Source organism: Nannobrachium achirus (assembly GCF_963921795.1).
Source record: "Nannobrachium achirus genome assembly, chromosome: 5".
In the NCBI taxonomy this organism is placed as follows: Eukaryota; Metazoa; Chordata; class Actinopteri; order Myctophiformes; family Myctophidae; genus Nannobrachium; species Nannobrachium achirus.
Genome location: NC_137814.1, coordinates 52689486 through 52761574, shown reverse-complemented (window position 1 = coordinate 52761574; position 72089 = coordinate 52689486). Strand labels below are relative to the sequence as shown.

Below are 72089 nucleotides of genomic sequence, written 5' to 3'. Positions count from 1 at the left end.
AAAATTACCTTTTGTCTGCCAAGGAGAAGCTGAACACCAGGCGAGGCTCAAGGTTAAGATCAGCTCTGAGGCTGATATGAACGACCCTGAAGTCCAGCGTCAGCTTCTACAGCAGGTAATACGGAGGACCACAATATCCTTGCTGTAAAAAGGGAAACTTTTGCCGAATTCTTATATGGAAGGAATAATGTGTGAAAATCTGACATGATGTTTCCCAATGTGTTATGCTCACAAACGCTCTCAATGGCTATTTTCAGCAAAGATATTTAATTTAGAGTGAAAACAGAAAAGTCTCTAGAATAGAGACAATTAAGCCTTCGCAGAAAATAGCAGATGGAAAATCTCTTCTATTTTTAGTGAAGTCTTTCCCTACAATAACAGAAAAACAGAAAATACACTAGTATAGTATAACGTCCTGGGGGACTCAGGGTTTTTAAGTGGATACATTTGCGAAGGATCTCAAGAAGAGGTTGTCTGTTTCCCTCTCCCTCTCCCTCCCTCCCTCCCTCTCCCTCTCCCTCCCTCCTCTCTCTCTCTCTCTCTCTCTCTCTCTCTCTCTCTCTCTCTCTCTCTCTCTCTAGGTGCATGCTATGCTGGAGAAGCAGGGGATGTCAGATTTCAAGCTGCGCTGGACCCAGAGAGACGGGAACATCTTCCACAAGGAGGAGGAGGAGCCAAAAAGGAAGAATTGAGGAGGCTTGTCCTTTTGGCTTAGCTCTGATGGCAGTATATCTTATGCTTGTATATGACTTAAGCCAGTGGTTCTCAAACTTTTTTATGTCAAGGAACCCCAAATTGATATGTATTGAAAGTGGTTACAATTATTTTCATTTTAACCCCCACCCAAGGACCCCTGGAGTCCCCCGGACTCCACTTTGAGAACCACTGACTTCAGCTATAAAAACCATCTACCGTACAAGAGCAAACCATGCATTGTGAACATGTAGATCAGCTATTTAGGAAAAGTTATACAAAATACTATTTCAATGTTTTTATCTTTTCATTTATATTTCATGATTTTTTAGAGCAAAATAGGGGGTTAATAAATGTAACCTGATTTCTTCAAGAAATGCTCTTGAACAAGGCTATCTTGTTAGCAACTGCATGATTACCAATCCTGTAGTTTTGAATGTTTCTTTGAGTCTTTGATGGTCACCAACATTTTATGGCAAAGCGTTGTGTTTATACTGTATTCTTTTGCAAGGTCAAATGATAATAGTGTTCTTTTGTTTCTTTATTCATGCTTGCTGTTTTGAAATGTATTTTATTTAGTTTGGCCTTTAATTGTTGCACATTTAATGCGTAATTCATGAAACAAATTATGATAATTAATATGGATCATATTTAGTAATTTAAAATTCAATAAAAAAAATAGTCATTGTATCCTGTCAAAAACAGATACAGTAATTAAATAAAGTTTACATTGCTTTGAGCCCTCTTCACTTTTGTCTTCTTTAGCAGAATGTCCATTTCACAAGTTATCATGTCTATAAAAATATTCATTCAATATTTATGAAGATCTTTTGAAAATAGCAGAAGCTCAAAATGCGATGTGACGCGTTGTGAGCTTGTAGATCTGCTCTGCTATGTAGATCTGCTATTTTCAATTTAAATAGTACCAAACATTACAGGGCTGAAGTGGTTACTGTATGTTTTGTAATAATAATCCAAATCAAAGTTTTCAAATAATTGTAGTGGAGTAAAAAGTACAATATTCTTCTCTGGTGCAGTGGAGTATAAGTAAGATATAGAACATTGGACATAATGTACTTTAGTAAAGTAAATGTACCTCAAAAAGGTCACACTCTCAATGTCACTATTCCACCACGTGTGACTCTGCACCCTGTGTCCTAAACACAAATGAATAGCACTGGCTTTGCATAAGGCCAAGCAAGTTGATTTGTATTACAAGCTTATTTGCATACAGTAAGTGTGATCCTTCACATATTCTTAAGACAACAAGGGTTCATATTTTCGATTGCAATTAGAGAAAAGAAAAGGTTAGTGTTGAAATATTTTCATTTACTTCGTTCTATCACTTTAGCACATTTAGCAATTTTGATTTCAGTGCAAGCGTAGAAGTGTTTTTTTTAGAGAAAATAATCCAGTGATTTCTTTATTAGTATTTACAGTAACACTACTAGTCACATCTGCCCATGAAAGATTGTTGTGCATCTTGGGAATGGGATTCATCAAGCACTTTACGACCATATTACGCCCATATTTTGATCGCACCGGTATTTCCGACAATTCCTACGTTAGTGGTCATATTCAGCAATGTTATTTTGTCTGAGATTTATGTGGGAAATACGTCGGGAAATACACCAGCTCCGAGGCTGACTTAACAGGGCACAGAGCTTGCGTATGTCATTATTCTTCATGCAAAATCAATTTAAATTGTGCCAAACATCAAATTTAATAAGTATGTGCCCATTCTGCCCAACATTTGCCAACACGTGTATTTACAAAAATAAAATAATATTTCAAACAATTACATATTCAGTGTGGATAAGCTGTCACTGAGAAATGGACCCTTACAGAGATTACCAAACTTCTGAGATGGAACACATGGATCGGTTTGTACAGCAAGCCATGTAGCTGGGGCAAATCTGGTCAAAAATCATCAATTTCGTGCACTTGGTGCAAAGTTTTTGATTTTTGGTATGGTGTTAGATATGGGTATAAGGTTTTCAAAAACCATCGCAAACAAATTGGGCTCGCCCCCTAGTGGTCTGTTTGCAATGAATCAAATATTCGATACATCAGTATATGGTTGAAACCCCAAATAATTGATAAAAGAGATTTTTCAATGGATTCTGTTACTATTGGGTATGATAAACAACATACTGAAAAATTGCGAAAAAATAACTACCGGAAAGGCACCATTTTCAAGATGGCGTCCACGCTGGCTGCCGGGAGCTGAAAATGCCTATAAACTGGGTTTTAATGTGTAAAAATTCATAATAAATCTGGACTTGGTGAAGAGTTTTTGATTTTTGGTATGGTGTTAGGTATGGGTATAAGGTTTTCAAAAACCATCGCAAACAAGTTGGGCTCGCCCCCTAGTGGTCTGTTTGCAATGAATTCAATAGTAGATCTGTCAGTATATGGTTGAAACCCAAAATAATTGATAAAAGAGATTTTTCAATGGATTCTGTTACTATTGGGTATGATAAACAACATAGTGTAAGTTTAGGAAAAAATAACTACTGGAAAGCCATCATTTTCAAGATGGCGTCCACGATGGCTGCCGGGAGCTAAAAATGCCTATTTAATGTGTAAAAATTCATATAAAATATGCACTTGGTAACTAGCTTTTAAATTTTGACATGGTGTTAGGTATGGGTATAAGGTTTTCAAAAACTATCGCAAACAAGTTGGGCTCACCCCCTAGTGGTCTACAATATACTGACCTATCTAATATTTGATTCATTGCAAACAGACCACTAGGGGGCGAGCCCAACTTGTTTGCGATGGTTTTTGAAAACCTTATACCCATACCTAACACCATGCCGAAATTCAAAAACTCTTCACCAAGTGCATATTTTATATGAATTTTTACACATTAAATAGGCATTTGTAGCTCCCGGCAGCCATCGTGGACGCCATCTTGAAAATGATGGCTTTCCGGTAATTATTTTTTCCTAAACTTTTAGTATGTTGTTTATCATACCCAATAGTAACAGAATCCATTGAAAAATCTCTTTTATCAATTATTTGGGGTTTCAACCATATACTGACAGATCTACTATTGTATTCATTGCAAACAGACCACTAGGGGGCGAGCCCAACTTGTTTGCGATGGTTTTTGAAAACCTTATACCCATACCTAACACCATACCAAAAACCAAAAACTCTTCACCAAGTGCAGATTTATTATGATTTTTTACACATTAAAACACAGCTTATAGGCATTTTCAGCTCCCGGCAGCCATCATGGACGCCATCTTGAAAATGGTGCCTTTCCGGTAGATATCTTTCCCTGAATTTTTAGTATGTTGTTTATCATACCCAATAGTAACATAATCCATTGGAAAATCTCTTCCATCAATTATTTGGGGTTTGAACCATATACTGATTTATCGAATATTTGATTCATTGCAAACAGACCACTAGGGGGCGAGCCCAATTTGTTTGCGATGGTTTTTGAAAACCTTATACCCATACCTAACACCATACCAAAAATCAAAAACTTTGCACCAAGTGCACGAACTTCACCAGATTTTCCCCAGCTAATGGGCCTGTTGGTCAACTTCACACACTGGACCCAGAGAAAGGCTTTGCTCTGATGGCAGTATATCTTATGTGTGTATATGACAGTGGTTCTCAAACTTTTTAATGTCATGGCTCATGGTCCCAAAATGGATATATATTTAGCCATCTGAAAATGTTTTCTGTCAGGGACTCCCAGAAGAGAAGATTTGTGTTAAAAGTCCATTCCACTAACCAATTCTCTCTCTCAAAAAAAGAAAGAAAAAGAAAGGAAATGTATATCCACCTGTTTCCGCGGGAGTTTACTGGAGATTATTTGGACCACTCTTCCGGTTTAACAGCAGACATACAAGCTCACGTCGCGTCGCAGATGCAGCCCGTTGTGAGCTTGTAAATCACACTCAGCTGCGCGCCAGAAGCTCGGTACAACGTCTGCGCAATGCACCATGGGGCGTTGGAAACCTGTGGATAGATTTGTCCAAATTTGTTCAAAAATAGCAGATGTACAAGCTCGCCGCGTGTTACAAAGCAACTTGCTGTGAGCTTTAACATCTGCTATTTTCTTTCACGTATAAATAGATAGAGAAGTGGTTAAAATGATCGTATATAAACAAATATAGCTGGGGACCACCTGCAACCCCCCCAAGGACCCCCCTTTGATGAGAACCAACCACTGACTTCAGCCATCTAGAGTACAAGAGCAAATCATGTTGCATCGCGATGTGTGTGAACTTGTAGATCAGCTATTTAGCAAAATATATCAAATACAATTCCAATGGCATAAAGTATTAATATCACGAGTACAGTAGAATGACTGTGAATGTATAAACATTGCTACGATATAGCATCAGTGATTGTAATGTGTGTGTACCTTGAGGCAGCGATGATGGAAGCATTGAGTCCACCATAGCAGGACATGGCTACTGATACAGGAATGATCCACTTGAATGGACCCAGCACAGCATTCCCAAACGTCTGAGGAGTCAAGAGCACAACACTACTCATTAATAACTCATTGATCTGTGCTAGGGCTGCAACAGAAAGTCCAACTAATTTAATTAATCATAGGAAATAATTGTTTAGATATTTTAATACAATAATCGATTTTGGGGGGCACAGCACGTCACAATGCATGATGTTGTGAGCTTGTAGATCAGCTATTTGTGCTGTTTGTTGTATCAGAGTAATAGATTTAGTTGATTATTATTTTATATTATTTTTAAGTATTCGATAAATTGAAAAAGTAATGGATAGAATATTGCTGAGATAATAATGAATAGTTCCAGCTCTAATCTGTATAATTTACGAACAAGCTTCACCAAATCTACACTTCAGAGAGAATGCAAATAAAAGTAAAATAACAAATTAATTTCATTGCCACACCACTTCAAGTTTACATGAGTGGGTGAAATTATTTTCTTTTCCCCCGTGCTCTTTCAAGCAACGTGTAGCTGTAGCAAGAAGACACCCTCACTTATAATTACTTAATTACAGAAAGAAAGAGACACTTTGCTGCTGTTTGTCTGGACTCTTCACCTGTGACCAATCCGGTGTAGTTCAACAACCCTGCATGTCCAGAGTTTGAACTCCCACTGGCATAATAGGACCCAGGATCACTGAATCACTCAAGCCTCTCCACCACGGCAAGGTCACAGCAAGAGGAGAGGAAGTGGCCCTTAAAAGGGCTGTTGTTTTCTTATTTCTTTATGTTTTATCTCCACAAACATCCAGGCCCAAGGAAAAGGGAGAGATCGTTTTTTCCATATTTGAGAGAAGCCAATCACCACGAAGGTTGTCACACATAACGCTTGATTTTCTCTGCTTGATTTTCTGTCGCTTGCACAATACACACTGATATACAGTATGTTGCTGTGACCCGTGAAATTAAACTGCCTTAAAAAGGTTTTAATCAGCAGCGCAGATGCTCAGTGCAAATTCCATCAATTCCTCATTGAAGTGATCGAAGTGGGAGCAGGCCTGCGCCCACTCAGACATGTTGTACATCATTTCATCATCATCATCATCATCTCGTGGACAGGTGCTCACATCCGCGGGCTCGTCTTCATCTGGACAGACGCTCCAATCCGTTGGTGCGTCTTCATCATCATTATCTTGGGGAAAGGCGCTCACATCCGTGGGCAGGTCTTCATCATCATTATCTCGTGGACAGCCACGTCTTCGCCGTGGGGGTCGCAGTTGAGTGTTGAGGCATGACTGAATCAGGGCTTTGCCCGCCTCACCAGTGATCATGGGCTGGAACTTGTCAGAGGCAAACTCGTCGTAGACGAATCCCGTTTCGCTGGCCACCAGCAAGAGGACCTGGGTTCCCGTCTTCACCCCTCCTCTCATCCTCCTCTTGCTGCTGCCGTCTCCAGATGAACCCATGGAGTCATATTCATCTGCTGTACAGGTGGATTTGTTGTCTGAGTCGCTGCATGAAGGTCTATCTCTGAGTCGGTACATGTTGACTGTGTTCATAAGAAACGCACAAAGAGTCAAGACACACCAATGCGACACAACTTAAGTGATCACTGTTACTGGCTGGGATCTCCTTTTATAGGGCCAAATTCTGCCACGTCACAATCTGTGACAAGTTCTGATTTGTTGATGATGACCAAATTGACCATACATGGTGTTTGGTTACACGCGTAGCCATAGCAACCATAGTAGCAACAACGCGCCGCAACAGCTGTTTGAGTCCAACACGAATGTAAACAAACTACACGTGACGTGAAGGTAAACGTCACCACAGTGTCCGAAATTCCATAGCAACAACATACACCACTGGTACAAATGAAAAATAAATAAGAGACTTTTTAATTATGTCAGCAACTTAGCTACTCATTACTCAATTGAAGAAGAAAAAACTACCTGTAGGCTATTTATCCCACAATTCAATGTGGTTGTTGTTATGACAACAACAACATACACAAAACTCTGGTGTAGCGTAAATTACTCTCCTTTTAAAGATAGGCCTATATGGCTCTACTAACACATCGAGAATGCTAAACAATATATCTCGTTGTTTTAAACATGTCTAGAATGTAGCTATGTGTTGAATTAAACTGATAATCATCCAGTTAGTACAGTAGCAACGCTGTACACTGTGGTGCGTGTGTAATAGCTCTGTTGTGCCACAAGATGGGGCACTTTCCTAAGGTTCCGTGTGGTTTGAGCGAACCATTTGATTTTAAACTACTATTAGAAGCCAGACCCACCATTGAAAATTTTAAATACAAACTAAAAACTCACCCCTTCTCTATTGCTTGTCTGAGGGCATCAGGGCAACTAACTCAATTCAAAATATAGACTACTAAAAACTGTTCTGAAAGGGGAGCATATACAGTTAGAGGGTGTACACAACATTGTTTAAACAAATTAAGCCATGTCACATTGTGTCGCTATATAGGCCTACATGTTATATATAGCCTACAAATACACAAATAGCACTTATAGCAGCAATATTTTAGTCGCTTTGGGACAAGCATTTCTCCTCAAAACAAATGTGTTTAAATAAAGGTATAGCAGCGCTGTTAATGTGCAGTAGGTCCAGAGGTCCCTCAATGGTTTCTAGTCCTTAGGGTGGTTGTGTTCCATTCTCTAGCCTTCTTTTATCGCAACAGTTTGCAAATCCTGCTGCTGTGTTGTGTGTTTGCACTCATTGTCTGTTTTTACCACTGAATGTAATTCACTTTTGTGTTAAAATATTCTGTCTATACAATGTTATTTTGGGTCAACTTCTGTTGTTTTTAAATGTGCTATTAGGCCTACACAAATAAAGGTGACTTTACTTGAATTCAGGCAGACGTTGATGTCCTGTATTTCAGTTACAGTAGCGGGTGCAGTATGATCAAATGAATATCAAATACAGTATCCATTATGTCAGACATTATTTATAACCATTCATTACTAAACATCTAATTTCTGTTTCTGTAGCAGTATTACCGGTAGCCTACTTAAAACAATGCAAAATGTAAATAATCAGAAAGTGTCCCACTCTTGTGTTCACCCAATTTAGATATTATAATTTGTGCTTCTTGACCACTCTATAGATTTTAGTTCACCAACAATAGGAAACAATATCTGTGGATATAAACTCTTACATTTGTACCATTGATACATATTTTACATTGTTAAAAAAAAATATCTTTTATCTAATGCACACCCGTAGCTATATGAGAAGAAAGTTTGGCAATATTAGCTTTGATGAAGAAAGAAAGAAAAAATGTAGATCAATCCAAACATAAAAGTTTAAGCTGCAAATATTAACATTGTGTGTGTGTGTGTGTGTGTGTGTGTGTGTGTGTGTGTGTGTGTGTGTGTGTGTGTGCGTGCGTGCGTGTGTGTGTGGGGGGGGGGGACATCTCTGACGCTCTATAGCTGTAGCTGGTTCAGTGGTACAGTACACATCCTGCTTCCTTCACCCTGCTGTGCTGTGCTGTGCTGTGCTGTGCTGTGCTGTGCTGTGCTGTCGCAAAAGGCAAGATATGGGTAATATATCGGCCTGGGCGATAAATCAGCCATATCATTGGCCATATCGTTGCCTTTTGCCTTTTGTTACGCTTAGAATATCAAATAACAAGTGTGGTATTGACTTGTTATTATGTTGTTCTTTGAATAAATGCTTAGTTTTCACTGTTGCAACACATATGAAATGTGTACAGTAATATCATATATCGTATTGATATAAAAATATTTTAGTTTTGTCTTTATCCTACAGCCCTACTTTATCCTGTGTTGTGTTGTCTTGTGTTGTGTTGTCTTGTGTTGTGTGTACTTAGATTTTCCTCAGGCTCAGAAGACCCTTGAAAATCTCCTAGGCTCAATTTCACCTCCTAATTGTCTATGTAAATTCCTACCCTGCTGGCATCCTGCATTTCCCGTGTGTGTCAAATACAGTGGCTTTGCGTTATCCATTATCCATGATTTAGCAGTAGATGACTGGGGGCAAAAACAAGAAGAGCAAATGGGTAAATAATGCTTAAAAGACAACCTGATAGATCCCATCTGAACAGAATCGATAGGCGGTGATTGACATGGAATGGAATGGCCTCTGTTTGTCTTGTTTATATTTATTTATATCAATACTTAATGGATGATCATCTCTATAGCAGACGAAGTCTGGTCATTTTAAGGCTCTCACAGTGGGTTTCTAGCAGTGGTGGACAAAGTATTCAACCAAAGTACTGAATTTATCTTTGACTCGAGTCAAAGATACTCCTGGTCAACTACTGTATGGCACATTGTGAGCTTGAAGAGTCCCGATCACTATATTTGGAATAGATATAATAAAAGTATAATATTTGTCTTTGAAATGTAGTGGAATGAAAGTCATACAAATATCAAGTAATACAAATACTCAAGTAATGTACAGATTCTCTACTAACTAAAGTACAGTCAGTACCTTAATAAGTGTTCTTTGCTACTGTCCACCACTGCTTTCTAGTCACATGCTTTGATGCTGCAAAATAAATGAGACGTGGAAATTAAATAGGCTTGATGCCTGTGAATGTTTGCTTACCTGCCCTTCGCTGACTTCTCTAATAGCTTACACAAATCAAGAGGGGAAGGTCACGCTGAAATAAACCTTCCATTCCCTCCCTGCGTATGGAAATGAAGAGGCCAGTCTTATCCTGTTTTAATGCTATCAAAGCTATCAAAGCTTTTATATAACCTGATAATGACAATAACATGATGTAATTATTGTATACTCAAAAACAGCCAATGGACGCGTTGTTGTGGACTTGTAGATCGGCATGGAAACGATTTTGACAGTTGTGCAAAAAAAAGTAATTATCTCAAATCATTAGGCGATTATGTAATAATTGTGACAGGCCTAATTGTGTATCAAATATTTTCATTGCAAAGCACAGGTTAAGAAATACAGTTCCAAGAGAGAGAGAGAGAGAGAGAGAGAGAGAGAGAGAGAGAGAGAGAGAGAGAGAGAGAGAGAGATTTTATTTTATTTCAGTTAACAAATGTTTTTTCCAATTCTAGCATTAGTTATTGCGTTAGTTTTAGTTAACTATAATAACACGTCTCGACTGACACCTCTAAACTACTTTGGGGTTTCTTTTTTGGTAGTTTGAAGCTAAAATAAAAACAAAATGTCCCTTTTGTCACTAACACATGATGCTGTTGATCACAGCAGCTCTCTTCTGTCCAGCAGACATGGCTGATAGTTAAAGCTCACACTCTCAATTTCACTATTCCATCATGCATGCTGCATGCACTCTGTGTCCTAACACACATGAATTGCACTGGCTTTGCATAAGGCAAAGCACGTTTATTTAAGTCCTTTTATCCTTGACATATTCTTAAGATGACAGTAGTGCTGGCTTTGGCTTTGTAAGTTCTGTGTTAACGTGGCTGTGTTGAAACTCAGGGTCTGACTCTGTGACTACACCAAGAATTCTGGCTTGTGTCTTTTTTTTAAACATTTTTGGATTGAAGCTGAGCTCTGACTTTCACTTTTCCTTCCACAACCATTTGTACCATAGATTTTCCACCAGTTCTACTACTACTGCTACACATTTTGTCCAAAACTCACAGAAATGGGTATACATACAATGATGAAGTCATCAGTTCGATTTTTTATACTTATATACCAGTAAGACTCCCTAATCGGGAGATAAGCGACCGTAGGTGGCTTATCGCGTTGCCTTGGCGGACGAATAGGTACCGGCCCCGGCTCTCCCGGACGCTCCTAGCCCGAGTTACGGCATTTTATGTGCGCTGCAGTGGCAGGGGGTCCTCCACTGGGGGCGCCACCACTTTTGCATCCGTTCTGGAGCACCAGGAGTCGGTGGTCCCCGGGAATTCCCCGTGAGCAGCCCCGTTGGGGTGGTCATTTGGTCATTTTTGCACATTTGGTCATTTTTTACATCTGGGGGTCCCCCAGGGACCCCAGGTCCCTGGGGCTCCGGGGGTCCTTGGAGGTTGTAGTTTGGCAGGCAAGGAGTGTGTGTGTAAAATCTGGCATGGATCGGGTCAACGGGTGCGGAGATATAAGCAGGGAAAAAGTGTGACGTGTGAGCACATTTGGTCATTTTTTACATCTGGGGGTCCCCCAGGGACCTGGGGGTCCCTGGGGCTCCGGGGGTCCTTGGAGGTTGTAGTTTGGCAGTCAAGGAGTGTGTGTGCAAAATTGGGCATGGATGGGGGCAACGGTTGTGGAGATATGAGCAGGGCAAAAGTGTGACTGACTGACTCACTGACTGACTCAGCCACGGACAGCTGGTGGAGGTTTCTACAGTAAGTAGCTCCCTATGGTCGCAACCATCCGATTGGCTATGACTGAATACCAAAATGTGCGGCCCCTGCTTAGGCAATCCGGCCTGGCAGAGACCTGCACTTCTAGTTGTTCATTGAGGTGTTATTGTCTCCACCAGGCCGTGCATCCGTCCATCCTGAGGGAGGGCGAGGATCAAAAGTGGCATTTGGGAAACAACATATGCCAAATGCCAGTTTTGGAGCTTGCCATTTGCCTGATGGAGGGGAAAGGAACTGGTTGGAATAACGTGCTACTTACGTCCTACTGGGGAGACTCACTCCTCATTCACTGGAGGAAGCATGAGCTCAGTCCAGGGCTCTCCCCAGGTTGGCAGAGTGAGAGTAGCGCCTGGGATTACAGTTCATGAAATTGGCACTGGGTGAAAAATGGGTTACAAAATCATGGGATAACATTTTAAATTTTAAGTAAAGAAAAAAGGAATTCTGGATCAAGCTGTCTTTGATCAGGTAATAGGAGTCAAGATAATATTATTCTAGGTGGTGATGTGAACTGTGAAGTCATATTTCAACTGCGTTTATTTATTTCTGCCTAACTCTCCTAACACTGCTGATTCACCCTGCCTTATTGCCTATGTCCTCATATCAGTTTACTTAAATTACTTCAATTCCAAAATCACAAGCATTATGATTGGCTTAGTACATACTATATAGGCAGTAAGGCACAATGATGCAACAGTGTTAGAGAGTAAAGCAAAAATATCAATTTGATCAAAAGATTGAGATTGGGCGTTTAGGTAATGATTCTGACAGGGAACATAGCTTTAGAGCATTTCCATAATTATTGAAGAATCAACTTCAACTCCACCTCCTTGAGGTCACTAAGAGAAGGTGGGGGAGAACATTTAAAAGGGATAAAGGCAAAGGACGGACATTTCAACTGGAGAGAGAGAGAGAGAGAGAGAGAGAGAGAGAGAGAGAGAGAGAGAGAGAGAGAGAGAGAATGAATACATTTTAGAACAAGCTGAAGGAAAACAGATAATTTGTGGGAGTTAAGGTAAGGCCACACTCTTATTTAGTTTTACACTGGGTACTGCATATTGAGGGCGTCATTTGGGGTTTTGGTTGGATGGCAATTCTCCTAACTCCAAAATGTTCATTTTCGGGAGTTAGGAGGTTTTGACCGAAGGGCTTTTTGCTACTTTAAATTGGTTCAATATTATTTTAACCAACACACAGACGTAAAGGGTGTTCAATGGCGCATATTTATGAAAAAAAGAGAGGGCCATTGGGCCAATCTGGTGGAGTTAGCTGGTTTGGCAGAAAGTGTGGAGTTAGGAGGTTTTGTCCCAAGCACGTTTTACTACTTTCCATTGGTTCAATATTATTTAACCAACACTCAGCTGTAAAGGGTGTTCAATAGCACTGATTTATGCAAAAAAAAAAAGAAAATCAAAAACCTCAAAAATGGAGTTAAGAGGTTTTGGCCAGACAGTGACAAATACAGTATATTTTGCACATTAATCAGATTTTAGGTCGATACATGTAGACACTTCTTTCTGCAACCATACAGGCATTAACCACTTTAAAACTCCCTATCTTGGGGATGTCATTACTCTACTGGGGAAAATAATAATAATAATAATAATAATAATTTTAACCTAATGTGTTTCTGTTTCAAAGGATGAGGGGGGAAATACTGCTCTTCCTCACTCTCTCAGGTTAGGTGTGTGTGTGTGTGTGTGTGTGTGTGTGTGTGTGTGTGTGTGTGTGTGTGTGTGTGTGTGTGTGTGTGTGTGTGTGTGTGTGTGTGTGTGCTCTAATCACACAATTCTATTTACCGGCAAATTCATTCTTTTCACTGAAGTTGTGTCTCCTGACAGGCTTGTGGAGTCTGTCCTCTTGTGAGGCGGTCAGAAAGTTCCACTATGTGACGGAGAAGATGACCTGGAGCAAAGCTCAGAGTTACTGCAGAAACAACTACCACGACCTGGCCAGCCTGCTCAACATGGAGGACAATAGCAATCTTCTGAAGAACCGTGAATTACACATGGATAGGGTCAATACTGCGAGGGCGTGGATAGGGCTTTATGACGACAGGAGAAATTGGACTTGGTCCCTGAACAGCACAGGCCATCACAAAGTCATACACTTTACCAACTGGTATTCGAGCAGACCTAATAATCAACATGGAAATCAGATTTGTACCTACATAACTCCTGCTGGTTACTGGTTCGATGCGTCCTTCTGTGATCAAGAACGTTATTCAGTCTGCTACAATGGTGGGTCTTTACAATGATGTCTTCTGCGCGGTTTCATGTGTCTATTCACCACTGACCCATATACACATACATACAGTACGCGCTATACATTACGACAAAAATATCGGATCTTGAGATACGAGCTGAACTATGAACACGCAGAGATTTTGCATTCATAGAATAAGTAAAGTAACTAGTTACTACTCAGCATTTCGTCTTGGGCAGAACACTCTCAGTCCAAACTCAAGTATTTTTTTTTTTCTGTTCCACGTTCAGGTTCTGCTTACTTTGTCCAGGACACTCAACGATCTTGGTTCGAGGCTCAGAAATACTGTCGGGATCAGCACATGGATCTGGCCAGTGTGATGGACAAAACTGAGAATTTGGAGATTACCAAAAACCTGAGAGGCTCCTACCCATGGATCGGTTTGTACAGAAAGCCCTGGGCCTATTGGTCTGAGCAGCTGAGTGTCAACTTCACACACTGGGATGAGGGTAAGCCCACTGTAGAACGCCCAGTTAACAAGGCTGTAATCTGTGCTGCAATTAACACCAACACAGGGAAGTGGGGGGACCTATCATGTGCTACAAAATTACCTTTTGTCTGCCAAGAAGAAGCTGAACAGCAGGCGAGGCTCAAGGTTAAGATCAGCTCTGAGGCTGATATGAACGACCCTGAAGTCCTGCGTCAGCTTCTACAGCAGGTAAGACGGAGGACCACAATATCCTTAAAAAGGGAAACTTTGTTTAGATTGAAAATAGAAAAGTCACCAGTATAGAGCCCCGAGGGGCTAAGGTCAATTAAACCCCAGCATCATCCCTTGCATTGTGGGGAAAGCCTTTGCAGAAAATAGCAGATGGAAAATCTCAGCTATTTTTAGTGAAGTCTTTCCCCACAATAGTATAGTATAAAGCCCTCTTTGTCTCTCTCTCTCTCTCTCTCTCTCTCTCTCTCTCTCTCTCTCTCTAGGTGCATGCTATGCTGGAGAAGCAGGGGATGTTAGATTTCAAGCTGCACTGGACCCAGAGAGACGGGAACATCTTCCACAAGGAGGAGCCAAAAAATAAGAATTGAGGAGGCTTGTCCTTTTGGCTTTGCTCTGATGGCAGTGCAGTATATCTTATGTGTGTATGACTTAAAGGAGTAGTTCATCCCCAAAATGACTTTTTTTCTATTGATTACTCATGGCTTGGAGACTTGAGTTCAATAATACAGTATATATATATTTTTTTAGTTTTAGTCGCATTCCTAAGACATTTTCATTACAATATTTACAATAACATTTGGGTCCCCATCCGGAATCAATGGGGGTACATTTACTATGATCACCTTTTTGTCTCTACTTCACCCAGATCACAGTATTCACATATTCTTTCTTCCTCTGCTAGGCCCCTGTACCTTCCTGTTTCAATGTGTAGGGGCAGAATGCCACATCTCGTGTGTGTGTGTGTGTGTGTGTGTGTGTGTGTGTGTGTGTGTGTGTGTGTGTGTGTGTGTGTGTGTGTGTGTGTGTGTGTGTGTGTGTGTGCGCTGCTGGAGACCATCTGGACCCCCCTCCCCCCTAGGACCCCTGGAGTACCCCAGACCCCACTTTTAGAACCACTGACTTCAGCCATAAAATACTTGCCCATCTACAGTACAAGAGCAAATGTTGCACCATAATAGGGACATGAGGGTTAATAAATGTAACCTGATTTCTTCAAGAAAGGTGCTTGAACAAGGCCATCTTGTTACCAACTGCATGATTGTAGTTCTACCAATCCTGTAGTTTTGAAAGTGTCTCAATATTGAGTCTTTGATAGCTCAACATTTTATGGCAATGTTTTGCGTTTATTGTATTCTTTTCACTTATTTCATTTAGGCAGTGATATAAAATGGGAGGAGAAAAGGAATCACAAAATTGATTCAGCAGCATTGAAGCTAGATTGTGCTAGCATGCAAGGTCAAATGATGATCATGTTCTTTTGTTTCTTTATTCATCTTACTTGCTGTTTTGAAATGTGTTTTATTTAGTTTGGCCTTTAATTGTTTCAATGTAATGCTTTGTAATTCATGAAACTAATTATAATAATCCCGGATCATATTTAGTCATTTCAAATTCAATAAAAATAATGCTATAGTCATGTCCTGTCAAAAACAGATCATTAAATAAAGTTTAAATTGCTTTGAGCCCTCTTCGCTTTTTGTTTTCTTTAGCAGAAAGTCCCATTTTCATTTTTGAAAATAGCAGATCTACAAGCTCAAAGCGTGTCACGATGTGACACGTTGTGAGCTTGTAGACCTGCTATTTTCAAATGGCCAAAGTTTAAATAGTACCAAATGTTACAGGGTTGAAGTGGTTATGTTTTGTAATAATCCACATCAAAGTTTTCAAATAATTGTAGTGTAGTAAAAGGTTCAATATTCTTCTCAGATGAAGTATAGAAGTATAGAACATTGGACATACTTTAGTAAAGTAAAAACACTTCAAATTTGTACTTGTACAGTACTTGAGTAAATGTACTTAACCCTCGTAGGATCCTCGTGTTTTAGTCACACCCAGGGCCTTCGGGTCACTTTGACCCGGCTCATATTAAACCATTCTAAAGTAGTTAGAAATCCCCAAAAATCATATTAAACACAATTTGATTGTCATTACTAACTACTTTACTAACAATTCAATCAATATTTTGTATTATCCCCGCCAGGCCGGGATGGCCAAAGGTGAGGGATTATGTTTTCACTCCTCTGTCTGTGGACAGCTAATCTCAGGCAAATTGGACTAATTAGTGTGAAACTACACACACACACTCCCAGGAGGCCTAGGAAGAACCTCCTCCCCAAATTCTTCACATTGGCCTCTTATAGCGCCACCATCAGGCCGTTGTGTGAACAGCTAATCTCAGGCACCACTTCAGCATCAAACTTGGCATTGGCACACATACGCCCAAGAGGCCTAGAAAGGAAATCTTTCCCATCTGTCTTTTATAGCACTACCATGAGACTGATCTTTGTAAAATATCTTGGTATTACCATATAGACTTTGTCTAAACCTCACACCAATTGGTACATATTATATTATCCCTATTGTCATTTGATCAAGAACTATATGTCAAATATTTCTTGTCCCACTCTGATTTGCACAAAGTGCTACAGGTGCTCGGGTGGCACAATGTCCCTGCCACCACCACAGAGGTTGTGGATTTGAATCAATCGTGGGGCATCTATGCAAACACAATTGTTGTTCGAGGGAAGGGAAGCTGGGCGGAGAGGGTGATAATTGTCACTACATGTATTCCTACAGCCAGGCTGGGCGGTAGCTGGTTTTTGGGAGGGAGGAGTAGGACGAAGGGCGAAGGCCCAACGTCCTCTCGGTGGGGGCTCCTCACTGTCAGGTGATTCGGTAGGATACAACAGCAGTGACAACATAGGGGAGGAATCAATTGGCATAAGGACTGGATTGGGGAGAAAAAGAGGGTAAACTATAATTGGCTACTCAAAATAAAATAAAATAAATGCTACAAATCACGTCGGAATGCTGAGGAACTTGGAATTTGTAAAGTGGCATAGGGATGAAGTTCCCATTTGGTAGCAAAATGTGCCACTCCCGCAAAAATCGTAAGCATCTTTGGGATCGTGGCCAATCTGAATAGAAAATGTGACACATACTGTAGGTCATGACATTGATCAAATGACAAGAGAAAATCGGTATTGTAAATATCCCCCAAAACTTGTTTTGTTCAATTCTGCCTCATGGTGGCTCTATAACAGGACGATTTGGGGTTGAATATCTTCCTAGGCCTCCCGGGGAAGTACATGTAAAGTTTCACGCTGACTGGTCCAGCGGTGACTGAGATTAGCTGTTCACAGACAGAAGCAACGAAAACATATCCCTCACTTTTGGCCATCCTGGCCTGGCGGAGATAATATTGATTGAATTGTTATCAATGTAGTTTGTAATGGTGAGCAAATTATGTACTCCAAAATCCATATGTCCAATGTTTTTTCAGAAAGAAATGGTCTAAATATTAGGCATTTAGCATACACTTTCAATGGCCGGGTCAAAGTGACCCGAAGACCCTGGGTGTTATATGTTGATACAGGGGGGTGTTGCAAATGCATGACAGGTACCATTTTCATATCACATGTTTAGTACAGTAAATAAGCCAAGCAGAAGAAGTTTCATGGAAAAAATCATATTTTAACATACTTTTTCTTGATGTTGAAAATGTAAAACCGGGTCAAAGTGACCCGAAGACCCTACGAGGGTTAATTACTTTACACCACTGCCAAATTGCCAATAGCTAAAGGTCACATGCTCAATTCCACTATTCCACCATGTATGACTCTGTACCTTGTGTCCTAAACACAAATGAATTGCACTGGCTTTGCATAAGGCCAAGTGTATTTGTACAAGCTTATTTGCATCCAGTAAGTCCTGTGATCCTTCACATATTCTTAAGATTATAGGTTGTCCTAACTGTGTTAATGTGGCTGTTGAAACTCAAGGTCTGACTCCGTGAATACATCATGCTTTCTTTCTTGGATTGTTATTTTTGAGCGGTGCCAAAAAATAGATTTGTCCAAATTTGTTCAGAAATAGCAGATGTACAAGCTCGCAGCGTGTTACAAAGCAACTTGCTGTGAGCTTTAACATCTGCTATTTTCTTTCACGTATAAATAGATAGAGAAGTGGCTAAAATGATTGTAACAAATTTAGCTGGGGACCACCTGGAAGCTGGAACCCCACCCCCCAAGGACCCCACTTTGATGAGAACCACTGACTTCAGCCATCTAGAGTACAAGAGCAAATCATGTTGCATCGCGATGTGTTGTGAACTTGTAGATCAGCTATTTAGGAAAGAATATAAAATACAATTCCAATAGCATGAAGTATTACTATCGCAAGTACAGTAGAATGATTGTGAATGTATGATCATTGCTACGATTTAGCATCAGTGATTGTAATGTGTGTGTACCTTGAGGCAGTGATGATGGAAGCATTGAGTCCACCATAGCAGGACATGGCTACTGATACAGGAATGATCCACTTGAATGGACCCAGCACAGCATTCCCAAACGTCTGAGGAGTCAGGAGCACAACACCACTCATTAATAACTCATTGATTTGTGCTAGGGCTGCAACAGAAAGTCCAACTAATTTAATTAATTATAAGAAATAATGGTTTAGATATTTTAATACAATCGATTTTGGGGGGCACAGCATGTCACAATGCAAGGTGTTGTGAGCTTGCAGATCAGCTACTGTATGTGTGCTGTTTGTTGTATGACGAATCAGATTAATAGATTTAGTTGATTATTAAAAAAGTAATTGTGTAAGTTCATTGATTTATAAAATGTATGTTAAAGGTTTTTTGAAGAATTCAATAAATTGAAAAGGTAATGGATAGAATAATTGCTGAGATAATAATGAATAGTTTCAGCCCTAATCTGTACAATTTACAAACAATCTTCACCAAACCTACACTTCAGAGAGAATTCAAATAAAAGTAAAATATCAAATTCATTTCATTGCCACATCATTTCACACGTTTACACCAGGTGTAAAAGAGTTTGTGAAATTATTTTCTTTCCCCCCGTGAATAGCTGTTACATTATCAAATAAAGAACAAGAATAAGAGTGAAAGTAAGAGTAACATTTTCAAAGTGTGTGTCAGAGTTCTGCTGGTTAAGGTGGTTAAGGTGTAACCGCAGTGTCATGAAATGCACTTTGCAGATCTTGATAGCAGTCATTTACGGTAGAACTGGTGTTCATTTCAGTCAGCTCAAGGTTCATCAATACAGTAATGTCCGTATGCGGAATAATGTGTCTGTGGCAATTTTATATTTTCCACCATAAAACCCAATTACTGAATGTCAAGTCTCCGGATTTTCTTAAGAATATGACTAGCCTAGTAAACTGACTCCTAATGTATGACACCATGTACTACAGTATATGTAAACAGTGTGTAGGGGAGTGACATGTATAGGCTTAATGGTTCAGCCTGACCGGAATCGATCCGGGTTCAATGTCATTCATTTGAGCTCATGTGGTTTGTGTCCTTACACTAACCTCTCCTCTGTTATCAGGTCGGACCAGGAGACTGCTTCTTTCAAGCAAGGTGTAGCTGTAGCAAGAAGACACCCTCACTTAATAATTACTTAATTACAGAAAGAAAGAGACACTTTGCTGCTGTTTGTCTGGACTCTTCACCTGTGACCAATCCGGTGTAGTTCAACAACCCTGCATGTCCAGAGTTTGAACTCCCACTGGCATAATAGGACCCAGGATCACTGAATCACTCAAGCCTCTCCACCACGGCAAGGTCACAGCAAGAGGAGAGGAAGTGGCCCTTAAAAGGGCTGTTGGTTTAAGAGGAACTTCTTTTTTTCTCCTCCTTCTTTTTCTTATTTTTATTTTTATTTATTTTTTATCTCCACGAACATCCAGGCCAAAGAAAAGGCGGGAGATCTTTTTTTTTTTTTTTTTTTCATATATTGGGCTTTCTTCTCTTTTGGCTCCATGTTAAGAGAAGCCAAACACCACAAAGGTTGTCACACACAACACTTGATTTTCTCTGTTTGATTTTTCGTCGCTTGCACAATGCACACTGATATATGTGGCTGCGGCCCGTGAACTTTTCAGTCAGCAGCGCAGATGCTCAGTGCAAATTCCATCAACTCCTCTTTGAAGTGATCGAAGTGGGAGCAGGCCTGCGCCCACTCGGACATGTTGTACATCATTTCATCATCATCATCTCGTGGACAGGTGGTCACATCCGTGGGCTCGTCTTCATCTGGACAGGCACTCCAAACCGTTGGTGCGTCTTCATCATCATTATCTTGGGGAAAGGCGCTCACATCCGTGGGGGCGACTTTATCATCATCATCATCTCGTGGACCGGTGGTCACATCCGTGGGCTCGTCTTCATCTGGACAGCCAGGACAGGCACTCCAATCCGTTGGTGCGACTTCATCAACATCATCTCGTGGACAGGCGCTCACATCCGTGGACAGGTCTTCATCAACATCATCTCGTGGACAGGCGCTCACATCCGTGGACAGGTCTTCATCAACATCATCTCGTGGACAGGCGCTCACATCCGTGGGCAGGTCTTCATCATCATTATCTCGTGGACAGCCACGTCTTTGCCGTGGGGGTCGCAGTTGAGTGTTGAGACATGACTGAATCAGGGCTTTGCCCGCCTCACCAGTGATCATGGGCTGGAACTTGTCAGAGGCAAACTCATAGAGGAATCCTGTTTCGCTGGCCACCAGCAAGAGGACCTGGGTTCCCGTCAGCATGGAGAGCTCCTTGCCCTTTTTCATCATATTGATCCTACGCTTGCAGAAGGTCTGGTGTCGCCTCACCGTGTCCTTGATGAATTCAATGTCTATCTTCACGCGGCCACGTGACTTCTTCTCCTTGGGTTTTTGCAGTGGGACAGACTTCTTCTGCCCTGCCTCACGCTTCTTCACCCCTCCTCTCATCCTCCTCTTGCTGCTGCCGTCTCCAGATGAACCCATTGAGTCATATTCATCTGCTGTACGGGTGGATTTGTTGTCTGAGTCGCTGCATGAAGGTCTATCTCTGAGTCTGGACATGTTGACTGTGTTCATAAGAAACGCACAAAGACACACCAATGTGACACAATTGTGATCAATGTTACCTGTGGCTGGGATCTCCTTTTATAGGGCCAAAATCTGCCACGTCACAATCTGTGACGAGTTCTGATTTGTTGATGATGACCATACATGGTGTTTGGTTACACGCGTAGCCATAGCAACCGCAGTAGCAACGCGCAGCGCGACGCAACAGCTGTTTGAGTCCAACACGAATGTAAACAAACTACAAGTGACGTGGCAGCTGCCTCAGGTTCAGCCAATCACAAGCTGCGGCCGATAAACGTCACCAGCAACATACACCACTAGTTACAGTGACAAATAATATTGAGATTTTTACTTTTAAAGTAGGCCTATGTCAGCAAACTAGCTACTCATTTACACAATAGTAGGCCTACGTGAAAAAAATATACTTTCTGAAGCTGCTTGTAGCCTATTTATCCCACAATGTGCTATGATGATGACAACAACACACAAACCTCTGGTAACGTAAATTGCCCTTCTTTTCAACAACACATCTCTACTAACACATAGAGAATGCTGCTATGTCTAGATGTTTTAAACACGTCTAGAATGTAGCTATGTGTGGAATTAAACTGATAACTTGTCCAGTACAGTAGTACTACTGTATACAGTGATGCCTATGTAATACCTCTGTTTTGCCACAAGATGAGGCACTTTCCTAACGTTCCGTGTGGTTTGAGTGAACTATGTTTGATTTTAAACCAGACCAATTACCGTTGAACATTTTCAATACAACCTATGAAAGCTCACCCCTTCTCAGTCTGAGCCTGAGGGAAACTATAAACTCAATTCAAAATATACTAAAAACTAAAAGGGGAACAAAGAAAGCACTTGGACTATAGGCTTGTTTACAATTCAACTGATATGATATGATATGATATGATATGATATGATATGATATGATATGATATATGATATGATATGATATGATATGATATGATATGATATGATATATATTATATTCGGTGAAACAAAACTATATTGTTTTTTCTTTTTCTTTTTTCTTTTAGGCCTGCGAGAGTTTTGATCCAGTTTCAAATGTAATAGTAGCCTATTTATTAATCTTATAGGCCTACATATTCATTATAATAATTTTTGGATAGTTTAACCGTATTTAATTTAATTTAATTTAACAGGTTAACAATGCATTTGATCACATGGCTAAATGATATGGGATCATCAGTACAGAATCAGAATACTTATTGTCACATCACATGATCTCTTCAAGGCTATACAATATTGAGTGGGTGTCACTGGGTGAAATTATGTTTTGTGCAATATTGCAGTTACAACATTAGTTAGAAAAGGGAAGAGAGAATAGGCTAGATGGGGAAGGAACGGTCCACACATAAAGCCCCCTCACTTGTCAATAAGAGGAAGGATGAGGCACATGACAAATCAATGGACCACATACACATTCCAAGGTCACACAGGCCAAATGGCTGGCTGTGACTGTCATCGTCTATTTATTTTTTCATCCACTTGCTAAAATTCTCTTTCGCTTCCACAAATATCGGTCCGCTTTTTACAAATTACATCATCACGATGACCCTGCAAAATATATTAGTCCCTGTTAGGGAAATCCCCAATGGGAAATTCCATTATACCCACCCTGGACAACGCTGTAACTGTAACAAACTGTAACATGGAGATGCAAGAGAGAGAGAGACATTGTCATTTGTCATGGAAATGATATAGGCGTAAGCCTTAATATTATATACAAAATATTCTAAACTTTTCATAAGGATATGCACGCACTTCAAACTAGTTGCGACCGTCAAGTCGCAGTTACTATCAAAACCTCCACCGGCTGCCTGTCCGTCCGTCCGTCCGTCCGTCCGTCTGTCACGTCACGTCACGTCACGCTTTTGCCCTACTCATATCTCCGCCATCATTGCCCCTATCCATGTGAAATTTTCCACACACACTCCTTGCCTGCCAAACCACAACCTTCGGGACCCCTGGACCTCCACGGACCCCCTGCCACCGCCACGGACCCCCTGCCACCGCCACCAATTAGTGCAAAAATGACCAAATCAACACCCCAACTGGGCTGCTCACAGGGAATTCCCGGGGACCACCGACTCCTGCTGCTCCAACAGTCCTTCACCTTCATTGGTTTAACTTTGCCCCGTCCCCTCCCCTCATTGGCCAAAACTTTATTTGGCTTTACTCATAAACCATTTGTAGTACAAACTTGTGGGTGGTGTCAATTGACTTAATTACGAGTCCTTCACCTTAATTGGTTTAACTTAGCCCCGCCCCCTCCTCTGATTAGCCCAAACTTTATTTGTCTTTACTCATCAACCGTTTTGTCGTTCACACTTGTGGGTGGTGTCAATTAACTTCATTAAGAGCCCTTCACCTTAATTGGTTTAACTTTGCCCCGCCCCCTCCTCTGATTGGCTGAAACTTTATTTGGCTTTACTCATCAACCGTTTGTCGTACAAACTTGTGGGTGGAACCAATGCCACTTACAGGCCTCTTTGTGCATACTGTGACCTGACAGTCGCTTATCTCCCGATTAGGGTCTTAGGCCTCCTATTATGTTGTCCTATTTGTCTTTTTAGGAGCTTGTAGGTCGGACATTTTCGCTAGTTTGGGTCCTGGCCTGGGGAGTTGGGAGACATGATATCAAATGTCTGTTTTGGGATCGAGCTAAAAAGTTTGGGAACCATGCTCTCTAGAGTTACAGACTCAGACCCATATCGGGTCCATTTGGACCCTTGGTGGTCCCCCGGACACCGCACACGAGGTTGATAACCAACGGGTTGCTTGATCCGTCCGAGAGCGTCATATCATAGCCAATCACTGCGCGACCATCCTACGACCATCCCTCCAGGCCATGGGATGTTGTGGTTGTGGATCCTTGTCAGTGGTGTAAAGTAACAAAGTAAATTTACTCTGGTACAATTTTGAGGTATTTGTACTTTACTTGAGTATTTCCAATCTCCAAGGTTGGACTCACACAGCTGCGTGAAACATCTTCTCCGTATCGCCTGAGAATGGCAACTGGGGGCGCCGTACTAATGCATTGTCAATGGAAGGTTGTTTGTTTTTTTGTCGTTGCCGTGTCTCTAGCTCAACCGCAGCCTGTCTTTTGGCCAAGAGACACGGCAACGACAAAAAACCAAACAACCTTCCATTGACAAAATGCATTAGTACGGCGCTCCCAGTGGCCATTCTCATCCGATACGGAGAAGATGTTTCACGCAGCTGTGTGAGTCCAGCCTAACTTCCACTCCACAACATCTCGGATCAAAATATTATACACTCCACTATATATGTAGGCCTATTTGAAAACATTAGTTACTAGTTACATTGCAGATATAGGCCTACATTATAATATTAAGAAACATACCACTTTAGCCCTATTTATACCTCAGCTATTCTAAAATAGCCGATCTACAAGCTGCCATTTTCAATTTTTTTTTTTACATTGCATTCAAGTAAAGAGTACTTTTTCCACCACTGACCCTTGGAGCCTTGCGTGTCGGCCCCGCCCACCCCGGAAGAAGGAGGCGTGACGTCACTGGCAGCCAAATCAACACACACGACAACGCAGAACGCACACTTGCCATAATAAATGACAACGCACACACACACCGCAGTACAGTATACTTCCATATGGACACACAGACACGCACAATGCGCTATAGCGGCCATATGACGCCTTTATTTATCTACACAACTGATTAATTCGTAACATTATCATGTTTTAAACCCGTCTTCTTGACAGCCAGGGCCAGGCGCATAATATAGCTTCTTTGCAGCCAGCGTAGCTGAAGCCAGGTCTGAATGGAACATTATTTTTTTTGTGAATGGCAGCTATAATAATAATAATATAATAGTGCGATCCGGGGGGATCTTTTCTGTCCGTGTCTTCATTCGGGTTCAGTCCAGTGTGGATGATTTCATTCACACAACAAATAATCCTTCCTCCAGCTTCCATCCATCCACGGTTCTAATCACCACCGGACCCTGCGGCTCATAGCAGCCCGGCTATGGAGCCTCCCAGCACGGGCACCACGGGCTGTGTGAACATCGGCAGCCTGACCAGCACCCTGCCAGTCATCCCCTACCAGAAGCTGACCGACCTGCACTACCTGAGCCGGGGGGGCTTCGGCACCGTGTTCAAGGCTCAGCACTCCGACTGGCGGACCACCGTGGCCATCAAGTGCCTCAAGCTCGACTCTCCCGTCGGTGAAAGGTATCATCATCATCTAAATATTCCAGTGTTTCTCAAACAAACGTTCACATTTCAGGGTCTCCCTTTTAACTCTGTCAGATTTATTCAGACCCAAAACAACATCAATTCTGGGTCACCAGCACTTTCGCCTATAACATATTCGCCTACACGCATTTGGTCCTTTCGCCTGGCATTTTCGCCTTGGAGGAGAGTCTTTTCACCTACCTGTCTGAGCCATTTCGCCTACCCTCAATTCTGCTGTCAGACTGTCCATGTTTGCAAATTATCTCTTTGTCATTTAAATATTACTAGAAGCTGGGGCGACCTGGCCAACTCGGAACAATGTAAATAGGGAATGAATGCCCCGCCCTTTAATGCAAACCCCATTATACCTGTTTTCATAGGACCCGTTTTGACCATCTGTCTGCCTGTGTCCATTTATGCCCATATATGGAGATATCTGTATCTGTCTGTCTGTCTGTCTGTCAGCGTCCATTTTATGTCCATATGGAGAATGGAGATCACTGCAGTTATAGTATGGGTCCATGTTATGCCCATATGGAGATATCTGTCTATCTGCGTCCATTTTATGCCCATATATGGAGTATCTGTCTGTGCCTCCAACTGTGTTGCAGACACAGTGCCGGTTCCCCCTTAAATGCAAACCTCATTATACCTGTTGTCATAGGACCCGTTTTGAACATCTGTTTGCCTGTGTCCATTTATGCCCATATATGGAGATATCTGTATCTGTCTGTCTGCGTCCATTTTATGCCCATATATGGAGATCTTTGACCATCTGTTTGCCTCTGTCCATTTATGGAGATATCTGTATCTGTCTGTCTGCAATCCATTTTATGCCCATATATGGGGGCATTCATTTTATGCCCATATATGGAGAACGCGCGTGCCCGTGGGACGAACGGTTCTCGAGATACGCGGATTACATACATACATACACACTCACACACTCACAGAGATTTTTTGTTGACTCATGTGGCGTACGTGATGTCAGAGCCTTTTATGAAGTGATGTCACAATGAGTCAGAGCTTTCGCCGATGTCAACAATCAACCCCGCATAAGGAGATTCCGAACGTTTCGCGCCGGTTCGGGAAAACCGCGCGTCGGGTCGGGTCGAGACCCGGCACTGCACTCCGTGCCGCGGCGGGGAACGCGCGTGCCGAATCTGAAGCCGGTGGGACGAACGGTTCTCGAGATACGCGGATTACAGACACGCAGAGACTTCTCGCATTTATAGATAGATAGTGACTGTGACAGTGGTGTCAAGTGAATCTAACAGTTTACTCGACATTTATTATTTACATCACATTTTATTCCTAAAAAATGGCAAAACATTTTTTTATGCCTGTTGACAGGCAAGGTTGATTCTATAGGCTATTTAGGTGTAGCATATCTTATATAGACCTATATAGGCTAATAGCCTACATATATTTTGTATAGCCTAATGTTAAAACAATATAGGCCTACAATACTGTTCATTTTACAATACTGTTCAATACTGCACCAAATAATGTATAGTATCGGGATGGATTAATTAATTATTTGGGCGCACCTGATTCCAATAGCTCTGTATTTATGTGATTACTATGGAGTGCATAGGATAGCCGTGTGTAGGTTTGACATGTAACACCACTGTCACAGTCACTATAATATTTAAATGACAAAGAGATAATATGAAAACATGGACAGTCTGACAGCAGAATTGAGGGTAGGCGAAATGGCTCAGACAGGTAGGTGAAAAGACTCTCCTCCACGGCAAAAGTGCCCCGCGAAAAGACCTGGCGAAAATGTTATAGGCGATTATGCCTGACACCCAATTCTGTATTAACTAGCCCTTACCCGTTTAAAGATATGAGCTCCGAAATGATGTGCAGTGTGTGGGTTATGGGATGTGCACTGTGCACACAGTATATGAGGGATGGAAAGTAACTTTAACTGGTGCTTGCATGATAATATGTAGGAGCATCAATGTAAGAAATACCCGTTTCGTTTAATGGCTACAGAGACTGTGTCCCGCCCGCCCACACACACACACACACACACACACACACACACACACACACACACACACACACACACACACACACACACACACACACACACACACACACACACAGCTGGTTAAACATGTTGCCTCATGCTAGATGCAGAATAGATATGCCTCATGCTAGATGCAGAATAGATAGTAGATACATGATAAAAATGCTAATATATAGCATATGATTTGTGAAAGTGACAAACGGGCTTCACAGTTATGTCAGGTGTGTTCATATGCTAATGGTGATGCGATTTCAGATCAATTGCTCCAGCCACAGAGGAGAAACGCTGTTTCAGACAGACAGACAGACACTCACTCAGACATTCCGAAAATTATATGTTTGATGTGGTACCATAGGAGAGATGACAGGCAAACGTCGCTACATTATCTAATTGTGTAGTAATGCAGATGTTTAACAATAGTGTAACACTCTTGAGAGCATAAAATGACACCAAATGGATCCGTAAGGGTCCATTTGGTTTCATTTTACGCTCTCAATAAGGGCCCATTTGGTTACCAACTCTCCATCATTTAGCTGGGGACAAACTGGAACCCCCTCAAGGACCTCTGGTGTGGTCCCTGAACCACTGGTTGAGAACCACTGATCTATACTATACATGTGTACTATACATTTATATACATACATTTATAAATGTGATAATGCAGCCTGCATGTATGATGTTTGATCCTGACATCATGCTTGATGGCCGTGCGTGTAACGCTACCGCTTCAAATTGGAGCTGACATTCATTGTGTGACTGTCTGGCAACGACACTTATCATATCACTAGTGGCTCTCTAACCTTCTGATTTCAAAGACCAAATACACTCTCAGAGTTACGGCCCTGTAAGGGTCCATGTGTGCTTCCCCTCCTTCCTTTACCAGCTGCAATATAATTATAAATAGAGTACTATTTATTATTCTGAAATGGGCCATTCTGCATAATGAGTACTTTCAGGGATTTAAGTATCTTTTGAGCCTAGTACTTTTACTGAAGTAAAATCTTGAATGCAGGATTTTCACTTGTAACATAATGGGCAATGTATTTATTATTGTATTGATTGAATGAATATTTTATTAGACAGAAATGTAAAACAGCACAAGTACAGTCAAAACACTTCTAAAAGTCTAAAAAAGGAACAGTCTAAAAGGATTACACCAAAGTCCTTGCGCAGGTTGCGGTCTTGTTTCCATCGGGGTCTTACGGTTTTACTGTGGTATTTCTACTTTTACTTACTGTAAGTAAAACAATCTGACTAGTGAGTACATGTTCCAGCATGGTAAATGGTAAATGGTGCATTTATATAGCGCTTGTATCCAAGGCGCTTTACATAGATTGTGCATTACATTCACCCATTCACGCACACATTCATACACCGGTGGCGGAGGAAACCATGCAAGGCACCAACCTACTCACCGGGAGCGACTAGGGGTTCAGAGTCTTGCTCAAGGACTCTTCGACAGTAACTCAGGGGGAGCCCGGATTCGAACTGGGAACCCTTCGTGCTCTAATAACGGTTTCTCTACCCCTGAGCTATGCCGCCCCTAGCTCAAGGCATGATGATGTGCTGGTGTTTCAGGGAGCGGAACTGCCTGCTGAAGGAGGCGGAGGTTCTCCACAAGGCCAGGTTCAACTACATCATACAGATCTTCGGCGTGTGCAACGAGCCAGAGTTCTTCTGCATCATCACCGAGTTCATGAGCAATGGCTCCCTGGATGTGCTGCTCCATGAGGTTGGTACCTACTGTACTACCTAGTACCTACCTACTGTATACCTGCCTGCCAGCTACATCATTATGCTCTTCTTGACTTAGGTGCTGTATGTCCGTGAACTGGAGTCTCAAACGGTTCCTTTATTTACTAATTGAAGTATTTAAAACGTAATTTACAGCTATGGTGTTAACCAATTTGAACCTTAGTGTCCCTATTCTGGGGATAATATTTGGCGAAAATAGCTGACCTAAGATCTCACCACACGTGTTGAGAGCTTGTAGATCGGCTACTTATTTAGTGTGGAGTGGAAACTGGTGGTCGTCTAGTATAGAGTCCTGGGTATCTGGTCAACCAAGTATAGGGTTTAAGTGTAATGCCTGTTGTTGTTGTTCTTTTAGCCTAACCACCACCAGTGCAGACTACTTGAAAGCCAGTCTATGATGTTAGTCATCTATGATGTCATTACAAACTGCGAACACGGACAAAAGGCAGAGATAGATGAATTGCTACTGCATTTGATGGTCTGACAAAGTTGCTTGTAGAAAGTTGAGAATCTCATTGGTTTAAGCGCCATTCCCTCTCACTGGCCAAGATAACTATATCTTTCACCATTGTATTTTCTTTTTGATAGTTGGCGTGTGAACACTGCCATCCACTTGGCTTAGAAGTTAGAACGATTTTAAAAGTTAGTTATAGTGGTCACTGCTCAGTGTGAATGGCCCTTAGTTTGTTTCACATAATCAATATCAGTTAACCACATTATGAACAAGCATGTTGTAAAGTTGCGTTCTTCAAATTCCCGGCCTGTGGCTTGGCAAACAGAAGTGAAAGTGGAAGGATGTTCGGTGTCTGTGGAAACTAAGCAACAATGGACACACTGACTGTCCTGGGAATTTACCTCTTGTCATGTGTTGTGTCACTTTCTCCTCTGACTCTCTCCATTTATTCACGACACGTGTTTGTTTTCACTTTCACCCTTGCCTTACAGTACTGTACTGTACAGTAGGACCTACAGTCCCAAACATGTTCATGTCATGTGACCCACCAGTGGAGGTACTTTTGACTTTTGTGCAGTACCTAAAAATTGAGGTAATTACTAATTAACATTTCTTCAATATTCATTAATACGGTCATGCCCCCTTTTTTCCAATAATATACAATTCAATTTAGCATTCAGACAACAGACATTACCAAACAGAAAAAAAAGGAAAAACAAAGAAGTGCTGTCAGTATCTGTCACAAATACTGTAGTACATAGAAATTAAACATTGCTTAGCTTTCCTTAAAATCTTTGGCAGCAAAAAAAAAACAAAACAAAAAACTAAATCAGTTTAACCACTTTAACTCTATGTCTACAAACTCATTTGTGAACTTGCCGATCTGCTATTTTCAAAAACAAAACTTGAAAACATTTGAAAGAATTTGAGTGTTTTGGAACTATCTTATGTGGTTTACCCCGGCACAAAATAGTTTCGCAAAAGGGATCTGTCCATTTTAATTTGGGGGTCCTTGACATGAATGTGTTTTAGGACCCCCTGAACACAATGACGGTATGGAATCTTTCCTCTTTTAAACATGGTTTCTTTTTCTAAGATATGTTTTGGGGCTTTATATACCTTTATTGATAGGACAGTAGACTGACAGGAAAATGGGGAGAGAGATGGGGAGTGACACGCAGCAAAGGTCGTCGGGATCGGGACTCGAACCAGCGACACGCTGTCAGGCTACACTGAGCCTATGTGGTACGCGCCTGGACCGGAAGGCCAGCTAGCGCCCCATACAGTACATCGTTTCTTAAACTTTCTTCTTCTGTGTGTGTGTGTGTGTGTGTGTGTGTGTGTGTGTGTGTGTGTGTGTGTGTGTGTGTGTGTGTGTGTGTGTGTGTGTGTGTGTGTGTGTGTGTGTGTGTGTGTGTGTGTGTGTGTGTGTGTGTATATAGAGGAATTTGTACCCTGTGTTGGCCTGGCCTTTGAGGTTGAGGGTCCTCTACGAGATCGCCCTGGGGGTCAACTTCCTCCACAACATGACCCCGCCCCTACTGCACCACGACCTCAAGACGCAAAACATCCTGATGGACGGGGAATATCATGTCAAGGTGTGTGTGTGCGCGCGTGTGTGTGTGCGTGTGTGTGTGTAAGACTTGATCCTGTATGAATTTTAATATTGAGCATGAACAGTACAGGATCGTATTTCCAACCTGTATCTTCATAAACGTGGTCCTCACCAATCATTATAAGATGCCACCATTTATGTCTACTTAGCCACTCTTCTGTGTCTCAGAGGAGGGCTGTGGACAGTTCATAAACCTGCCTACCAGTTTGTTTGATGACTGAAGACTTTATTATAGTTTGCATAGGTACAGTTTGCTCTTTACAGTTTTGTGATAGTACAGTTCACTGGTACACGGTCAACTAAAAGGATTCCTCAAAAAAGCTTTTGGGCTTGTTTCAGTTGGGGTCCTTTTTAACTCATATAACATACAATGACAGACAAATAAAACACAGTACTATGCAGAAAATATCAAAAAATTGTCATAAAACACAATAGGCTTTGTTTTGTTTTACCAGTTTCGAGTAGCAGCCGCCTCTAAGTGGCTTTTCAGTGCCGTTTTAAAGGAAAAAAGTGATCATTGATGGGGATTTCAAGCTAATACAAACTACAGCCCTTCTCCTAATGGACAGACAGCTTTCGGAAATAGAAGCCATTGTTCTTACCATCAGTTTTTGGTTCAGAATGACCAAACCTGCCTATACTGACGATGTCCTCTGAGACAGAGTGAGGAGACAGAAATGGTGCCATCTTATAATGAGCACTAGTGAGAACAAACCAGATATACAGGACGGTAAGGTTGGAAATAGGTCAAGTGCTCACTTAAGTACGAGTGTGAGATGTTTGCATGAATTATAACTACCGGTATATATAATCTGAATCCATTTGCATGCATAAGTTATTGAGTTATCAAGGGTCCAATTAGACTCCTTGTGACCCTTAGAAAGGATGATAGTAGTGGCTTAGCATATGAATGAGCATTTAAATAATCTAAAAAAGATAGCCATACTATAATCACGAACCAACTCGTTTCTTAATCTCTCAGTTACACAAATTGCATTAATGTTTTTTTCTTAAAGGAGTAGTTCACCCCCAAAATGACTTTTTTTCCTTTCTAGTCAAGTCTCCATGGCGTGAGTAATCAATAGGAAAAAAAAGTAATTTGGGGGGTGAACTACTCCTTTAACCACGTTAACCCAGCGTCCCTAGTGTAGGCGAAAATAAGCAGATATTTTGTGAAAATAGCATGATGTCAACAACAATGTTGTGCACAGATCGCAGACTTTGGCCTTTCAAAGTGGCGGCAGCTGTCCATCAGTAAAGGCTCGGGCTCCAAACAGCCGGAGATGGGGGGCACAGTGATCTACATGCCCCCTGAGCAGTACGACCCCTCCAAGAGCCGCCGCGCCGACGTCAAACACGACATGTACAGGTGAGACACAGTCACAGGAACCTCTACCAGAGTAGAGAACCGTGAGTGCACAGTATTTACAGTACATGTACCTGCTGTAGGGCTGGGCAAATTGGGCAATTTGTCAATGAGGGGTACGGTACATTGTAGGGCATTCACAAATAGTGATTTTTAGTATTCGAATTATTCGACCTCAAAGTATTCGAATAGTCAAATATTCGACAGGACTGGCCAAACTGTCAAATATTAAGTAAGCAAGAGGCGAACATTGTGAAAATAGCCGATCTACATGCAACGCGAGGCGTTGTGAGCATTTAGATCTGCTATTTTCACAATATTTATTTGCGGAACCGAGTCACATTAAATGTAATGCCTACAATTCCAAGTGCTTGTCAGGGTGGGGGTGCCTAGTTCAAATATGTTTATTTTGGGGGTCACAGCCTAAAAAGGTTTCAGAACCCCTGGTATAGAGCATTAACAAATTCATCCACCAGGGCCATTGACAACTCATTCTTATGACTTCCTATCTAGCTAAGCTTTATAAACTATATATATTTTTAAAGAGAAAAAAAAAAAAGCGAATATTCGACTTCGGTGAACAACGTCGAATAGTGACTTTGATATTCGAATATTTGGTGAATGCCCTAGTACATTGTGAGAAGGATGCTGAAGATGGAAATACCAGGTAAGGGGAGAAGAGGATGGCCAAAAGAGGAGGTTTATGGATGCAGTGAGAGAAGGCTTGCAGGTCGCGGGGGTCACTGACATCGTTTTGCTTACTCAAGGACTCCACTCGATCATGCATCTCAGTCATTCATAACCACACAAGCTGGAATGTAGAGCCTGACATGCCTGATCATATTCACTGTTGGGCCGCAATCACACACATGCGTGAGACATCTTCTCCGTATCTTTTGAGAATGAGGGGGGGATTTCTATCTAAGTCACGTGGTTTCATGTCGTTGCCGTGTCTCTTGCTCAACCGAAGGCTGTCTTTTGGCCAAGAGACACGGCAACGACAAAAAACCACGTGACCTTCATTGACAATGAATTGGACCTCCCCTCGCCCACTCATTCTCAGACGATAGGGACACGATAGCTGTCGCAACTGTCTGTAGCGCGCCTTGGACTTTGCTGCCAGTTCTCTTTGCAGGTTGTCTTTTCTGCGTGTCGACACATTTTGTGTGTTTTTCCTTTATAAAGTGGCAGTTAAACAGAGATGTCAAAAGCACAATGTTAAAGTTGAAGATGGTCTCTTCACTGTGAAGTGTGTGAACTCGTATCAAAAAGCGCTGACTTGTTTATAAAATAAACCGAAGCCCCATAAAATGTCAATCCCCTAAAAAGTACTGCACTTTGTGCTCCATGGTAGTGGAGAAGTAACTATGGCAGGTAACAAACTTTCTGCTATAGAGTAGGCCTACTGCCTACAGATGATATTATGTATTTTATCTGTGCAGGATTAGACCTGTCACAATCATTACATAATCGTCTAATCGCATTTATTTGACATAATCACAATTCTTTTGTCATAATCGTTTTCCACGTTGAAAAATGTTAATATATTTTCAAATATTTTCAACAATAGTGGAAATAGCAGATCTACAAGCTCACAATGTGTGAGCTTGTAGATCGGCTATTTCCACTATAAATATTAAGTTATGTGTCATATCTGCCATGTGCAACTTCAGAGCCTACAAGCCAAAAAGAAATGTAATTGTCAACAACAAAAACAATTAAATCGTTAATCACAGTTATTTGAGTGACAATTCATCGTCATGTAAAATGTCATAACCGTGACAGCCGTATGCAGGTCAGGATAACCCACCCATCAACACTGCAGGTTTAGGTATGTTCCCCTGACTGGCAGCATGGCAGCTCCTGGTAGATTGTGAACATACCAAACTGGAACATAGCGCTACAGGGAATTTGGCCCAGGAACACGTTCAGCCTACCGTCCTATAACCCCTCCCGACCGGGACAGCACCAGATTTATGCGGGGCACCTCACAGCCAGCCAGAGAGGTGCTGATTTCACTCCTCTTGGAGAGATTGTGTTAGTTATTTCTGGTATTTTTAATATCTTTTTTGGAAAAAAAAATATTATATATGTCAGTAATGTAAGTTATTTGTCGTATCTGCCTTGTGCAACTTTTGTTTATGAAGCCCAAAAGCTTTTTTATCCATAAAGTTCCAATGTTCAAGGACAGAAACACAATTAAATCGTTAAACGCAAGTATTTTAGCGACAGTTTAATCGCCAAGTAAAATGTCATAATCGTGACAGCCCTAGCTAGTTGTAATTAAATGGAGCCGCAACAGGCAGAGTTCTTCCCCAGGTGTCTTGCCGTGCTCGGTGAGCTGGTTTGAAGGAATGCCTGACGAAACTTAATATCATGTGAACGACATACCTGAGAAAAGGCTAACGAAGTGCTTCTCATGATTCATGAATTCCTCTTTTAGTCAAGAGGGTTTTCATTTAACAGGAATGATACAATGCCTTCTTTCTCTAACCGACTTATCTCCTGCAGCTATGCCATCATTATGTGGGAAGTGCTGTCCAGGCGGATTCCATACGAAGGTATTTCTTCTCCCTTACTACAATCTTGTTATGAACTTGCTATTTTTGAAATGTTTTGAAAATATATGTTTCTTTGTAATCTTTTGTGTCTGTAAAATGTGTAGGCTTATCCAGAGATTCTCAAATAGTTTTTAGTGAACTTCTAGCTTATTTTGAACAATCCTCAAGGACCATGCCCCACCTCTATTTAGTATATAAGAAGGCATAACAGTCTTTTCTATCTTATCAAAACATTTTAATTAACATTTAACATAACATTAAAGATCTAAAAGCCAGATTTCTACTTACTGTAAAAGGTGGCTCTTCACCGCACATATTTCGTCCCGACGCGGCATTGGAAGGAGTCGTAAAGCGTCTGTTGCCGACAAGCTGCCTTTGGCACCTTGTCGGCAAGAGACACCAGTGGTTCTCAACCTTTTCAGGCCGCGACCCTCAAAATTATCATATTTGAACTGGGAGCCCCCCATCCTGACGAGCACTTCGAGTTGTAAGACTTGAGCAATTACATTTTGCTTAACACGGTTTTATTGTGTTGCGAGTCGTCGTGAGCATGTAGAAGGTCTATTTTCACAATTTCTGCCTCTAATATTTGACAATATGGCCAATGAATGTATTTTATTTTACAGGTGTTAAAAAAGGCATTAAAAGACCTTACATTGTCACTTTAGAAATGTGCAGATACCCTCTATACACTTACTGTATACTGTATGTTGGTTTGTTTACTGTTGAGTGAGAAAACAATGTTTCACATTAAGCTAATCATCTGAGGACCCCCTAATATACTGTCATTTGGAGACCCACAGGTTGAGAACCACTGTTCTAGACTATTTTCAAAGATCAACCTTTTCATTTAGTAAAGTAATGTTGGTGTGTGTCTGGGTGTGCGTGTGTGTGTGTGTGTGTGCACAGATGCGACCAACCCCATGCAGATCATGTTCAGCGTGCTGCGTGGCCTGCGTCCGGACACGGGCACAGAGAGCCTGTCGCCCGACATCCCCAGCAGGGAGACCCTCATCAGCCTCATGAGCTCCGGCTGGACCGCCAACCCAGACGAACGCCCCTCCTTCCTCAGTAAGCTAAGCTATACACCTTGAGGGCTTCTCAAACCACACAGTTTGTCAGGTCAAGGATTCCCCCCCGCCATCTGAAAACATTTTGTGCCAGGGCCCAGGGACCGCCATAAGAGAAGATTTGTGTTGTTAAAATGTTCCGACATTTGCAACATTTTTCAAGATCTTTCAATCTATGTTTTTTATCCTATATTCACTAATGTACAGTAGCTGGGGAATCCCTTCAAAGACATATATGGATACAAACACAGACATATCTCAGAATTGTCAACGTTTCTCTTAACTCGCACGGTTCAGTGTGTGTTTTATGTCTTTATTACTGAAATCTGATTTATGACGAGTTAAAGGGGAAGAAGTCTGTTGAATTATGTTCCCTTACAGAATTGAAAGACTGAACTGAATTCATTCACCACTTTCACCCTTGTGTCCCTATTTTGGATGAGATATCTTTATAAATCAAAAATATTTCAAATGTTTTCGTTGTGAGCTTTTAGGTTGGCTCTTTTATAAATGTCTGTCATTTGATGACATGCCACTTCAGCAAATGGTCTGTGCATAGGCCTGAATGTAGTCTCGCGTAGCCAGACAACTATTCCACAATCTCCAAATGCTATATCCAGTATAGAGCCTGGAACTACACCTCCCGAAATCCGGAAGCTGGCATTTCCCGTTCACGAAAATATATATTTTATTTCCATTTCTGCTAAGCAGCAAGCTACATATAGTCACTGTCGGGCAGAAACCTTGTATCTCCAAGTTTCAAATTTGTATGTTTTTTCACAAGGTAAAGCCCTGCTTCACCATACAAGGCCGTTGCACAAAAGTAGTGAAAACAGCCGATCTACAAGCACACAACGCCTCGCGGTGCGAGGCATTGCGTGCTTGTAGATCTGCTGTTTTCACTAGTTTAGTTCATTTTTAAAACGATAAATACAAAACGAACGGTCTTGGACATACAAGTTTTCCACCCAACAACGACGATATGCTTAGATGCGTGACTGTAAAGACGAAACAAGTGCAGAGAAGTCTCCACATCCGCTCTTACTCATGATCAGAGCTTCCGTTGCTCCAGACTGTATGACGGAAGCATTTGAAAATTGTCGGAGGCAACAGTCTGCCACGCGAGACTAGCCTGAACGTGACCATGACTGAGCAATGTTGCTGGAGGAAGTGAAACATGATGTAGCCATGCTGCCTTCTGTACTAGAACAGAAACCTAACACATTTAGCATGTGTTGCATTCATTTTCACAGACACATTCGTCTCCCTCCTTTTGTAAAGTTAAAATGAGAACTTTGCAATTGATTAACCAATAACACAGATAAGGATTATCAGACAAAGTCGCACTGATAAGAACCAGTATGCATGCGCAGCAAAACTAAAATAAAAAGGACCGCTCTAATGGAAAAGTGGTCACAGAACTCAAGTGTAGAAAATAATGCATCCCATCAAACTTTCAGATGCTGTTTTCCTCCCAGTGAGGACTCTGCAGGAAGAATGCCTAGGATGTTTACTGTGATCTTATTGTACATCGGCGGCATACAAAAATAGTGAAACTAGACGATCTTCAAGCTTGCAGTGTGTTGCGTCGTGGCGGGGGCGTTGGAAGGCCCTGGCCTCTGGTTACCAGCCGGTGTACTCTCATGTCGTGGAGGAGCAAGGGGAGTAAACACAGATATAAAAAACTGCCGCTGCAGTTCATTGGCGCGACTGGTAAAACAGGACTTGCGGAACTGTGGAACTGTGGAAGGCACTCTGCCCCCTGCAGTGGGGAAGAGGGAGTCCCGCATCTGATTGGCCTACCGATCGCATCCCATTCTGTGACGCACAAGGAAGCGTCCTTCAGAATTCCGGAAGCTTGCCAGTCCTCTTTTACCAACGCCGCAGAGGCGGAGGAGGCATCTACCTTTTTATGTCTATGGGAGTAAACCTGGAGGTTGCTATTAAAGGGAACTTCATCTGGCCCTGGGGGGGCGCAGTCATGTTCCCCTGGTCACGTCACGCGACGGGGGTGTATGGGTGCGCACCCTCGGCTGTGTAGTTAAGCCGCCTCTCCAGACGAGCAGCCTCTTGGCCGGGCGCTGGAGAGCTTGCTCGCATGCCCTCAGTCTCCTCAGCAGCAGGCGACTGGTGCCGAGGCCCCTTCCAGCTAAACCTTCCAGAGCGGCAGTGAGCTCTGTCACGATTTGTGCGTGGAGGGGTTGTCTTGTGGCCCGCACCAGCGGGTGATGTCCTGTTGCATTGAGGACAACCTTTTGTTTGTCACGTCAGTTTGATGATGTTTACTGTCCTCACAGTGAGCTTCACAGTGCTGAGTGTTTTCTGTGTCCTCTCCAGAATGTCTGATAGAACTGGAGTCCATGTTCACCGTGTTTTCTGTCTCTTTGTCTAGAGTGTCTGATAGAACTGGAGCCCATGCTGAGACGATTTGACGAGATTGACTCCCTGGAGGCGGTGCTGGAGGTCAAGAAGTCAAAGGTCAGTCGGGGCAGAGCAGAGCAGGGCTGGGGGTGACATGGACAACATTTTCTTTGACCATCAGTATCAATAATGTGGGAATGACTTCATCGTGCTTTCACAAAATACTTAGACAATGACATTTTTGATCAATATTCATCAGCAATGCATATATAATAACTAAGTTGGTAAAGGCAAATAATAGAACAGCAAAAATAAAAAAAATGTTAATAAACAGTACACACACTTCTCTAAGGCCTCTTGCACACTTACTCCGAAATTGTCGTATGATGAGTGGCTGTGAGGGTATGTCATTTATGCGCTGCGAGGCGTTGTGAGCTTGTAGATCGGCTATTTTCAGCAAAGAGGTTTGGTGTAGAGGGGAAAAAGAGCAGACTAAGTACGGAGTGAAAGATCAAGTTTATTAAAGGAGCGGGTCACCTCTGGGACAACCAGATCTTATTTTATTGTTGTTTGGGACACGATCAACACAATCCTAAGTACTTTTTTGTGTTCAATCTGTGTTTTTAGATATTTTAGGATTTCAGCATGCTTGTAGCATGCTACAACTGGTCATATGATGCATTTTGCATCATATGACCAGTTGTAGCATGCTGAAATACTAAAATATCTAAAAACACAGATTGAACACAAAAAAGGATTGTGTTGATCGTGTCCCAAACAACAATAAAATAAGATCTGGTTGTCCCAGAGGTGACCTGGTCCTTTAAGTGTTGACGGTTCAAGTGGTTAAATATCTGAAAACACAAATTGACGTGAATCCAAAATACACTGATGATCGTGCTGTCAAACAATGAAACAATAATGGAATCTATAAACAGGTTGTGGGGGACCCTGCTTCATCTCTCTCTCAACTAAGGGTTCCTTGGCCTGAAAACGTAGAAGACCCCTGCTGTAAGCAAACAAAGCTGATTCAAACAGTGTAGAACATCACCAAACCCAGTACAACCAGTAAAATGTCAACTTCCTATTGATTTGACTGAGGATCTGGATCCAAATCTGTGGATCCAGTCCGGGTGTTCCTAATAAAAATAACAAAATCAATAGAAAGTTGAAAATGTTACATAAAAACTAAAAATCAGTACTGTCTGAATCAGCTTTGTTTGAGTAGATGACTGGACACATTTCAACATATTTCAACACTATTGACCCAATGGACACATCCTTCCTTGTTTTCAATGTTGGTGTTGCGTGTGCCTTGCAGAGCGTGATCAATTTCATCTGTAGCTGGATTACGCATTTATTGCATACCCTTTGTACGCAATGAGTAATGAGTAACTATCTGAGCAAATCATACACAATACATCGGGCAGCGATTCAGGTGTGTGTGCGTGTGTGTGTGTGCGTGCCTGTTCGCCAATAAACCCTTTTGCAAATCCCGCCCCATTCTGCCCTGTTACTATGATGGGACATTAACCCTGGGCAGATTGTTTTTATAGTGGAAGTGGATGGGATTTTTTTTTCCCTTCATAGCCTCATTACAGCTATATAAAGTACCAAAGGAAAAACACCTAGGTGATATTAATAAAAAGGGAAGACAAAGGTACAGTAGTTACATTGCAAAACAGGGGGTTTACCCGAAAATATATGTTTTAATTTGTTTAATCCCAGTGGGACAGAATCCTCTTTGCAGATTCTTTTATAGTGGTAGTGGATGGGATTTTTTTTCCCTTCATAGCCTCATTACAGCTATATAAAGTACCACAAAAAACACATCTACGTGATATTAATAAAAAGGGAAGAAAAAGGTACAGTAATTACATAGCAAAACAGTAGTTTTCCCCCGAAAAATAAATGTTTTAATTAGTTTAATCCTCTGGATCAGAGATAGAAAGAGAAGCGCATTGCATCTTGGGTACTAGGAAGAGGACAGAGAGAATGTTTCTCCTCACATAATAGGCTGGCTTTTCGTAATTCTGCCCATTTAAATTATATGTACCCAATCGTGACTCTTAGACCATTGATAAGGTACATGTGAACTAGTTTGTTGAAGCTTATTCGTTATGATGAGCGAGATCGCTTGACGCTTGCCGTCGCTATCACCGTACCGGCCGATCTCCGTGTCGCGCACTGCGGACAGTTGTTGAAAGCCACATTCAATATTCTCCACTGCACAAACTCCACCCCCGATAGCAAAAAGTGAATGTTTTTTTCTGGTTGGCCAGTCAGGGAGTCTCAGGGACCAATCAGAAGGCTGACAAACGGTCTATTGACGGTGATGGTGGTATTGGCCAGGTGAATGTCACTGTCTATCTGTAGATTTGCTTTGAATCAGTTTTCTGTGTGTGTGTGTGTGTGTGTGTGTGTGTGTGTGTGTGTGTGTGTGTGTGTGTGTGTGTGTGTGTGTGTGTGTGTGTGTGTGTGTGTGTGTGTGTGTGTGTGTGTGTGTGTGTGTGTGTGTGTGTGTGTGTGTGGAGCCCTAAACAAGGGTAGCTCGATAACCCGATAACATATTTATTGAGTACCCGGTATCAATAAGCTTTGGGCTTATCAAGCTTGTTATTGAGCATAGCGGCCCATGATGTCATGTTTAAATAATCAAGACAAGAGGCTATCAAGAACGTATTACAGTACTATCCATAATATAAAGCCATTTAACACTTACAACAAAAAAATACATCAGTTATGTTCTGAATTTGTCGTCTCATATCTTTCCAAAAAAAATATTAGAAAACGCTCAATAGTGGGCTCGATAAAAGCCCGGCTCAATAAGCAGGATTGATAAGGTGCGCTCATTATCAATAAAAATGAACAAGCTCCATCCCTATGTGTGTGTCCACAGCTGATGAGGGGTACCAGCTGTTGCCCGGCCTCGTGTGTGAAGAAGAGAGAGGACAAACCCGTCAACACTGACCACCCTGAACTCTACAGGAGCCCCGTAAGGCAGAGAGCATACCCTCACTCACCACCTTAACCACATTTCTTCACCAACAATGGCCGATATACAAGCTCACAACGTGTTGCTTTGCGATGTGTTGTGAGCTTGTAGATCAGCTATTTTTCGGCAAATGCTCCCCCCTTCTCCTCCTGAATGGGGATGCTGGGTTCAAGGGGTTAAACTATTTATTACTGTTATATCGTCGCTGTCGGGTGGAAACCGTTTGTTTTGTATTTACCCCAAAAGTATATCAATAAAAAAAAATTGGATCTATCAACATTTCTAGAATTATGCGTGACAGAAGAGCTTCCTTTTTCATAATGTGTCTTTAACTGTATCGATTACTGTGTGTCTCGCCAGAGCTCCACCTCAGGCTCGGGGTCTTGCTCCTCCCAGGACACAGAGATGTCCCAGCCTGCCTTCCTCACCAACTCCAACACCCCACCGGGTACCACCCCACCGGGTACCACAGGTAATGACATCACACGTCTTTTGACGTACAACCAACTGAGGAAGATTCAAATCCATTCGTGCCGTCTAAGAGTTACAGATCTGCTGGGTTCCCACGGTCATGAAATTCCTGGAAATATTTTGAAATTAGAAAAATATTTTTCCAGTACTGGAAAAGTTTTGGAATTGATCAAGGGTCCTGGTAGGTCCTGGAAAAAATAGCTATGCATTGTCTTTGGTTATTGATTTTGTTAATACCTCTGAAATGACAAATTAAACATTGGCCAAATTGTCAAATATTAGAGGCAGAAATTGTGAAAATTGCAGATCTACATGCATGTAGATCTGCTAGAACTGTGTTACACAAAATGTAATGCCTCAACTCTTAGTGCTGCTCAGCGCGGGGGGTCCCCAGTTAAAATATGATTAATTTGGGGGTCACGGCCTGAAAATGTTGAGAACCACTGGCATACACTACCTGTCTTTAGGCATTGCGTATAGGAGTAAGCGACTTGTTATTGAGTGGAATTACATATAGTCTTGGAAATTGGGTTAAATATTCTGGAAAAGTTTTGGAAATTCATTGGTAAAAATGTGTGGGAACCCTGGATCTGTGACATTTGGTTGTCAACTTGTCAATAACCTAGCTAGGAAACCCCCGCTTTGAGAACCATTGTGTTGGAGGACAATGGTGGTGAACACTGTACAGACTAGGAAAGAGCTCTCTGAGGATTTTACAGTGAACGTCATAATGGGGGCCCGTGACTTAATCATTGATTCAACATTCCAGGTGTAACTATGGCTGCCCGTATGACGTGAGAGGTGGAGGTTGTGATATTTGTGGAGATAAGCGACCAACGGTCGCTTATCTCCCGATTAGGGAGTCTTACTGGTATTATCAACCTGGGCGGACCTTGAAATTAAAAATAGACTTTGTATATCGTCTTTGCCGGGTGGAAACCTCATATGTCCAAAACCTTTCTTTTCAGGATTCAAATTGAAAAGCATCATAAGTAGCAGATCTACAAGCTTAAAAGACAACTTTGTTTTTTTACAACAAGGGTTCATATTTTAGAAAAGAAAAGATGAGGGTTAAAATGTTTTCATTTACTGCTTTCCATCGTTTTTTTGCGATTTCAGTTTGCGCCCATTCCCAAGATGCACACAATCTTTCATGGGCAGATAGATGTGACTTATGCGGGCTATTAGCGTTATTGTAAATAGTAATAAAGAAATCTCCGGCTTATTGTGTCTAAAAATACATATTTAGACACTTGTAAGCATGTCCCCACCCACTGAAACTTCTTTTCTCTAATTGCAATCTAAAATACGAACCCATCGCTTTGCGCACACGTATCCAGCTTGTGGATCTGCTACTTTTGATGCTTTTGTGTGACACTGTAGTATGATCAAATGAAAACACTGAAAGTTAGAATATGAAGATGGAGAGTTCTCTGCTCGAAAGCAACATATTTTAAATCTAACTATAAGATCTATCCATGCTTTTCTCTCATCCAGGAGTGTCTTCCTTCATGACTCACTCGCTGGAGCCCCCCCAGCCGCTGCGGGCCCAGAGCCCAACCAACAACAACCTGAACGAATGCTCCCAGGCGGCCGCTTCTAGCGATAAAGAATTAAACATCCCCACAAACCCATGCCTGCCCATTACCGAAGAGTGGTCTGAGCCCTCTCTGAAACCACAGCCACAGCCACCTCCATCACCTCCACCACCACCACCACCACCACCTAAGCCAGGTAATTAGGGGTGCAAACAGTTAATTGAACTAATTGATCTAATCATTTAAAGAAAATACCGATAACTTCATAAAATAATCCCTATTTTGGGCATGTCATTCTGGGCAAAACGCTTAAAATTGTTACAAAAATGTTCAAATCTGTTAATTTCACAGATGTCTTCAAATAGTAAAACATTATGGGAACACTCAGAAAATAGCCAAAACTGAGCACATTTCACACATTTCACACTGTCACAATGTAATCTTAAATAATGTTTGTCTACACAGCCAGAAGTTCAGCTGTTACACACAGTTTCAGACAGTGAAATGGTTTACTAAATCAGCTGCCAGAACAGATGATGGCTAGATAAATAGGCTGAATGAAATCTACGCCTGCTTTAGCCGTCATTTCCTCCTTTTCTCTTTCATCCTCAACCAAGCGTAAGACACAAACATTCATTGTTCCTGTGATATTTGATTAGTCTACGTTTGCACGCAGTCTTCTTCAAGCGTCAACAGCCTTTAAGTAAATGTTTTCCACTGCCGTGTGGTTTCATAGGTGTCTCTGTATCAGCCACGATAAAAGCCATTTGGTTATAAAATAAAATAAAATTGGAGTTTATAGAAGAACCTACAGTATAAAGCGATAATTTCTCACTCTTGTGCCACTTGTTTTCATATTAATTAGATTCCGTGGCGGCCAGCAACATTGGGTATGATACATATTAAATTAATCCAACGGGTATGTTAAAGGAGTAGTTCACCCCCCAAAAATCGTATTGTCTATCAATTACACAATCCATGAAGGCTTGAATTGATGGAGATTACAACAAGGGCAAAAATATACAGTAGGTATCTCCGAGGAAAACAAATAGACAAAAACTAAACAAGCAAATCATATAAAGACAAACAAACAAAACAAAAACTATAATTACAGGAAAAACAAACACATACAGTAATACAAGGTTTGCATTGCACCTCTCTGCCAAAATGAAGCCTCGCTCACTCAGTCCACAACACGCTTTATACGCGAGAGGATACGTGTGCATCACATTTATGTGCCACCTGCTCTCTTAAAACAGCGGACAACGACGACTTTGTCTTCCCGCCGCCGAGCCACTCCCCGCCCACGGCGGGCCCCGTCGCCCGCTGGATCGGCGAGCGGCGCGAGGAGATCGTCTCGCAGATGACGGAGGCGTGCCTCAACCAGAGCCTGGACGCGCTGCTGGCGCGCCAGCTCCTCATGGTGGAGGACTACGAGCTGGTGCAGGGCCGGCCCACGCGCACCGCCAAGGTGCGGCAGCTGCTGGACACGTGCGACCGCCACAACGAGGGCTTCTGCCGCATCGTCGTCCGCAAGCTGCAGGACAACCGGCAGCTGGGGCTGCAGCCCTTCCCCTTCGGCCTGAGCACTTCCCCTCCAGCCAGCGCCCCCCCGCTCATGTAGCGGAAAGGTGCTCAAACTTTTATTTTTTAATTTATTACAAGGACCCAGAGTTTGGTATGCATTAGTGCCATAAAACAATCGTAACTCTTTGAGAGGATACAAATGGAAGCTCAAACTGTTTAAAGTGTATTACAAGGACCCAAAGTTTGGTATGCATTAGTGCCATAAACCCTCGTAAAGGCCCATTCCCACTGGGCCAGATAACAGATAAAAAAATCTCTTTCTCCAGATATTTTTCCATTCAAAGTGGATGGTAGATAGATACAGATAAAAAAAAGATCTGCCACAGATATTTCTTTTATCTGTGGCAGATTTCTTTTTAATCTGTATCTACCATCCACTTTGAATGGAAAACTATCTGGAGAAAGAGATTTTTTTTATCTGTTATCTGGCCCAGTGGGAATGGGCCTTAACTCTGAGAGGGTACAAATGGAAGCAAATGGACCCTTACGGGTCCATTTGCTTCCGTTTGTACCCTCTCAGAGTTCGGTTCTCAACTGTCAATAACGTAACTGGGGGGGACCCCCTGGAACTCCCTCAAGGACCCCTTGTGTACCCCACTTTGAGAACCATTGTGTTGGAGTACAACGGTGGGGAACACTTGTACAGACTAGGAAAGGCCTTGTGGAGCTGACTGTCTGTGGATTACTGTTACGGACTCGCTCTCTGAGGTGATCTTTGGATCGGAATAAAAGAAGGCGCTGGAGCAACTCGGACGATTTGAGCCTTTTCCTTTCGGATCAAAGGGTGCAAAGCGCAGGAAAAAGAAAAAAACAATGACGTTTCGATGTCAGGTTATATCTTCCCCTGATTATTTGGTCATGTTCTCACAGAAAAGAACTGTATTATGAGTCCAAAATGACAGATTTATGTTGCACTAAAAAGGAGTCACAGACACTCCTTTAGCTAAGACACAAAGCTAAGCTACTGTGTTCTAAAAAAGGGTGTTCGAAACATTGCTCAGAGTCAAAGACAAAGTGATACCCATATACGATGGCCGTCACCCAAGAGCTACAGTATAAACTGTGGGCTCATATTGTTATCATGCTATGCATTTACGTTGTAAAATACATTATTTGCTTTCCGTTCATTCTGAATGAACTTGTTTGGCAGAGCTCAGTAGGAGGGAACAGACCCAAGTTCCTTCAGAGTTCACTTTTATTTCCGGTTTATTTCCGCGTTGAAGGCGTCGCTGCAGAGCGCCGCAACCGGACACTCCACCACCCCCCTTGCACGTGAACGGGACGTGAGCGGGACGCTGTAGCCAATTTTATGCTCTGACAAGCAAAAGCGTCCGAGAATAGCAGACCTACAAGCTCACCACGCGTTGCGGATGCAACACATTGTGAGCTGATATGTCGTCTGCTATTTTCGTCATAGCATTTCGACGTAGCACAAAGTGGGCTTTACACTTCTGAAGTGTACGTGTGACCGCTGTGCATCGATTATTTAGCTCCATGTACAACAGGCGCCGTCACACCCAGCTCAGAGTCTAATTAATTTGACTCAGCCATCCCGACCCTACGCACTTGTTTGTGGGTTTAACTCAGTGGCTCTCAACCTTTTTCACGGTTCTATTGTGAAAATAGCAGATCTACATGCTCACAACGCCTCGCAAACGCGAGGTGTTGGGAGCATGTAGATCTGCTATTTTCACAATTTCTGACTCTAACATTTGACAATTTGGCCAATATTATTCATTTTAGTTGTCTTAAAAAGTCCTTAAAATGTCACTTTAGAAATGTTAAACTACATGTTGGTTTGCTTGCTGTTGAGTGAGAAAACAATTAAGTTAAACATTAAGATCCCGACCCACAGGTTGAAAACCACTGGTTTAACTCACATTTGTTGTATATTTTCTTACTTGTTTCCATTGCATGCAAACTTATCAGAATCTGCTATAGGTCAGAATCTGCTATAGGTCAGAATCTGCTATAGGTTTGGGTAAAGCATCAGTGGGACAAGGACTGGCTGGTAGGCCTACCGCTAACGGCTCATATCGTAGCAATGTTAGGTGATTTCTGCCAAGGATCACCACATTCATACATGAGTATGAACACAAGGGAATATGTGTGTTTGTTAAAGCACACAAAAAGCATTAAACCATGGACATTAATGCGTCGAGCAAGGAACTCTGCTGTGCTAATAATAGCAACCATGAGGTCTTCTCACAGGAACAGGCTCTTCACCCAGATGCTGTGGGGACTTGAGTACAATATAGACAACCTTGCACAACTTGATCTGCGGTTGGAATGTGTTACAACCAGACTGTGTCAAATGATAAATGAAATGTGCCATGTCATGCTTGCTCCCGCCGGGGGCTGCTTCCCTTGCATAGTTTTATTGCAAGTTTGCAGTTTTATTGTTTTATCGTCCAGTGAAAGAGATCTGCCCGGGAAATTGAGATACAAGGAAAGTATTTGTCACATATCGGTCAAAAGTTGCACGCGCGCGCGCGTGCATGTGCGAGTGAGCGAGTGATTGGGGGCAAGCGTCACTTTATCTTCCTGCTTCCCAAATAGCCTGCCCTATGTTCCAGACAGGGAAAGACCTGGACAACTGCTTCTATTTATACCTGAACTTATATAAATAATGATCTTCCTTGGTCTCTTCACTGCAGTATAGTCTTGCAACACACAGAGCTTTAGATCGTTCAGCTCTGTAGAGACATAACGTACCTGAAATAAGACCACCTCAAACCTGCCTCGCTTTTTTCCTTCAAGTAGGGTTAAAAACTAAACATCTATGCTTTGATGTACAGCAGTGGTTACCCAACCTGCAGGTCTGGGCCCTCAAATAAATGGCAAAACGGTTAGATTGGATTGTTAATATAACATTGATATAAAAAATAGAAATGGATTTTATTCTACATTAGTTACTGTAGGGCACAACGCTTTCAAGATGTTCAAGTGGGCCCCTGATCCATAAAAGGTTGGGAACCATTGTACTGTACATCAATAGCAGTCAGTTGAAGGCAGCAGTCGCGTCTGTTCTATCTTCCCTGTGCTATATTTCATTTAAAGACTATTAATATTACTATACGTTGCTGTCGGGTAGAAAGTCTAGAAACCTCTTATCACCATACTTTTTACAACATCCTACTTGATCATGCTAGAGCCCCGCACAAACGCATCAAAAGTAGCAGATCCATGAGCTCCAAAGGCGATTGAGTGTTGAGCTTGTAGATCTGCTGCTTTTGAATTTGAATCCTGAAAAGTACGTTTTAGTTTTGGTTTCCACCCGACAGAGACGATCTGCTCTTATCTTCCCTGTGCTACATTTCATATGAAGACTATTCTATTGTTTTGTTATTATGCTCTCATCTGTTTAAAAGACATGGGCCAGACCTGCTGTGGAACCTGGACTGTCTCACAAGACAAGATCCTAGACCTCTAAATTCAGTGCAGGGGCTAGAAAGATCACATCAGAGAAAACAGTTTTAGCCCCTACATTGAATTATAATGTCACTACCAGACATGTTGGTAGGTCTGATAGATCTGTCTGTCTGCACATATCAACTCACGTTCCTGTCATAAGATAAGACTGTTACTATATTTTCGTCTGCCTAAAATGACCGTAGCACATGTTTGTTTTACGCCCAGTGCGGTGCTCTCTCTGTCAGTGATTTACTATCAGGTGTGTTTGTGCCAAATTTCACACAAGTGATAACGGTCCATTTCCTCATCAGAAGAAATGGCTCGGGTTCCTAAAGCGTTTATCTACGGCCAGGGGAGTCACAAGGAGGGGAGGGGGAGGGGGGGGGGGGGGAGTGGGACTGAGTTACTAGGGCCCAAGGTGGAGGTGCTTTAATTATTTTATACTTTAGCTGTTGAAAAATAGCAGATATACAAGCTCACAGGGTGGCACCGAGTGCCACGCTGAGGGCTTGTATAGATCTGCTATTTTTGTGAAAATCTTTGAATATGTGTATTTTTTTAAGCAAACATTTGTGACTCAAATTTTGCTTCTGGGGGGGGACCTCAGAACTATATTTTGAGATGGGGGTCCGTGGCCAAATACATATCATGTTGGGGGTCCTTGACATGAAAAGGTTTGAACATCACTGACAAAGAAAGGATTTGAAGGATTTGAAATATTCAAAGACTTGCACAAATGTTCACGATTTTTCGAAAATAGCAGATCTGCTATTTTTCAATAGTTAAATGCACAAAATAATGTGTTCCCAGTCTAAATGGGTTCAACCCCCTCCCCCTATGAAGAACATTCATGGGGGGCCCGCAGTGAATCCTTGTACCCAGGGCCCAGAATTAGGTGCGACACCCCTGTCTACGGCCACACTTCCACATGTCTTTGTGTGCTTTGTTTCTCTGAAAAGAGAAGCGAAAGAGCTGACACACATTTTACAGTCCCTTCGCTGACTTCCACTTCCTTAAAACGGGTGGTGACTTCACAGTAGATGTATTATTATTGACGTGGAAGAGCATTGTCATCTTCAGCCCAAAGCCTGTGGCTTTATTACTAAATGTATGATTAAAGGTTTCTTAAATGGAAAATTCTTTGAATGGAATTATTTATTGGTTTTCTTACGGTTAAATGTAATAAAGTATAGGTTATTACAGTTTGGTAATGGTTTCCCCCATCACGATGAAGCACAAAATGTCCTTGTATTACTGTGAAAACATACTACGATATAGACCTGGGTGATATCAAAATCACATTTATTTTCAAATATTTGCCTTGAATAGTGATCAATTAAAGATTTTCTTTTGAATAGTGAAAATAGCAGATCTACAAGCTCATCATGCATCGCATCGTGACACGTTGTGAACTTATAGATTGGCTATTTTAGCACACCATTGTACAACTAAGGAAAGGGCAGGGCTCAAGTCAATCCATGACGAACCAAAAATTCCTTTATATATATCAATGAATCCACATGATTTATTTATAGTAAAATAAATAAATCATGTGGATTCATTGATGTATAAGGAATTTTAAGCATCTGCGTCATTTTTTTTTTTTACAATACCAGATGTACAAGCTTCTACGTATGCTATGTTTCTCTTTAAAAAGAAATCTTGAAAGTATGAGAGTTAGTGGGTTTAACAAAAAACTAAGTCGGATTTGAGGTTTTGATCTAACCTGACTCCGCCAGATGGTGGTGTAGACTAGAGGAACTCAATATGCCACAGTGGCGTCAGTCTCAGCAAAAGCTAAGTTATGGCGATGACTGGTGTCTTGCACGGGCGCCTTCGCGCGCGTGCAAGACACCAGTCATGTTGCCATACCTTAGCAAGAGGCATGATACATTTATTTTATTACATTTTATTTTTTTCCCCCGTTTCTACTGTTTCTTGGGCTGGATATGGCAGCCTGGAATGGCTGTTCAAGTGCTCTAAACTTGGCATGTTAGTAAACGTGCCACAATTAACAATAATGAATTGCACCTGTGCAGCTGACCTGTGGAACCTGGGAATATACCATTTTGTCAAGATGGGAAGAATACAAGAGTGGAGAATATAATTATAATAAAGTGACCATTTGTAGTTATTTCACTTAAATTCAACAACATAATAACCAGCACAGATAGACAAAGAGACATTCATGGATTTCTATTTAAAAGTAACTTTTATTTTCCACCCTGGACCCAGGGTATGGCAACTGCATACCCTTGCTATACCCAATTGACGCCCCTGATATGCCACAATCTGGCGGAGTCAGTTTAGTTTTGATCCATTTCCAGTGAGTTGCCCAGGAGCCCCTGGTGGTACTACATACAGTACAGTGTGTTTTAATTTCCTCAATAACAAGATCGTGTCTCCTCCCAAGTAACATTTCCCACACTGGGAGCTGCTCCCATAGACCCACAGGAAGTTAAGTTTAACAAACACCGCTCTCACATGAGACGTTGTCACAACAAGTCTACTGAAACGTCACTATGCAGGGACTTGTTTTGGTCACACTGTAAATCGGGGGTTCTCAAGGGTGGTCTCCACATGATTTTTGTGGGGGGGGGGGGGGGGGGGGGCTTCCCAGAGGACAGTAATGTGTCAATTTTAGGACTTTTAAGACATTTGAAATGGGGAAAAAGGCCACTACTGCATCAATAAACTACCACAGTATATTATGAAAACTGTTCAAACATTGGCCAAATTGTCAAATAGCTGATCTACAAGCTGAATGTAATGCCTACAATTCATATGATTATTCATTATTCAAATATGATTGGGAATGGGGGGTCGCAGCCTGAAAAGGTTGAGAACCACTGCTGTAAATCGTCAGGTAGAAACCTTGTATGTCCGAAACCGGTAACTTTTCAGTTCTTCTTAATACTTTTCATTGGTTAAATAAAAACATACAGACACACTTGACCGCTTCCATTTTCTAATGAAAAGAAATCCGCAATAGTGAAAAATAGCAGACGTGACGTGTTGTGAGCTTGTAGAATGGCTATTTTTGCTACTTTTGGGAAACGAATCGGACATTGCTTTACAAAAAAATATGAAATGTGGAGATACAAGTTTTCTGCGTGACAAATCTACAGTAATGAAAATCTCTTAACTTATAATGCCTTGTCTTTCTGCCTCACATTATGTTTTTTGTTTTTAGAAATGTATAATGATGATGTTACGTCAAGACATTTTACACATATCAAGCATCTATGAGAGAGAAAAAAAGGCAAAATGTGAGGGTCACTCAGTTAAATATGTCATGGTAACATTGTTCTGCTGTCATTGGTTTCATCTTTTTATATCATTACTTGCGCAAGCAGAGCATACAAGTACTGCGATCGGCTGGGTATGTACTGTATGTCGGTGTCCTCTCTTGTTTAAGCATGTAGCCCAATCAGGGACCAGCATCTCTGGCGACGTCGTCATTACTGTAACAGGCAATGAGGGACCAGCATTCCTGGTGATGCCAGTGGTGAGCGCACCTCATGGCGTGCTCTGCTTGCACACAAGTAGGCCGTACATGGCCTAACTATGGCCTACTTGTGCGCTAGGCGCAAGTTGGCCCCTCGACAGGGTGCAGTTCTAGTTTTCCTTTCAATTGTCTATTGTTGTAAAGTGCATTTTGATATTTTAGTGACTGCCGTTTACACAGTTGCAGCCTACTTTAATGCCATAATGTCCTCATCAATGTCAGCTGGCAAACAGTGTTCGGCAAGTTACACAGGAAGAGTAATAAGTTACTCTTTTGACTATGTTGTTATTAGTTATACTGGGGAAAGTGATATCTATATCAGTAATATGTTACTTAGTAACTAGTTCCTGCCCAACACTGATTTCATCAATGTCATCTGGCAAATGATCAGAGAAACCATAATTAATGATTATGTATAAAGTAAGTGCAGTTGTTGCATAGTTATGGCTTCAATAGGAGCGACACTGATTTAAAGTATGTTTCAACGACTTCATTAAAGTGTGTTCATTGTTTATCCTGGCATCTCATCTTTCAATTACCCTTTGACCAACATCTCAGTGGTGTAAAGTAACTAAGTACATCATTTACTCATGTTTGTACAATGAAACTTTCAAGGCACTTTTATTTTACTTAATTATTTGTGTACCGCCATAAGAGAAGACTTGAGTTAGAAATGTCTAAATGATTCAAACATTTTCTCAATTCTTCAAGATTCAATCAAGTGGTTAAACAGATTGATTTTTCAATCAAGTGGCTAAACAGATTGATTTTTCAATCAAGTGGTTAAACCGATTTTTATGCTATACTAGCACATTTTGCTGGGAACCTACTGGAACCCCCTGAAGGACCCCTGGGGGTCCCCGGATCCTACTTTGAGAACCGGTGAGCTATTTAGCAAAGCTTTGCCTGTCACACAGCCCACTCCACAAAGCTGTGTGTGTGTGTGTGTGTGTGTGTGTGTGCGTGTGCGTGCGTGCGTGCATGCGTGCGTGCGCGCCCAAAAGGTGACACTCAAGTTAACAACGTACAGTACCATGATATGTATGTTAACACTGTAGCTGAGACAAAGAGAGGTCAATGTTAGATTATGATTCTATAGGACACTGTTTTTCAGTAAGTGGGTCTGGTGAGGAACCAAATGGACCCGAGTTATAGAGCTGTAAGTATGTGTACATTTGGTTTGATTGATTCATTGATTGATTGAAGACTTTATTAGAGGTTTGCATAGGAAAAGGTACAGGACAGTACAGTTCACTGGTACAAGGTCAACTAAAAGGATGAACACCACAAGAAAGCTTTTGGGCTTGTTTCAATCGGGGTCCCTTTTTACAACTCATACTCATTCCTAAATACCAGTAAGACTCCCTAATCGGCGACCGTCAGGTCACATACACAAACTTTAGGAGGCAATGGTAGGCAATCAGGAGGGAATATGGGAAACATTAGAGATACCGTGTACCACTTTGCGTGATTTTAGGGCAAAATCTGTAGGAGCAGTGTCCAAAAATGTGTTTGGCAAAAATCAGCCTGATGGTGGTGCTAGATGGGACAGATGCATGTTGATGACATGCCTGTAGAGATACTGTGAAGCGCTTTGCGTGATTTTAGGGCAACATCTGTAGAAGCAGTGTCCAAAAATTTGTTTTGCATGTTTTGCCTTGTGAGAAATGAGGGGTGGCCAAGGAGTGTGTGTACAAAGTTTGGCATGTATCGGGGCAATGGTGGCGGAGATATGAGTAGGGGAAAAGTGTGACGTGACGGACAGACTGACAGACTGACTGACTGACAGACAGCCAGTGGAGGTTTTGATAGTAACTGCGACCTGACGGTCGCAATCTATCCTTTATCTGGGGAGCAGGGATGTAGTGGGGGGGGGGAACGCGGGAGTACGGAGTGCCCACACTTCTCTCAAGTCAAGTCAGTTGATATTATATTTCAGGTCGTTCTGACCCAGCAATTGGTTGAAATAGGCTCGCCAGCAATGCTGAAATGAGCATGACTAACAGCAGATGGTAATATAAGATTTGAAAATGGATTAATTAATTGGAAATATCAGTTGTGGAGCTATTTTGCATGGGAAGTTTGGCTGATGATCCGGTCATCAAATTATTGGTTGAGAACCACTGGTCTAAGGCTATCTCTGCTGCCGCGCAGACCCGTTTTAAGCCAGCGAAAACGTTATGTGCACGTGCACGGACGCACGTACGTGCACGGACGCACGTGCGTGCACGCGCATTGACGCGCATGCACGTGCGTGCGTGGGGAGTGCCCACACTTCCAAATTTAGCACTACAACACTGCTGGGGAGTGAGTGGGGGACCCCCTGGAACCAGAACATCTGGGGGTCCCTGCCTGGACCCCACTCTGAGAACCAATGCATATCAAACTGAGGTTCTGGCTGACGAGGGTTTTTTGGTGGAGTTTGGATTTTCTTAGAAAGCATTCTATAGAGCATGACAACAAGTGTCTGTGTCGCCCACCATGCTGGGTCAGAGTTTAGCCTGCCTCGGGCTCTGCGCGGCCAGACGATGTTTATCCCATGTCATCCACACTCCCGGTGGGGCCGGGCCAGCTCTCTCAAAATAGTAGGAGGGGAACACGAGAGTGCGGTGCAGGCACGTCAGACATCAAAGGGGGCTTGAGCCCCCTGCCCCTTTTATCCGTCTGTAAAAAAAAGTGCCCTCTCCAGACCATGAATGCAGTTTTTACTATGGTGGTAGAAATGCAAATGCCCTCTTTCCATGCCATACCTGAAGGCAGCATTCAAGAGAATTGCCTTGCCCAAACTCTCCTGAACTTTACAGCATCTTATGTTGAATGCCGTACACCACATCTCCAGTATTGACTTGATTATGCTTAGTTCAGTGTGGTATCGGTGCCATGGCATTGGTCCGAAGGTTCATTAGTCCGAAGGTTCATTAGTCCTAATTTGTTAAGAATACTATGCCTAACTCTAACTCTAACCCTAAACCTAACCTCAGTAACCCTAACTAAATTCGGACTAATGAACCTTCGGACTTATGGGCAGTCCCCATGGTATCAAGCACCGAAAATAGCCGACCTTCAAGATTCAATCAAGTGGCTAAACAGATTGATTTTTCAATCAAGTGGTTAAACCGATTTTTATGCTATACTAGCACATTTTGCTGGGAACCTCCAACGCATCGCAGGGCGACGCGTTGTGAGCTTGGAGGTCTGCTATTTTCGATATTTTCACCACAAGGCCCTTTTAGAAATTCCAGCCCCTGCCTCTCCAAAATTCTCTGCACGTCCCTGGTACGGTGAAGCGTGGCCCTGGAAAAACACCCTGACCCTGCTGTTATGCTGCAGGAGCAGAGGGATTGCAACATCCACCATCTCCACTGTGTGTTGGTCTCCTACACCAGCAGCCCCTCTCTCAGGGATAATAGTACTGCTCACACTAGATCCACCCTGAGTGGGACTAAACCAATGCCAATGCCCACAACGGAGTCTGCGGTTCTTTTTGCCTGCTGTTGAATATACACTGTATATAGAAGGTAAGATGAGTTTTTCTTTGTGTTTTCATCAACTTATTTCCATGTTGAAAGTCTCACCAGTTGAGCATGGTTCGAGGTGGTCCTTTGGAGCAGACTAGTGGTGGAAAGTAACTATAAGTACATTTACTTAAAGGGATAGTTCACACAAAAACGTATATTTATTCGATTACTCACCCTATGGAGAATTGAATTCATGGATATGTGTTTGTTTTTGTTGCATTCCTAAGCCAATAATTTGATGACCAGCAGTCGTTCACAATTGAGACACAAAGGGAGTCTCCTTCGTTCCCTATGGAGACACAAAGAGCCTCCTCACATTATTGTCTTAGGAATGCGGCAAAAACATTGTGAGCTTGTAGATCTGCTATTTTCAAAAGATTTGTATACACTTTGTATACGATTTTACTCAAACACATTTTGAATTCTGGATGTTTGACTTGTAACAGAGTATTTCTACATTGCAGTATTGATTGATACTTATTAAAAATAATATGGTCTGGTGTTTGTCTGCCACCAGCAGGCCTCAGGAGAGATCTCTTTGTTTAAATGCTTTGTTTGAACTTGAACAAAACACCATACAGAAGTAACAGAACTGACATTAGTGACCCATCATGCTGAGAAATGTTTTGAGTGTTGAGCTTGCTTAAGTACAGTAGTTGTGTTTTACAAAACACAATGACCCTTTTGAACGCTATCAGCATATTGACTTTAGATTATTTTCTGACAGATTGTCCTACTAATTCCTACTATTCCTACTAATCTTGTCCTACCAGACAAGATTAGTTTGAGCTGTTAGCAGTGGTGTAAATTTAAGTGCTTAAAGGAGTAGTTCACCACTTTTCAACCTGTCTTCATATAATAGGTCCTCACTAATGTTCATGATAAAATATCACAATTTTTTTCTACTCAGTCCATGTCTCCTAGGAGAGCTGTGGGAAGTTCAGAATCCATCGTCTTGTGACATCATCATTTTCCAAAAAGAAAATTTAATCAATATTTTTGAAAAAAATATTTAGATTTTTATTATCGCGAGAACAATGGCTTCCACTTTAAAATTGCAACTTTTCAGGAAAAGAAAGCCTGCAGTTTCTATAAACTGGATTGGCAATCGATGATGTCACAAGACGATGGGTTTCTGAAAAAAAAGAAAAGAAAAAAGCTATTTTTGAGTGAGGACCAATTATATAAACATAGGTTGACACGTGGTGGAGTGCCCCTTTAAGTACAATTCTGAAGTATTTTATTTTTATTTTTAGTATTTCCAATTTTCAATACTTTTACTTCAACTCCACTGCACCTCAGAGGCAAATATTGTACTTTTACTCCACTAATTGTTTGAAAACTTTAGTAACTAGTTACTTTGTAGATTTAGTCGATTATTATTACAAAACATACAGTGACCACTTCAGCCCAATATCTGTTGAATTCCGGACTTAGTGACAGTATTTCTACATTGTGGTACTAAAACATTTCAGCCCTTCTCCCACCACTGTCCACGTGTGTAGCCCGCCGTTGTCACTCACGATGGGTGACCTGAGACGTCAGGTGGTGTCCATGACCCAGAGCATGTGCCCCAGCTCGCGGGTTCCGTCCGAGGAAGACCTGAAGGCTCCCAGCGGTGGTGGGAAGATGCAGATGAAGAGAGAGATCTCCCTCATGAACGGCATCTGCCTCATCGTGGGCAACATGATCGGCTCGGGCATCTTCGTCTCGCCCAAGGTTACTGTTCGAGTTTTGCATTTTTATATTTATTGTTTTCAATTTCAGTTCAGTACATAGTTAAACAGTAGTCCTGTCCGTAGTCTACAAGCTCACAACGCATCACGTCGCGACACATGAGCTTGTGCTGTAGATCACTTTCTTTACCTTTGAAGATTTTGAACAGAGTTAAAAAGGTTCCAAAATGTTGTAAGATTTTAAATCCACCTAAATTATTAGGCTTATATTGAACATTGTCATTTACCTCTATGATTTTAGCTAGTTTTAGTTAGTGTAGTTTTGCAAACAAACAATACAGTTTCAGCTAGTTAACATCTTTTTTTTTTCTCCATTTATCATTATTTTGTTACTTTCAGCATTTAGACCTAAGGTCAATTCTAAAAACGGCTTCTAAATCCTGATTTAGTTTTCGGGAAAAACTTCAAATATTTATTGAAAAATTACAAAAACATTATGTCGCTATATAGCAACAGCAACCCAAAAAATGGGTTCCCATCTTGAAAGATAAAAATCGCATCTGTGCGAAGCATCAAACACGACACACGTGCATATCCTACATATAATTTTAGAGATGAGGTCAGTCACTCAGTCACAAAATGCATTATACTGCAGTGACCAATACAGCCCAGTAGAGGGCGGAATCATTCCACAACAAAAAGAAAAGAAAGGAGAGTTTGCAGCACATATATTCGAACGGGTAAGGTCTAGTCTCCTTAATTGTATGGGCTGTTCTGTCCGTGACATCAGCTGTGGTGATTTTGGTTTCTGTGTACTTTCTATGACGTCAGTCATACGGACATACTGTAGGGACACACAAAGCCAGACGTAGGAGCGGTTAGCACCGCTCAACAACCCCAAAAGGGGTTCCTTGCCTTAATGGCTCTACTATAACGCCGCACTCTCTCCCCCCGACAGGGCGTGCTGATGCACAGCGCCTCCTACGGGCTGTCGCTGGTGATCTGGGCGCTGGGCGGCGTCTTCTCGGTGTTCGGCGCGCTGTGCTACGCCGAGCTGGGCACCACCATCACCAAGTCGGGCGCCAGCTACGCCTACATCCTGGAGTCCTTCGGCGGCTTCCTGGCCTTTGTGCGCCTGTGGACGTCCATCCTGCTGATCGAGCCTGCCAGCCAGGCCATCATAGCGCTCACCTTCGCCAACTACCTGGTGGAGGCCTTCTACCCCACCTGCCACCCGCCTTACGACGCTGTGCGCCTCCTCGCGGCCGCCTGCATATGTAAGTGTCAATGGCCCGGGAGGATTCGAACCCTGGTCTCCCGCACGGGAAGGGACACTAAAGTCAGCATCTTATTTATCCACTAGCCTAAAGGGGAATTCCCCCTTTGGCCGGGGGAGATATTAGGATTCAATCAAAGGCTCTGAGCCACTACTCAATGGGAGCCTGCATTGGGGGTCATCACCCAGCCAGGATTGTATGTAGGGATCCTAAATCGATGGTTAAACCAGCGGTTCCCAATGTTTCTTGGATTGGGAGGCCCACTTGAAAGCGTTCGCAGCCCACCCAATTATTTGGGGTCCCACTAGCAATATAGCCTACTACAGGTTGGGAATTGTTGGGTCAAACAAAACAGAGAGAGAGAGAGAGAGAGAGAGAGAGAGATAAAGAGAGTCAGACAAACTGAAGAGATTTCAGAACAATAACAGAGTTGTAGTGCTTCAGACAACAGATAGAGAGACCGACTGACCTGCCTATATTGGTCCCGTCAGGGACATTTGTCATAGCAACACAGACCACAGGTCAGATACATCAAAGTAGAGATGCATCTAGTGGGAGATTTAAGGTATTGTGCACTTATACACTCCAAAAACATTCATACAGTAAGTCCAGTTATCTTGTTCACACACACTGATATGAGACAGAGCCCCCAGTGACTCGGTCTGGGCTGCTATAATTAGACTACATGCCAGCAGTATTTTACAGCCTGCCTTTGTGATGTGGTATTTAGGTGAGAGAGAAGCAGCGTCCTCAGTTACTGTACCCAGACACAGCGGCGTCAGTTCAGAAAAAGCTAAGTAAGGTATGGCAACATGACTGGTGTCTTGCACGCGCGCCCTCGCGCGCGTGCAAGACACCAGTCATGTTGCCATACCTTAGCAACATGCACGATGAAAAGTAGGCCTACATTTTATTATTTCCCCCTGTAGCCAAGGTATGGCAGCTGCCATAGCTTGCCATACCCAATTGACGCCTCTGCCCAGACACAGTATGTGGACCAGGCCACAGCCTACAGTACACGCTGACCTGAAACCCAGTTTTATACTTCCACCCATGACCAGTGTCCCGCGAAATGGAGCAAAGATAGCCCGTCTACAAGCTCTGAGCAAATTAGTGAGACATGACCAAATGACCAAAATAGGGACGCCAGATTGAAAGTGGTCTCTCGAGCCAATATCTTTCGTCCACAATGCCTAATTCGAATGTATCTATTCTGCATCTAGCTTAACCTAGATGCAGAATTAGATACACGCGCCTAATTCTGCCCTGTATAAATTGAGTACAGGTACAGTACTTTATACTTAACAATAACAATACTTAACTTTAAAATAACATTGATTGTGGAAAATAATAGCCGATTTACGAGCTTGTAGATCGGCTATTTCCACAATTTTTTTACTTTAAAAAAAAAAATTGAACATTTTTCAACATGGAAACGATTATGACGATTATGAAAAATAATCGTGATTATGTCAAATAATTGCGATTAGACAATTATTATGTAATAATTGTGACAGCCCAGCTACTTGATGCCAGCTCAGTGGCCTGGTGGTTGAAGTGTGCTTAAGAGTCATGTCCACGGGGTGTACTTTACTGAACTCAACGTCATCAAGCTGCCTCATGCTACGTACAGAAACAGGATATGTGCTCCTGATCTATAGGCCACATGGCTCATAGAGGTAGGCTATACCGTAGGGTTACTTTACTACTGTATAAATCATACATGGGCAACAGGCGGCCCGGGGGCCACATGCGGCCCCCACCTTCACTTAATGCGGCCCTCAGGTTAATATCAGAAGACTGATATTAACTTAATTATATTGATTATAGCTGTTACAATTCCAAAAATGCAAACCCACTTTAATGACTAGTAGTATTAACATTTTAGATTTTTCACTTCCAAAATATATTTGCAATTAAGTTCATAAAGTTTACATAAAGTATAACTAAATGCATGTGAAATTAAACAAAAATGTTAGATTTCAGGATTCCAATTAAAAAATAACAAAAGATAATTCAGGATTCTACTTCGAAAGTAGCGGATATTTTTGCTACTCTTACTGGAGATAAGAGGTTTTTGCTTGACAGTAACAATATGCAATGTGGCCCTCTGGTGTGAGTGTGTAAATATAGTGTCCCTTTCCATAATCAAAGTTGCCCACCCATGGTATACCTAGTCTGGGATCAGTAGCGTTTTCGGGTTTCTGATCCGGTCGTGAGCGGAAACAATCTACGTGATGTTGTAGTCATCAGACGGACTACACTTTAGCCGGAAACTACCACACCGGAAACAGTTTTAACCCAAAATGATTCCCCGCGCTCAAGGGCATAATGTTAGGGCCTACCCAATAAACCCCTGGCTTGATGCGGCGTAGTATTGCTTATTTTGGAAAGGTTTGTTTGGAATATTCATGTTTTTTAGTCCAACTCATAGCGACTGGCAAAACTACACTTCTCGAGCATTAGGGATTGGGGAAACAAACAGGGGGGACCATAACAAAGCGACTTCGCTTCGTTCTTCTTCTTCATTTTCTCGGTCTTTGTTCCGGTTTAGGCCATGCCTAGATCACATGGTTAGAACGAATACCAGGCTTTCCTCCGAGGTGGAAGGTCTGGTGACACGAGGTTACTGACTGTATAACTACATGCTCATGCCTACACACACACACACTCATGCAGGCACACACTGAATGTTTAAATTCCCATTTAGCAAGTAGCAGCTGCCACAGAGGTTGACAGATTCATGCATATCTCCTTAATGCACCCACACATACAACAGCGTGCCGTGCAGCCGTGCACTCACACATGCATCATGCAACAGCATGCACACACTTATGCAACAGCCAATGAGACTAGCAGCAGGAATACACATCATCATGTTACATGGACGCTGGTTGCTACTGTAAGAAGCAGCATGTTTTCGTTCACCCTGTGTCTCTCATTGGGAAACAGTATAAATTGTTGAGTTCTATATCCATAACCAAACCATACTGTAAAGTATCTTTTTCCTGTTTAGTTTTTCTTGTTTTTGCATTATGAAATGAACAAGGCAACCAGACTATAGTAGGCTACTTGTCCGGAGGCACGCACTCGGGCCATGTCAAATCGACTGGCTTCATCTGGAATTGTGCGCTTGCATTTAGCTAAGACGTTTTCGCCATTGACTTGAATGGGATTTTTGTTTTTTACTCCCAAATATGGATATGACTGACATCATAGATGTCTGACGTCACAGACCACATGAGACTGACATGGAGGCCAAATGGGAAGATGCCGGTTCAATCAGTATGTCCATATATGGGCATTCCAAGATTTGGGCTTATATTTATTTATTAATTTACCAGTTTTTTTTTTGTCTTTACAGTTTTTATTCAGCTTTCATTTCAAATTGGTCATCACAGCCTGGCTTAGCCATACTATATCACCTTGTGTTAACAATGGATGGACAGAGTTTATTTCCAGACCTCTACCTCCTCATCGCCAGCCTTGCTGATGCTGACATTACGCGTGTAGATCAGCTGTCCTCTGTGTTGGGACACCAGTCTGATCAGGCCTTTGGCCAGCAGTTCCTGGAGGGCGCTCTTCGCCAAGGAGCAGCGGACCTTCAGCCTCTCGGAGACCACGGCGGGGGTGATGAGCTTGTAGTTGGGGACCTCCTTGTACAGCTTGTCGTAGGTGACCTTGTCGAAGAGGACCAGGTGGTTGAGCTTGTCCCTCACTTTCCCCTTGGACCACTTCTTCTTCTTGGCCTTGCCTCCGGACTTGTTGACCGGGTTGACCGGGTCCTTCTTGGCCTTCCCGGGGTCCTTCTTCTTGTCTTGTTTAGGGGGCATGTTTCCTCGTCAAGATGTCGGAGCAAAAGTGAGCATGGCCGGTGCGGCGCCCGTATTTATGCGCATAATGTTGATGACATCAGGGATCTCCGTATACTGTAGTGTACATTATGGGCATAAAAGCGACAAGGGCCGACAGAGATATCCATATATGGCCATTCATTTATTAGTGATTTAAATTTTTTTTTTAAACTTGCGTCATGGCAACCACACTTGCAATTTCCCAGAATGCCGATTCCACCAGTATATCCATATATGGGCATTCCAAGATATAGGCTTAACATTGATGACACCAGGGATCTCCATATTATCATTTATTGGTGAAAACATCTTCCTCACTGACTTGAATGGGGAAAAATGGTAAGGCGGAATTCATTTGCAAGTGTGACTCGCGCCACCGCAACAACACTTGCATTTCCCCAGAATTGCATCTTTCTAGTTTGTTCTACTCTCTCTCAACCACTCGGCCTCAGTTTAACCATTTATGAATGGTTAAACTGTCTATGTCTTATAAGACAGTGGTTCTCAACCTGTGGGTCGGGACCCCCATGGGTCCCCAAATTATTTTGGGGGGTCCCCAGATGATTAACTTAATGTGCAACATTGTTTTCTCACTCAACAGTAAACAAACCAACATAACATTTAAGTGTATTGAGGGTAACTGCACATTTCTAAAGTGACAATTTAAGGACTTTTTAATGCCTCTAAAATGACAAATTAAACATTGGCCAAATTGGCAAATATTAGAAGCAGAAATGGTGAAAATAGCCGATCTACATGCTCACAACGCCTCGCAACGCGAGACGCGTTGTGAGCATGTTATACAAAATGTAATGCCTCAACTCTTAGTGCTCGTAGGGTGGAGGGTCCCCAGTTAAAATATGATTATTTTGGGGGTCGCGGCCTGAAAAGGTTGAGAACCCCTGTTATAAAACATAGTATAAATGTGCAGATTTGCAACTTTTGATACTTTTTGAGTGAGTATGGGGAGGTTTCTGTCGGCCGACAGCAAGGATCAGGATGACGTGTCGTTGTCTTGCTGTGTGTTCCACAGGCACGCTGATCTTTGTGAACTGTGCCTACGTGAAGTGGGGAACCTTGGTCCAGGACATCTTCACTTACGTCAAGCTCATGTCGCTCATCCTCATCATCATCGTGGGAATCCTCAAGTTGTCAAGCGGTAAGTTGACAACAGTGCTGGAATGAATGTAGCCAACTTACTCAAGTATTATACTCAAGGGAGTACTGTATATGTACTCAAGGCAAGAGTTGGACAAAATGAAGTACTGTACTAGCACACAGCTTTAGAGCATTTTGTCTGTATTGTGTGCAGGAGAGATCAACAACCTGGAGAGTCCGTTTGAGGGCTCTACTAAGGACCCTGGGGCCATCGCTCTGGCCCTCTACTCAGCCCTGTTCTCCTACTCTGGATGGGACACGCTCAACTTTGTCACCGAAGAGATTCAGAATCCTGAGAGGTAAGGGCCGTTTATAGTTCCGTATGTTTGATTTTGTGTACGTTTCGTGTGAGAGAGCACGTGCAGTAATTGCGTCGACATGCTTAGTTCGTCTACGGTTTGTGCGTGCCGACCCGCTCTCCTCTCCAATTCGGCTCCCTTTGGGGCCGCGCGACACAGCGCCTCACAGCACAGAGCACACGAGAGAGGAACAGAACAGAGCAAGGCGAAGCAAGGCGAAGCAAGGCGAAGCAATTCTCAGCGCGATCCCTACCAGGATTTCACTCTAATGTCTCTGTCATCCACACAAGTCTTTTTAGAAATACTTTGGGTCAGTTAACATTATATCACCATTCACCAGCCAGTCAAAGGATAGGCTATATGATTCGAAACGCAAGTGAAACAGATTTTGTCTGAATGAACCACACTCACCTCGAGTAGCCCCCATCTCTCGAATCTGGTGATTAATCAATAAGAGAACGGCGTTCAAGCCACAGAGCTTTCCATGTTGGTATCATAGAGGTATAAGAACGACATCGTTTCACTCTTTTTGCACTTTTCCTCACTACGGTGTCCGCGGGTACTTCTTGCTACGGACAAATCCAGTACGTTCAGTTGGGAGGTGTATGTAAAGGGTCCGTGTACGGACCGTAATCATACGGACAGGTACGGACAGGGAGAAAGAACGGACATCAAACGGACCAAGCGGAAGATATCTCTCACCCCCTCCGTTTCTAGTGTAGACCTGCGGTCCTTTTATTACTATGCATGGTACTTACAGGGACGCACCCTCACACAAAACCCTGATCATTTATCGATCCCTATTTGGGGCATGTTACTATAGGTGAAATCTCAGAAATAGTGCTTTTTAAATCATCACTAATAATCAATAGTTGCAGCCTTTTCATCTTGGGAACAAGAACAGGCACACTAACATAGTCAAGTCATTTTAACCGGCTCAAAGAATTGACATTAAACTGTGTACTACTGGAGCAAGTGAGTGTGCCCGTTCTATTCATTTTCATAATCCTATCTTAACCCAGCATCTCGATAAGTGATGTGCATATTCTTTCATCTTCTTATGACCTCAAAATGTTGCCAGAAGATCAAGTTGTTCTGGTTTTACTATTATTGAGAGTCCTCATGTGTGTAGGTAAACGAGTACACCCACACCGCATGCACGTGCACACACCCACGCACGCACGCACAAAGACAGACAGACACACACACACACACACACACACACACACACACACACACACACACACACACACACACACACACACACACATACATGCAGGTGCATTAAGTCACCTGTCCTCGTGATAAAAGCAAAACGAACGTGTTTAATAGTATCATGTGTCATTGTTTTCCCTTCTCACAATGTGGGCTAGGTCATAGAAAGTCTTCTCCCTTCCCCTTTCTGCACATCCTCTTTGATGGTTGTTCCCGGCAGAGACTCGCTGACATTCTTCCCAATTCTATGTTTGAACAGTGATGCTGTTAATGTATAACGGCATCCACAGCTTAAACGATTAAATCGGGCAGGCTGACGTTGTTATTACAATCAAGGTAATTGTAGGATTTGCCCTTGAGTTTGCCTTATCTTGATGATTTGTCAGAATTTCCTGTTCAAAACGTTGAACTCCTGCTGGATAGTTTGGAGGTCGCCTGCTACCTGCTTCATCGGTTTTATTCTCCTGGTTCCTCACATTCATCAGACTGCTCTCTTCTCCATAAAGGGCGAGCTGGAAAAGTGGCATTTGTTCTGCTATACTGCTTTATAGTCACTACTGTTTGCATTGAAAATAATTTATATTTCTTTCATTTCAGCTGAAAAGGCCTTAGAACAGAGAAAAAAATGCCATGGCTCACTGGAGTGGATTTTCCATTTAAAACCTTTTAATAAACAAGGACTTGTGATAAAGATTTTTTATGTTTTGTAAAAACAGCCTTCAAAAGCTTTACTACCAAAATCATGACTTTAGGATTAATTAGTTTCAAGTCCAAAGTTGATGTAAAATTTGAGAGAGCACCCACTGATCAGCTTCAAATGTATAGTGCTGTCTGCTTATCTCTTTTGTCATCAGTTCCAATTTCACTTGTTTATCCTTTATCCTCTCTCTTCTGTTTCGAGTCAGCCAGACCCTTCCCTTGTTACTGAAGAAACACCCTATTGCAATGATTACTATCAGAATTTAGAGCTATTTATTTAATGCTTATTTTAACAATTAAATACAAAATAAATCACTTACAGCACCTTTACCATCATTGTGTCATAGAGATGTATTAAATCGTGGCTATAGTTTGCTCTGAAAATATTTTTTCTTCTTTTTTTCTGGTAAATTAAGAACATTCTGCTACTTTTTGTCACCTTTAGGAATCTGCCACTGGCTATTGCCATCTCCATGCCTATAGTGACCATCATCTACCTGTTGACCAACGTGGCCTACTATGTTGTCCTGGACATGCCGTCTCTGCTGGCCAGTGACGCCGTGGCCGTGGTAAGTTCCTTCATCATGTCCCACATGCTGTGGTAACGTCACATAGTACTATAGTACTTTGTCACTGTCCACGGGTCACTATCTGACCTACATGCTTGGCCAAATATAGGAGCGCTCTTCGGTTCTCAGGGAAAGATCACCTCCTCACAAGTTCAGGCCCATTTGATGAGCTCATCCAAATACACAAATGAGATGGCATGAATCTAAAAGGCTAAGTGGATCATAAGAGACAATCTCACATCTGTTCACACTGCTAACAGCAGTACAAAGTACTGTAAAAGCATGTAATTATCACCTGTAGTTGAGTCATATTTGACCATGAGTATCTATACTTTGACTCAAGTACTGAGGTTGAGTACTTGACCACCACTGACCGTCAGGCAGGCGATAGTATCAAATGCTGAACAAACAAGCAGACAAAAGGACAGACTCAATACTGTAGGTGCTGAGTCTACTGTAGCTAGTAGCTACACATTAGAGCCTCACATTTTGTACATTTCCACACCCGTACCTATTGTGGCCACTAGATGGCCAAGTCAGCATAGTATCACTTACTTTAAATGTGGAAACCTCCTCTCTTGTCCAATGTGTAAAGCTGTGATCAGACCATATGAGAACATTATGGTCTTTTCAACATAGAAATGGACTCTGAAATTCCCTGAATAATTAGAGTAGGATTGGTATCTGCTGCCATTTGATATGTCTTTTATTTGCACAATTAAGAGTCTCTCAAGACAGACATGTTGTCTGACTTGGCTACCACAAGTTTCAAATGCTTCCATCTGCACGTAGCATTCATTGTGAAAAAGAACATCTGTGCGGAACTCTGTTACGCACTTTATATTTGACATTTTTACTCTTACTTTCACTCTTATACATGTTCTTTATTTGAAATGTAACTGCTATACTTGTGGGGACACTATTTTATACCTGGTGTAAACTTGGGAAGTGATATGACAATTTGTTACTGATGAATTAGTTTTTTATTGTATTTGCATTCTCTCTGACTGAAGTGTAGATTTGGTTCTGAAACTATTGATTATTATCTCTATTCTAACCATTAATTTTTTCAATTAATCGAATACATAAAGAAATTGGAACTGATGTTTTTTAATAATCAACTAAATCTATTACTCTGATTCGTCATACAACAAATACGTGTAGCACAAATAACTGATCGACAAGCTCACTCGCATTGTGACGTGCTGTAGGCCTACCCACAAAATCGATATTAAAATATCTAAACGATTATTTCTTAATAAAACAATTAGTTGGATTATCTTTTGCAGTCCTAGCACAGATCAATGAGTTATTAATGAGTGGTGTTGTGCTCCTGACTCCTCAGACGTTTGGGAATGCTGTGCTGGGTCCATTCAAGTGGATCATTCCTGTATCAGTAGCCATGTCCTGCTATGGTGGACTCAATGCTTCCATCATCGCTGCCTCAAGGTACACACACATTACAATCACCGATGCCATATCAATGCAATTATCATACATTCACAATAATTCTACTGTACTCGTGATAGTAATACTTCATGCCAGTGGTGCTAATTCATGGAATCTTGCACTCTATGTACATTTTTTATGTGACTCTGTGATTCTTCCTAATCCTTGATTGTTTGAACTACATTGTGCATCCAGACTGTTTTTTGTTGGAGCCAGAGAAGGCCATCTCCCAAACAGCCTGAGTCTAATCCACATGGAACGTTACACACCCATTCCCGCTCTGCTGTTCAATGTAAGAACCATCATACCTACATCGTTGCTCGTAAATCAACGCCCTACTTAGTTTCACACAAAAGCATCAAAAGTAGCAAATCTATAAATCTGTAGCAGATTTTAAGTTGCAGCCTTGCAGCTATGCGTGTTCTTTTTCATCAGTCAACTTTCATTCAACATGATCATCATCACATAATACACAGTACCATGGCAAAAACTGATAACAAGATCTATGCTGGTTCAGTGCTGTGCAATGGTCCAGGAAGTAGTCAACTGCAGTTATTTTTGCAGGATACGTGACCTTACTGTAGGTGTCGAATAATACAACCACTGTCACTAACATAGTATATTAAAGCAATTGCTTTTCTAAAACGGTCACAATATTGCAACATGAAAATCATAGACATGTACCAATTAAAACTGTTCTATTTCACTAATAATACACAATAAGGTCTGCTCTGCAAGAATGTAGTTCCCGGCCAGGCTGCAGAAACAACACAGGTGCAGATAATTGGTGCACTGTGGAACACTGGAAAGAAATAACGCACCTGGGTTTGATATAAACTGATTCAAGATGTGGGTTATAGTCTCATATACCACAGCAACCAGCCAATCAGAATCAAGGAATGGAACTAGCCGTTTTAGAAAGTATGTTACGCCAGGTAGATGATGACCTCATCTACCTGGCCTCATCGACCTCATCACAAGGTGATATACTGTACTATTGATTGATTGATTGATTGTTGCGTTTCTGGTCTGTTTCAGGGTTTGATGGGGCTGATCTTCCTGTCGGTGGAGGACGTGTTTCAGCTCATCAACTACTTCAGCTTCAGCTACTGGTTGTATGTGGGTCTGTCTGTGGCCGGCCTCATCTACCTCCGCTTCACCCAGCCTGACAGATACAGGCCTGTCAAGGTAGCGCGCACGGATCGCACGGCACGCACACATACACGCATGAAGCGCACACACACGCGCGCAGCCGCGCACACACAGTGCTTCCCGCCACAGACTAAAACAGTGTGATCAGGGGTGTCGCACCAAATTCTGGGCCCTGGGTACAAGGATTCACTGACTGGGAACGCATTATTACGCATTATTTTGTGCTTTAACTATTGAAAAATAGCAGATATACAAGCTCACAGCGTGGCTCCGAGTGCAGCGCTGTGAGCTTGTATATCTGCTATTTTTTTTAAATCGTGAATATTTGTGTCAAATCCTTTTTTTGAAAAACCTATGTTTCCCATCTCAAAATATTTAGTTCCAGGGACCCCCCAGAAGCAAAATTTGAGTTACAAATGTTTGCTTAAAAAATACATATATTCAAAGATTTGCACACATTTTCACTACTTTTCAAAAATAGCAGATCTACAAGCTTGCAGCGCAGCACTCGGTGCCGCGCTTTGAGCTTGTAGATCTGCTATTTTTCAATAGCTAAAGTATAAAATAATTAAGGCCCCTCCACCTTGGGCCCTAGTAACTCAGTCCCACTTTTCCCTTGTGACGCCTGAGTGTGTTCTCCTGCTCCTGTCCACAGCTCAGCCTGTTCTTCCCATTGGTGTACTGCGTGTGCAGTCTGTTCCTGGTCATCGTGCCTCTGTACGGGGACACCATCAACTCCCTGATCGGCATCGGCATCGCCCTGTCCGGCGTGCCCGTCTACTACGTCACCATCTACCTGCCGGAGGACAGACGGCCCGGATTCATAGGCAGGCTGAACGGTAAGCTTTGAGTCGGGTCTTCACCATCATGACCGTTTTTCTAGAAATGGAAATGATTCAGTGATTAAACAAACATGTAGATAATTGTAATTATCTCAAATAAATGCAATGTGACGATTATGTAATAATTGTGACAGCTGACAGGCCTAGGTTTGAGCATTGTTCAACTTATTTGTTGAACTTTGTTGAGCGGTCAGTGTGCTATTTGGACCGCAGCTGTGATTCACACATTTATACAGCATTTAAATGGGACAATATTTCACACAATCACACCCAGGGATAGATGATTATGGCTACAGCCATGAGTACATACTGTAGACATTTGAGGATTTGGCTGTGAACGATACCAATAATGTCCAGCATTCCCACAAAGTCACAGGCTGTTCCTGGATTATGACTATGGGACTTTAAGGTGATGTATCACTTTACAACTATTACTGGACTTTTAAGCTTTCTTTCCTCCTCTCTTGATCGTCCTACCCCTCCTCCCTGGCCTGTTTCTCTGTTTTTGAATCCATCTCTCTCTGTCCCTCTTTCTCTTGTTGTGTTCCAGCCTTCGCCACCAAATACACCCAGATCATCTGCTACTGCTGTCTGACTGAACTGGACGTGGAGCCAGAGAAACCAGCAGACGGCAAAACCCAGTGAGCTGCCACTGGTCACCCTCCCACTACCACCCACACATCCACCCCTCTACCCCTACCAGCCTGAATCCCATTCACGTATGGATGGACCCATGGAGGCATGGACATCAAACAAGGACCCCCATAACTCTGAGGAGCCTTTTCCACTGGCAAAGAACCGGTTCGGGTTATTTCTCCCGCCTATGGGATGGCAACTTTCTTGGAACCTTGGTTCGTTCTTGCGAACCGGCCGCGAACCAACTTTTACGGTGGGCCTTGTGGACCAGCCTTGTGGAGCAATGGGATCCAATGGGAACTGCATTTTTATTATAATAATATAAATGGTATGATAGTGTATATTTATTATTATAATATAATATATTATGAGATATATTATATCTCATAATTCGGAGATTCTGACGTCATCAGATGTCTATCTATTGACCAGCTTTGCAATCTGGTAGTAATAAAGAAAGACAATAAAAAGTTGTATATTTATCTGAGGAAATATGGTGAATATTTTGTAACTGACAAGATTTGATATATAAAACACATTTGGCTTTCTGTCAAGAATGCTGGATTGTAGCTTACCTTAGTTTTAACATTTAGCAAATTAAGCATAGATAGTTATTATCGATCTCCTGATAATACTCTTATTGCTTTTCCACCTGTACTATTGTTTATATTTGTATTTGGTTATATTTGATTATTACCGTATTTGCTCTGCATATTGTCAGCAATGTTCACACTTTCACTCTTGGGTACTGCTGCTACCCTATAGTTTTCCACTGTTGTTGACCTCAGCTCTGCTGGAACAGTTGGGAGTTAAACTGCCTTGGCTTGCATTGCTCAAGGGCAACCATAAACTTCTCTTATCATAAATGGATTGCATTTATATATAATGTACTTCACATGCAAAACCATGCAAGGCACCAACCTGCTTATCGGGAGCAGTTAGGGTTTCAGTGTCTGCTCAAGGACACAAAGGCTGAATCTGATTTAGTTCTCAAATCCGATCTTTTGGCCCAACTGTTCACACAGCATTTGCAAGTGACTCAGATCTGATCTGTGTGTTCAGACTGATTTTAACAACTTCAACCCAAAGTGCCCTGCGTCGACATATCTGCTTTGGTTACCGTGGTAACAAAGTAGGTGTCATGACATGTCATGATTTTCCTCTGACATTGCAGTTTTTTTTTTTTTTTTTTTAAAGATTTGTTTTTGGGCTTTTTATGCCTTTATTCGATAGGACAGTAGACTGACAGGAAATGGGGAGAGAGATGGGGAATGACATGTGGCAAAGGTCATCCGGATCGGGAATCGAACCGGCGACGCCAGCAGGCATCATAGCCTAGTATATGGTACACGCCTTGACCACCAGGCCAGCGGGCGCCCCTGACATTGCAGTTTTGACCTTTTGAACCCATTTTCTGCCATGCTGTGAGATATGTTTTCATATATTGCCTTAATTGTACTGGCATCCCC

General features: G+C 42.1%; 4 protein-coding genes across 5 annotated transcripts in view; 3 read left to right on the top strand and 1 right to left on the bottom strand.

Annotated features, from left to right (window-relative positions):
* Positions 1-692, top strand: part of LOC308285162 (glycine--tRNA ligase-like) — a gene marked incomplete at its 3' end in the record, with an annotated part of 20708 nt that extends 20016 nt beyond the window's left edge. The window contains exons 13-14 of the mRNA XM_080725880.1: positions 24-115; positions 582-692. Of these exons, the coding sequence (XP_080582006.1) occupies positions 24-115; positions 582-692 (203 nt within the window). The remainder of the gene's footprint in view (positions 1-23; positions 116-581) is intronic.
* Positions 693-24921: 24229 nt separating this feature from the next.
* ripk2 (receptor-interacting serine-threonine kinase 2) lies at positions 24922-45612 on the top strand. Of its 2 annotated transcripts, XM_080726259.1 has the most exons (12): positions 24922-25122; positions 25276-25540; positions 29160-29313; positions 31233-31388; positions 32617-32774; positions 35283-35332; positions 36242-36403; positions 38795-38880; positions 41663-41758; positions 42119-42230; positions 43727-43963; positions 45027-45612. In XM_080726259.1, the coding sequence occupies exons 2-12, from the start codon at positions 25335-25337 to the stop codon at positions 45389-45391; spliced, it is 1782 nt and encodes a 593-aa protein (XP_080582385.1). In that variant the 5' UTR covers positions 24922-25122; positions 25276-25334; the 3' UTR covers positions 45392-45612. The 2 variants fall into 2 exon arrangements, with proteins under 2 accessions (XP_080582385.1, XP_080582384.1); XM_080726258.1 differs by having other exon boundaries at positions 24922-25540.
* Positions 45613-57408: 11796 nt separating this feature from the next.
* LOC308285361 (Y+L amino acid transporter 2) lies at positions 57409-70629 on the top strand (the record flags this gene model as incomplete). Its single annotated transcript, XM_080726087.1, has 10 exons — positions 57409-57513; positions 58429-58747; positions 63635-63760; positions 63914-64058; positions 66418-66541; positions 67887-67990; positions 68186-68282; positions 69029-69178; positions 69798-69981; positions 70535-70629. The coding sequence occupies exons 1-10, from the start codon at positions 57424-57426 to the stop codon at positions 70627-70629; spliced, it is 1434 nt and encodes a 477-aa protein (XP_080582213.1). The 5' UTR covers positions 57409-57423.
* On the bottom strand, positions 62200-62580 carry LOC308286105 (small ribosomal subunit protein eS25-like; the record flags this gene model as incomplete). The annotated part of the gene is made up of 1 exon (XM_080727062.1): positions 62200-62580. The coding sequence occupies one exon, from the start codon at positions 62578-62580 to the stop codon at positions 62200-62202; it is 381 nt and encodes a 126-aa protein (XP_080583188.1).
* Positions 70630-72089: the final 1460 nt, after the last annotated feature.

Excerpts from the sequence above, each read along its gene's own strand:
- ripk2 (XM_080726259.1), top strand. The coding sequence starts at position 25,335 with ATGGAGCCTCCCAGCACGGGCACCACGGGCTGTGTGAACATCGGCAGC. Across the intron at positions 35,333-36,241 it reads CAGGCGGATTCCATACGAAG|ATGCGACCAACCCCATGCAG; the intron begins GTATTTCTTCTC and ends GTGTGTGCACAG. Across the intron at positions 42,231-43,726 it reads CACCCCACCGGGTACCACAG|GAGTGTCTTCCTTCATGACT; the intron begins GTAATGACATCA and ends TCTCTCATCCAG.